At 29.7% G+C, this 72,089-nt stretch overlaps 6 protein-coding genes across 8 annotated transcripts in view; 2 read left to right on the top strand and 4 right to left on the bottom strand.

Annotated features, from left to right (window-relative positions):
• Window positions 1–2,057: 2,057 nt before the first annotated feature.
• On the bottom strand, window positions 2,058–3,820 carry LOC114164791. The gene is made up of 2 exons (XM_028049554.1): window positions 3,668–3,820; window positions 2,058–2,912 (listed from the first exon to the last, which is right to left on the bottom strand). Exon 2 carries the CDS (start codon window positions 2,903–2,905, stop codon window positions 2,396–2,398), a length of 510 nt encoding a protein of 169 aa, XP_027905355.1. The 5' UTR covers window positions 2,906–2,912; window positions 3,668–3,820; the 3' UTR covers window positions 2,058–2,395.
• Window positions 3,821–13,088: 9,268 nt separating this feature from the next.
• LOC114162234 (respiratory burst oxidase homolog protein E) lies at window positions 13,089–19,906 on the top strand. Of its 3 annotated transcripts, none has more exons than XM_028046058.1 (14): window positions 13,089–13,924; window positions 14,038–14,197; window positions 14,864–14,912; window positions 16,035–16,148; window positions 16,393–16,815; window positions 16,926–17,309; window positions 17,390–17,485; window positions 17,619–17,734; window positions 17,829–18,002; window positions 18,178–18,337; window positions 18,423–18,629; window positions 18,735–18,863; window positions 18,992–19,066; window positions 19,383–19,906. In XM_028046058.1, the coding sequence occupies exons 1-14, from the start codon at window positions 13,339–13,341 to the stop codon at window positions 19,422–19,424; spliced, it is 2,715 nt and encodes a 904-aa protein (XP_027901859.1). In that variant the 5' UTR covers window positions 13,089–13,338; the 3' UTR covers window positions 19,425–19,906. The 3 variants fall into 3 exon arrangements, with proteins under 3 accessions (XP_027901859.1, XP_027901857.1, XP_027901858.1); XM_028046056.1 differs by having other exon boundaries at window positions 13,090–13,924; window positions 18,992–19,070; XM_028046057.1 differs by having other exon boundaries at window positions 13,091–13,924; window positions 18,429–18,629; window positions 18,992–19,070.
• A 2,834-nt stretch (window positions 19,907–22,740) lies between these two features.
• LOC114162728 (probable flavin-containing monooxygenase 1) lies at window positions 22,741–27,008 on the bottom strand. Its single transcript, XM_028046691.1, has 5 exons — window positions 26,541–27,008; window positions 25,842–26,082; window positions 23,763–23,941; window positions 23,319–23,668; window positions 22,741–23,083 (listed from the first exon to the last, which is right to left on the bottom strand). The coding sequence occupies exons 1-5, from the start codon at window positions 27,006–27,008 to the stop codon at window positions 22,741–22,743; spliced, it is 1,581 nt and encodes a 526-aa protein (XP_027902492.1).
• Window positions 27,009–35,750: 8,742 nt separating this feature from the next.
• Window positions 35,751–36,759, bottom strand: LOC114162711 (pectinesterase inhibitor 3-like). The gene has a single exon (XM_028046671.1). It carries the CDS (start codon window positions 36,580–36,582, stop codon window positions 35,950–35,952), a length of 633 nt encoding a protein of 210 aa, XP_027902472.1. The 5' UTR covers window positions 36,583–36,759; the 3' UTR covers window positions 35,751–35,949.
• Window positions 36,760–58,356: 21,597 nt separating this feature from the next.
• LOC114164158 lies at window positions 58,357–59,288 on the bottom strand. The gene has a single exon (XM_028048707.1). The coding sequence runs from the start codon at window positions 59,118–59,120 to the stop codon at window positions 58,542–58,544; it is 579 nt and encodes a 192-aa protein (XP_027904508.1). The 5' UTR covers window positions 59,121–59,288; the 3' UTR covers window positions 58,357–58,541.
• An 11,747-nt stretch (window positions 59,289–71,035) lies between these two features.
• LOC114164073 (C-type lectin receptor-like tyrosine-protein kinase At1g52310) overlaps window positions 71,036–72,089 on the top strand; it is a 5,004-nt gene continuing 3,950 nt past the window's right edge. The window contains exons 1-2 of the mRNA XM_028048559.1: window positions 71,036–71,339; window positions 71,467–71,521. Coding sequence (XP_027904360.1) covers window positions 71,253–71,339; window positions 71,467–71,521 — 142 coding nt within the window. The 5' untranslated portion in view covers window positions 71,036–71,252. The remainder of the gene's footprint in view (window positions 71,340–71,466; window positions 71,522–72,089) is intronic.

The raw sequence follows: 72,089 nt of genomic DNA, 5'->3' as shown, positions 1-72,089 counted from the left end.
CAAAACTAAAATCCGAACCAGGGTTATTGGACAAGAAAAATAATTTTAAAGAAAAACAAAATAATTATTAGAAATTTTAATTTAATGAACAGTGAATCCTGAAATAATAGTTGGGCTTTATTAGTATTTCTAAAACTAGACTAATACGTTGTTCAAGAGCATGATCGAGTCATTTACATATAATAATGGTATTATTGATTATAATAAATTAATGTAAAAGAATAGCGTTTCATGTTCTATAAAATGAAAATAATATATTTTTCCAAATAAATAGATAAATAAATTAAGTAAATTTAAAGAAAATCAAATGTATTTTAATTTAAATTCGTTAAGAATATAATATAAAAATACAACACTGTATATTTACGTTAGACGATGAGAAACAATAATGCTAAAATAGGGGAAAAAAATAAATTTAACTCTTCCAACATATATACTCAATCCAAATTTATTCTTGATTAATTCACAAAGAAATTGTACGATACTAAGTAACATCATATATATCTATATATATAATAAAATTATAATCAGATAGTTTTCGAAAAAAGTTGTGTCCACCTTTTTTAAAGGTAAAACAATTTGAAATAAAAACATAGTTCTCGCACTAAACTTAGGGTAGTTTTGCAACCTTATTTGAAAACATGGTTTAAGAAGCTAAATGGTAGTTTTGTAAACACTTCTTTTTAATTAAAATAATTTAGAAAGCACTTTTCACGTACTATCATATTTTTTTTAAGTATAGTTTCTTTGACTTTCAAATTTAATTTACATTACTATCTTCTTCGTTAGATGACTTCAGTTTCCCTTTTTGTTCTAACTTTATTAGCATATAAAAGTTGAAACAGAGTGATCGTAAGCTCATTTTTTAAGCCCAAATCTAAAGAGTAAACATACACATTGGGCAGAATTGAAAGCCTTTTTTAGTATTTCTTTTTGCACCCCATAACTTCTATCTGCACTTTCATAAAATTCAAAATACCCTTATTATCCTTCTTCTATTATATGGTAATAGAGTAGACAATCCATTGTAGGTTATTTTTGAAGAATATATGCAATTACAAGACACGCTTGTAATAGTCCACAACCAAGAGGATCGGTCTTAATCAATTGATTATATCTTAAAACAAAATTAATTATGTTTTACAATAGTTAATTAAGTATGTAGTTATGTAAATGATAACGTCAACAAAAAATTCTAACTTAACTATAACTGATTATGATCATAATTTACATCCTAATTTATGACATTCTTTTTTGATTGTAGATTAACTCAATACTTAGTAATCAATTATAGGTTTGCATAATTGGCTGCACCAATAGCAAATTTTAATTTATTATACATAATAAATTAAAGAGTACTTTGGTAATTTTATCTCAATTTTTTTTTTCATTTTCTTAAACCAAATAATCTCCCAAAAAAAATCATTATATTTCTTACTATTTTCCCTCTCATCATGCAACATATGTTACTGAGCCCCGAGAATCTGATTGGAAGCAACAATGAATCTGATTGGCATGCCTTTCATAAATTTTCTATTCCAAATACTTTCATTATTTATAATTTGGTTTCTTTACCTCTTATTTTTTCTTTCAACTACATAATTTTCGTTTCTATTTTATTTCTTACATTGTTACTGTGCCAATGAATCTAATGAAAAATTCTCCTTTGTTTCTAACAAAATAATATAAAATATAATAAATTCTGTTATCCTATTTTAATTATAAAAAAAATTATCCGTACAACTTTTTGTGAAATGAGAAGCCGATAAGTCATTGAAAATGTAGTAAAGTTGGAAGCATATTTTGCTTTGCTATGATCTCAATAAAATAACTGTAGAAGGAATAATATTCGTACTGGTGTATCACTTTATCCATCATATGCTCAGATCGATGCATAAATCTAAAAGACATAAAGAAATACACTAAGTCACATCTTTAAACATGATTTGAAGAGAATAGACATTATAATTGAAGTGTAAATCTTATTTTATAAACTAATTTTTGTGATATTGAGATATGTATAAACGTTTTACTTAAAATAAATAAATGCACATGACAGCTAGATTTAATTTAACTTTTGCGTATGATATAGGCCATAAAATGCTGCTTTTGACATTCCTAAATGGTTTAGTGAAAAAAAAAAAAAAATTGGAGTGGTTCCATATATATCCACATGAATAAACAAAACGAGTTGAGTTAGAAAAGTGTGTTTACCAAAACATAGAATAAATGGAGTTTTAATAACAACTGCGTGCAAGGTGTTTGAAAATATTCCTAACTAGAATGATATGCACAAGAAATGAGAAAAAAAAAATGGTATAGGAAGGAGATCCAGGTTTGCACCTTGAGGCAGGCTATGATTTTGGACGTAGGTGCAGAAATATTGGAAAACTACTTACTCTTCCACAGTTCCCGAGCTTTCAGGTTGTGAAGTTTTATCATTGAGTTGGTCTTTCTGCTGATTCTCGATGCACTTGAGTAGGTACTTGAAGGTCTCAGTTTCACAAGGGATGGTGAGGGCTCCACTGTGATCAAAGCCAAATTCGTCTGCAGCTTTTTCGAGCAAAACTTTGAAGAGAGAGTGGCTGAGATAAGTGGTGGGAATGATGAACCTTCGAAGCTCAGGTCCAACATACACTGCCAAGTATCCCTTTGGAACGTCGGGTGGTGGAAGCGGTTCAGGACTTTGGCAGCTATCTTCTGTGTCAGATTCGGTGTTCATAATATTCACTACCCTTTTGTTTATCAGTGGCAATCCACTTCCATCGTTATTAGGCACTTGATCAGAAATGGTGGGGATCGAAGCTTTTTGCCCTAAAGTCACGTTCTGCCATTTCTGCAGCATTTCCTTTAACCTCACTATCTGCCTAATCCCTGTTAATTTGTACCCTACACCGCTATCCATTCTTCAACTTTAATCACAACAACAATGAAGCTATCAATATATATTCCAACGTTTCAACACTCACTTTCTCACTCACTACACAAATCAAGACCAATCGAATTCTCTTATTTATAGATAGTTTATGTGATTTCATTTCCTCATGATATGCATAACACAAGCATCCAATTTTATCCATTAGTATGACTTCTTAGATTATTTTTTTCTTATTTGATGCAATCAAGATAAAAAAATGAGAGAGAAAATGTAATTAGGGCACTTAGAATCTTAATGGTTATTACAAATAAAGTATTTGTAAAAAAGAAAGAAGTGAAAATAAGATAAATTTAAACGATTGTAAAATCATTAGCATAATAAAAACATTTTTAAAATGTAGTAAAACGAAAATATATATGGCTTCTTTTCGCCATGCCATGCACCTCATGTTCATCACCTTGCATCTCTGGTTCTAAATGAAAGAAAATCAGTACTTTTTATTTAGTTTATCAGCAGAAAATATGGAATCTCTTCAAAGCTCAAATTATAAGAAATGTGAATATACTCCTTTTATATATATGAAACTTCTCACAGGTATCAAAGAAACTAATTCCAAGCCAAGATCAAAGAAAAAGAAAAATGTAAAGCGCATTCAACAGATGAATGATGACAGCGTTGATTATAAGAAACATAAAGTTGAGCATTGAATTCACAGTGATAACGAAATTAAGAAAAAGAAAAAAAAATGGAAGATGAAGGATATGCATGGATGCATGAAGAGATTGGCACCTGAAAAGAAGAGGGCATTAGCTATGAGCAAGATGAAAAAAAGCCATGCAGCTTGGGAAAGTGGAAGCGAAAGTAGCGAGCTCTCCAAAGAGAGAAGGAACGAAATAAATTAGATGAGTTACGATAATGTTTTTTGTTTCTGCCTCTGTCTGAATCAAGTATTAATTGTTCCGAGAAATAACATTGGAATGAGAAGGTTGATGTTCCAACTTTATACGCTGAATTATCGGCATAAAATGAAGTTGTCGTTGTTGTTTTGTTTTAGTTGGTTTGCATCACTGCTGAAGCGTCGCCCTCGGAGACTACTTTTCTGTTTCCACACATCAATGAAGCCAATGGTTTTTGTATACCACTTCCCTCCTTCCACATTTTCATTTTCACTCTCATCAAATTTTACTATCCAACTTTTCTCTTTCTTCTTTTTCGCAAACCTTATCCTACATTCTGTGTCAAAATAATCGAAAATGTGTAATTCAATGTGTAACTCTCTTTTCTAACAATTTCTATTAAATATTTTTAATTAGTGAATAAAGAAAGGGAATAGAGAAAAAACAATCTGGGAAAGATGAAAAAACAAAGATAAAAATAATATTATAAAGTTATGTAAGTAATATAATTCACGAAGCATATTAGAAAAAAATATCACTACTCTAATATACTTTTTATATCGATCATCACATTGATACATTAGTAAAAATTCTCGTATTACATGAAATTTGTTACAAAATTGTTAAAATTTGAAAGAAAAAACTTTTTCTGTTATTTTTCCTAAGAATTTTAATTGGGATTATTCTTTCGTGAATAATTATTTCCTACAAAATTATAAAATTTGTAAGTATTTCCTGTAAAATTTGTTGTGAAAAGTGTTTTATATAAAATATTTTGCAAAAAAAAAATGGCAGCAATTTCTTGCAATTTTTTTTCATAACAAATTTATAAGTATTTCCTAAAAAAATTTTCAAAATAAAATTCACAGAAAATATGAGTATTTTTAGTAGTGATACTGGAAGTGAGATTTGGTTAAAAGTAAATATATAATGTGTGATTTTACATTAATTGATATGAAGTCACATGGATGTGTCACATTTTATGGGACAAAGACTAAAATAGATGATACATAACACATTTTATATTAGCTATGATATATATATATATATATATATATATATATATATAGATATATATATATATATATATATATATATTAATATTATGAGATCGAGCATAACAGTTAATTTAAAATTCATGATTAGGTCGAGATGAGACCAGGATGAGGCTGAGATTAGGTTGAGATTCTCTCCAAAGTGTTAGTTAGTTCAAATTGTTTGCCCCTTTAACAAGGTGATACTCTCCTCTTTGTACCTGACATTCGTCCGACTTGACATCAACCTCCTCTAAATTCGTGGAAGTAAGTGAGTCTTCATGGGCTGACGTGACCTCGATCTCTGTGCGAGGATGTGTCGTTTCTCGTAGTCGTTGCCTAGGAAAGGTGGCGTGGGCTTTCGAGATGTGTCGTTGTCTAGTGTTATGTTTTAGGTGTTTCTTTTTTCTAAATAACGGATTATATGAAATAATATAACCAATATTTCTTCATTTCATATTTTGGTGAGAAAAAAAATTCCTTGGTAACAAAATTCATAAAAGGAAAGGAGAAGTAATTCGAGAATGGAAGAAATTAAACACTATGAATATTATATCATAACTTTCTTAACTAAACAGCAAACTAAAGATATTAATATGAAAAGAAAAAAAATAAGAAAAGAAGATACATCAACGGTCATATACTTTAACATGTTTATAAATACAAAGAGTAAGGTGAATAAGAAAAGAGATAGAGAATGATTACGAGCACAAAGTGAAATACACAAAACAAAAAACATGAAAGAGAAAAATAAATAGATGAGTAAAATTTCAATAATAGTAAAATATAGTATGTGCGTACTTAGTTATTGTAAAATCTTTCACATCGTGAAGTTTACATGAAGTATACACGATTGAGCTTTATTTGTACTCTCTTACTTTGAGAGTGTTTCTCATTGTTTTATTTTAGAGTTCTTGATTTTGAGGGAGATTATAAAAACTATTTATATTTAATTTTATATAATAATAACAATAATTATAATTTTATTAGTTTTTGTTATCATAAAAAAATTAAATACAATATTTTTATTAACTTATATAAAAATGTTGGGATTACCTTTACATATTTATTTTTTTCAAAAAATACTAAGTTGGTCCTCAAATATTTTTTTAGTATCATTGTGGTTCCGATTTTTGAAATAAATTAAGCAATTTGGTAGTATTTTTAAAATATTTTTGAACGGAATCAAGGTTTTGTTCATCAATATTGAAATTGTGAATAAATATGATTTTCTTTGTTGGTGTAATTGATATAATCCTAGTGTTAATTTTGATAAAAATCATTGCACCGCTTCAAAAAATTTAACGAAATAATCAAATTGTATCAATTTAAAAAAAAAATCAGAATCAAATTGAGAAAAAAAAAACTAAAGGATTAACTTGATAATTTTAAACAAAAAAAAACTAAAATAGTAATTCAACCAAAATTTTAACATTCTAAAATATTAGCCAAAAATCCGTAAAAAAGTGTTCTGTATTACTGCTGCTGAATCAAGAGAGGTAGACGTTGCTGAACGAAACATGTCTATTTTTAAAAAATGCAATGTAAAAATTGTAGCAGTTTAAATAATTGACACAATTTTTTTTTCATAGTTTAGTATAACAGCTGAAAATGCGCTGCCAATAAAAATTATATTTCTCGTAGTGGTCAAATGCGTTTGCATTCAATTAGACTGAAACTTTACGACATTATATATGAATTTAATTTGAAAAAGTTTTGAGCTAATCGGGTTACCGTAAAATGAGTCTAATTACTAGCATAGCATGTTTAAGTCCCAAAAGCTTGGAAAATTGATGCATTTAAAAACAATAATTTATCCTTAAAATGTTTTTGGTGTTCCATACATTTCTTACAATTTCAATAAATTATCTTACAATCAACAGTTCTCATGCATGCTTGTTAAGTTGCAACTGCATTTAAAGTCAAGATTCAACTATCAATTAAATTCAAGCAAGCAAGCCGTGATACATTGTGTTACGTTTTTGAAGTTTGGTGTTCACCCTATCCTACTACAAATCTAGAATGGGGTTGGTGTTTAACAACTTCCATCATTTTATTTCTCAGAACACTTCATTAATTTTGACAACATTCCTAACATGTAAAACCACCCACGAAACAAGAACATCCTCCATGGAAACAAAAGTGTTTCAAAAAAAAATTGCTTCTTCGTAATTTCTTTTCTCAATATCGTACAAGAACTAGATCCTATTCAAATCATTGATTGTGCATGCAATCTTTGACAACGATGTTTCTCTAGAACAGTCAATTATTATGGCCAATACAACAACAATCATATACACCCTAGAAAATGGCTTTGGGTGCACATGGTGACGTATAAGAAAAAACAAAATATTAAGAATATTAATATATATACTTTTTCGTAATTTTTTTACTTACTGATTTCTCATCCCTAACCGCAACTTTTTGTTTATTGATTGAATTCTCAATCAAAAGTGTTGAATAAAGGGATGAAACACAGCATTTATTCATGTCAAAGCAACAAAAGAGAACCAATTATTTTCTATGAGATGACAGAAATAACCAAAATTTTCCACGAATTTCAAGTGGCTTAGATTTCAGGCTTTTCTGTTAATCCACCTGGTTTGGTTCGTAGAGAGTGTGAAGGAGTAAAGATAAGCAGTTTGCATGGGGTTGTAATTAATTTGCTTGATTATGAAGTTTTATTATTAGGTTAAAAATAAATTGATTTGATGGGTTCATAGACTTACGAGAGTGGATTGTGTAACTTGTTAGATTTTGTGTAGTTATCACACATAGCATTATGTTTGCCACGACCATTCTAACCCAATGAGTGAGCATAAATATATATATATAAAAGTTGTCCACTTCAACAAACAATTTGGCATTTACCCACTGATTCGTAGGTTTCACCTAAATGTCGAAGTGAACCTCAAGAAACAACCATCCTTAATTTTTATGTTTCAGTACAATTTTAGTACCATGTCAAAGTACATGTATGCCTATTTTGTAAAGTTCGGCCTCTTCCCTGATTAACATCTTTCATATGTCCTAATTAAAAATCAAGCATAAGAATGAAATTATTGGTCAAAATTCATCATATGTGTACAATATAGAGAGAGATAGAGAAATAAATTCTTTATATGTGATGAGTAATTTTTTTTTTAATTATAAGACTAATATAATAATTTTGAAGTGATAATAATGATGATGACTGTGATAAAGGTTGATCGAAAAGAGTAAATAGATGCAACAACAATCCGAACATGAATACATTTTTAAATAATATTTATGTGTTTTTTTTATTAAAATAATTTATTAATGTCGGTTTAGTTTTGACCTATGATATACAAATAAAATACGTGTATTCGATATAATACATATTTGAAATGTGAATACATTTATTTTGAAAATAATAAGATACGATATGTGATATAAAAAATATATAATAAATTCTTAAAAACATAAATATATGATTGATATTTTGTGAATCCAAACTAAATCATATATGTTAAATGTTGTTAATATAAAAGTTATAAATTATTATCATTATAAAAGTATTACTATTTATATATTGGATACTTCATTGATAAGTATTATAAAGTATCAAACACATATACGTATTGAATTGAATATAAGTACGTAGTCTAAAATAAAGTGTTGGTATGTGGTAAATTTTGATTAATTATGATATCTTCACCAAACCAATGAAATTTTCAAAAGATAACTTTAAATTGTCATCATGTGTAAACATTATTTAAAAAGTATTAATGTAGTTAATCTCATTTTCTAATCATTTCACAATTGATTTTAATATTTCTACAAAATTAGCCTTCGAAACTCATCAAATCTTGTCCAAAATGTCGGCTAAATGGTTTGCATCCAATAAATAAAAGTTTGAGAAATGACTCTTCTCGCATTCCGGCTCATTCTTTTTAACATCTTTTTTAACTATATCTATATAGTTATATGTGATGAAACGTTCTAAGTAATTATTGAAATAATAGAATTTAATGGGTTTATGCAGCAATTGGATATAGTTTTATTCATAACATTCTAACATTGAAATAATTGCTAAGATCAATTATTAGGTATTGTTTATATTAGAGTATAGAATTTCTGTCAAGATTTTGTTTGTAAGTATGTTAAAAGGAAAATATTTATTTAAATTGTATTTGAATTTAACTCTTAAAGTGATAAAAGAGTTTTCATATATATTTGAAAATATTTCATTGTATTAATTGTTAAAAGGAAAATATTTATTTAAATTGTATTTGAATTTAACTCTTAAAGTGATAAAAGAGTTTTCATATATATTTGAAAATATTTCATTGTATTAATTGTATTTAAATTGTATTTGAAATATTTCATTTTTACATGGATCAACATATAAATATAAAAACATCTGATAAAGTTTTTCAATTAAAACAAGAAAAAAAAAATTTCAATATAGGTTATACAATAAAATTGTTAAGTTTACGAACCATATCCCAAAGATGAAATATCATATATGGTGTAAGTGAGAATGTAAATGATTTTGAAAATAAAATATATAGTTGGTTTTATTATTATTTATTTCTGTATCAAACTCAAACAATTAAAAAACAGAAAGAAATTATATTTGTGGAACACTCATTTATTTCATCCATTATATATTTTTTCTATAATTTTCGTTTATATTTGTTGAACATAAAGGCATTGTAGAATAACTTTTATTTTTGAAATTTGTATCATTAACATCCGTCAAATTTACACAAAATATATTAAAAATATTTTATTTAGTTTCGGTTTAATTGATACTAAATTAAATAGTTTATAAAATAAAAATATGTCAAAATTATACTTCTTCAATTAGAAAAACAGTGATGAATTAACATAGTTAAACCGATGTTACTTAAAGTTGATTTTCAAAAGCTAACACAAGTGTTCATGAATTTAGAGTCGCATGCACATACCATACAAATCTGACCGTAATAATCATTTAAAGTCGGTTAAATCGATATTAATAACTATTTAATATCAACTAAGTTGACATTGAACATCTATTTTCTTGTAATATAAAAACAATAAAAGAATTATATTTTCTTTTTTCTTGAGGATAAAATTAATAAGGAACAATGTAAACTTGTCATATTGGTCTATAAAAAATTCTAACAAAACTCTTGAGTAGATAGATGTGTGTTTCTTGTGAGCCAACCTTGTATGAGGTTTTAAGTCCATGTTTCTGTGTCCACATTATAAACAAAAAATAAAATGGTCTTCACACAGGAAAATTGAAGTTGTCACGTTAGAGGATGACTTCACTTTTCACATAACGGAAACCGTCTTCACATAGGACGACGACGTTGTTTATTTAAAAAAAAAAAAAGAAATCAGTTGAGTGGAGGACAATTTCACTTATAATGTCGTCTTTCACCCTAACGACTTGATCATGTTTGTCAAAAAAAAATTCAACGGATCCTAATTTACAAATTTAACCTCAAATGGACCATGAAATGCAAAAAAGCCAATTATCTTATCATTCTTTTTATTTGTTCCTCTTATTTACTCATGTTGTTTTCATTTAAAATTATTTAGGTTAATGTTTTCTTTAAAAAATTGTCCCTGTACGTAGCTATCCTTTTGCTAGATCTAAGAAAATTTATGCATTTTGATCTTCAAGAGAAAAAATAACTATGAAATGTTTGTTCATTGGTTAATAATATTTCAATAATATGAAATTTATGGTGTATTTTTAGATGATTTGAGATAGAAAACACTATGTTATATAAACTTGTTTTTGTCATGGTAGGCATAATAGCATTTTATTAAAATTGAAACAAAATATTATTATACATATTTGATTTAGACTTCTATATTTATTTTAATTATTAAATTTAATGATAATAGTATTTTATTTATAAATTTATGATATATTTATTTAATAATCTTGATCTAATTTTTATTATGTTATTAAAACAGTTTTAACTATGTTATTATTATTGAACTATTAAATTTTGAATAATAAATGTTGATTGCTTCAACCACAAACATGATTTTTTAACATCCACTAGTTTTATTTCTAGACTGTTCTAGAATTCACTGCATGCAGTTGTTGTATTGTAGTACCCTCCCTTTTCGTACTATGTTTATTTCTTCTTGTTCTTTTTTTTTTTTTTTTTCTTTTGCTGTAGTACTACTGACTGCAATGAACCCATTCCCATCAATTTTTGGTGTGTTACAATCTCGCAATTAACTAAAGCTAACAAAAGTATATAAGATTTTGTCAGTTTCACAAGCAACAATAATCATAATTGAATAATCGAAGAAAATAAAAATAAAAGGAAGCTTCTATGCGCAAGAATTTTTAAGGTCTGAAGATTCAGTTTGTATAATTTAATCAATAAAAAATGATTTGGGACGTGGGAGACACTAACAACACAACGAGATTGGAATTGTTTTATTTAACAAATTAATTAAAAACCAACTATGATAACCTACTCTAGCTATTACTTGTTTCTTTTCAAAAAGATAATGTTTGATTTATTTTAATTTTATAAAAAAAAATTGGCAAGGTATGTAATATAAAACTTTTAGATAATAACCAATTTTAATGATGAATAATTATTAATAACTATAGTGACTAATTTAGATACCAATTTAAAAAATTAAAAATGATTGGTTACTAAAATAGACACTATTATATGAATAAAATATCATAATTAGTCACTAAATTGGTTTTTAAAATTAGTCTACTCTAGTTTTGGGTATCAAATGAAATTGGTAACTAAAAATTAGCTACCTAGCTTTGGCTACCAAAATGAGTTAGTTTCAAAATTAGTCTCTAATTATTTAGTGACCAATTATAGTTTTTTATTTATAATAGTGATTATTTTAGTAACCAATAATTTTTAATTTTATAAATTAGTATATAAATTTCTAATTCATTTTTCAATGATTTGAACTAACATATAGCATGATATTCTATCACATACGTACATTAATAATCTAGATAAAACATTTGAATAACAAAAGAGATTATAATATATTGAAAAAGTTTTACAAAATATTAATTCATTACGTTCAACCCTAATGAAATGAAAGTTTAGCTATTTCAAATGTTCATTTTTCTACACAAAAGTCTCAAGAATACCAAATTAAATATAATTTGAACGAAAACATAAAAGTCTTACATTTTTTAATAAGAAAAACACATAAGACATGAATAATAAGTATTTATCACACTTATCAATTATACTAACTATTAATGGAGGAAACCGGAAGTTAAAATGATATAAAATATTGTTTTTTTTTCATAAAAGAATAAAATAAGAAATTAGAAATATTCTAATTTAATGTATTGTAACAATCATTCTAATGAACATCTAATTGCAAAGTAAATGTACGGTTAATTTGACAATTATATATGTTTGCAACTTGTACTAATGTTCGATTTAAGAGAATAATTCACAAAGTTTCTTACATTGACCACAATATTATATATTCTACATGACATGTTTACCCTAATTTAAAAATTGATCTAATAGTTATTTTAAGGGAAAAAAAGTCTACTGAAGCATCATGAAATCATAGACATCCAAACATTTACAACTGAAGAATTTGTATGTTACAACTACAACTTATAATCTAAACAAGTGATAATAATAGAGACATATATATGTAAATTATTTTAAACTTAATAGCATCCAACAACTTGAAAGAATGTAGTTCAACCCCTACCACTGGACAGTGTCAATAGTGTTTGCAAAAGGACAATATTTTAATTCATATGACACAATCATGTTCTTTCTTAATGACCATTGCTTACGTTAATTTCACTTTGGTTATTCCAATTTTAGGTCGCCTTAAATTACCTTACACCTTGACCTAGCTCCATCATAGCAACCAAAATTTAACTACTCCATTTTTTTTCTGTATTTTTTAATTAACTATTAATACAAAATCATAAAATTTAGTCTTTTATCACGGTGTAGTGTGACTGCTATTTCCAACATGTTCTTTAAGAATTGGACATGGATGAAACAATATAGTTCTGAGTAACATGTGATAACAAGAACCTAATAAATGCATATTGCTGCTATCGTGTTATTACTTACGGCTTTAAATAAAGTATTGACGAAAACATATACATACATTCTGCATTATTCTATATTTGTGATTAAAATTATGAGTATGCATAAATGGCAGAGAGATACGGTTCTTGTTATCGTTGGAAGTTTGAGTAATATATATATAAAGAATGTGGGAGTGGTTTTTTTGAGTAAAAAAGAATACAGAAATTGAAGATCCCATTTCTCAACTACTCTCTTAGGTGCGGGGAAGACCAGATTAGCGTTGAAATCGTGTGCGCAAATTCGTTGAGAGGTGTTTGTCTTGTTTTCCAACCATTGCGTTTCTTTTGTTTTAATACAAACTTCCACGACCAAACGTGTGAACCAAAAACCCTCTCTACTCAAACCTTTTGCTTCTCTCTCCGTTGAGGGAGAGAAAGAACTCGCTTCAAGAATTAAACCAACAAAACAACGCATTGCAAGCGAGTTTACATTTGTTGATGAGGACGTCGTCGTTCGGGAGATGCAGCAGCGCCGAGTTCGAACTGCCGGAGAGCTTCGGCACCTCGTCTCCGACGGTCGGGGGACGCGCCTACGGCGCAATGATGCCGGTGTTCCTCAACGACCTCCGGAGCAACCACCACAAGGAGCTCGTGGAGATCACGCTGGAGCTCGAAAACGACGCGGTCCTTCTCTGCAACGTGACGCCGGCGGCCGCGTATTCCGCTCCCAATGCTTCTCCATCGTCGAGCAGGGGAGGGGGTGACGACGGCGCCGGCGTGGCTCGGAGCCTCTCTATTACGTCGAGGATTCGGAGGAAGTTCCCGTGGCTGCGGTCGTTGTCGTCGGCGTCGGTGGAGAGTGTCGCCGCCGCCGAGGATCCGGTGACGACGGCGCGAAACGCGCGGAAAATGAGAGCGAAGCTTGAACGGACGAGGTCGAGTGCGCAGAGAGCTCTGAAAGGTCTGAGATTCATCAGCAAGTCCGGTGAAGCCAGCGAGGAGTTGTGGGGAAAGGTGCAAGAACGTTTCAGCTTGCTGGCCAAAGATGGCATGCTCGCTCGTGAAGACTTTGGTGAATGCATAGGTAATTAAGGTTACAATTTAAGTTAAATTACATTTTTAGTTTAGATTTTGAAGGAGATGCAATGCAGTTTTAGTATAATAATTATAAATTTTTGGCAAACTGAATGATGAAAGGGATGGAAGATTCGAAGGAATTTGCAGTGTGTATATTCGACGCATTGACTCGGAGGAAGGAAAGGAGAGTTAGTAGCATAAACAGAGAAGAGTTGCACGAGTTCTGGTTGCAAATTTCAGACCAGAGTTTTGATGCTCGCCTGCAGATTTTCTTTGACATGTCAGTTTTTCATCATCTTTTCTCTCCTTTTCATGGTTCTCATTAACAAAACAAGTTCATCAGATAATCTCATTTCTATAATTTGATAACTGTTAACTAGTATGTTTTGTGTGTAGTATATATAAATAGTTAGAGTTATTTAATTTGGTACGATGGAGCTTTTAGAGTTACAGAATTTGATAGCTAGAATAGTAGAGTAAAGGGACACATGTTGAAAAAAGACCAACCCTGGTCTAAACGTCTCTCTTAAGCTTCTCTGGTTTAAACTGTAGAGCCCGTAGTCTATGCTTCTGTAGAAGACACAAACAAAAATAATGATATCTTATCTATATGTACTATTATTTTACACCAACCCAGTATCTTTCATTTCACTCAATCTTCAAAATAGAATTTTTATATGTTGTTTGTTGAATTTTGTGTAATGTGATTCTAATGACATTTTTACTTTTGAATTTATTGGAAAAAAGTAAACTATTATTGTTAGTGAATGATATTGACTTGAAATTAATTTGTGACATATTAATCTTCATATAAAATGTCTATAGATAATTTCATTTAATTGAGAGTGAGAATAAATAATAATGTATTTAAATATGGCAACTTCAATGTAATTGTTTTTAAATCACCAGGTTTGACATTGGTCTTCGTTAAATTAATTTATTTCAGGGCAGACAGTAACGAGGACGGAAGAATTACTAGAGAGGAAGTACAAGAGGTAAGATTTAAGATGTTTAAGAAGTACGTGTATATCCAATAAACTCTTACTATTTCGTAAAGTTAATCTTTAATCAAGACTAATCTCTTCTCATAATCGTGTCTAACCTATGACACGTAATGTTAAGTTTAGCAACAACTTCTTAGTAAAATCGTTTCTCTTATAGAGAATTTATTATTTTATAAAAAAAAAATGCTTATACGGGATATTGAAAATTGAATGGGAGATAAAATAAAATAGTATTAGAATTAGAAAATAAGAATTTTCCAAAATTTGCTTCAATTGATTAATTAGGTATGAATTACTTACTATTATTATTTTATTCCTCGTTGAAAATAGAAACTGTCCTATCTATATATATTGTGACCATAGGTTGGCTATCTTTAAGCAATAGTTTAAAAGATAAACGGTACGAAAAATGTTAATGACGATAAGGAACCATAGGTTAAACTTTAAGCTTTTAAATACAGAGTTTGATATGACGTTTGTATAGCTAAATTTTACCCATATAGAATTTTTATGCCATATGTAGCTTGAAAATTATATCTAGTCATCAGTATATGTTGACTAATTCTTTAATGAAAACTCTTAAAAATAAATATGGACAAAATAAAATGGATCTTCTAAAATTTTATTCCGTATGTAATTTGAAAATTACTTTAAGTCTTCTTTTATGTTTGGATAGAAAAAATAAAATTGATCTTTTTTATAAATTAAAATCAATTTATGCATAAGTTAAAACTAAATTTTTTAAAAATTGTATAATAGAGTTTTTACAAATTAATTTATATATAAAACAATTTCATTTTATGTATAAATGAAGTGAAAAAGTTAATTTTATCTTTTATAAGCTCTTTTAGAAAAAAAAAATGGTAAAAGGAAATTTGTATACTATTAAAGTAACTTCACGAATTACTTGGAAAACGAAAGTAGAAAGAGTAAACAGAAAAAAAAATATTAATTTAATGCGGAGAAGACTGTATTGCTCCTCACATTCATCCCGCAAATAGAATCAAATTTTAAAATACATTACGATGTATTCATGAATCATGAAAAAGAGAAAAAAATAATTAGAGAATATTATGTCTGTTCATACGCTCTGTTTTTAATCTTATTCAACAGCTCATAATGCTCAGTGCTTCCGCAAACAAGTTATCGAAGCTAAAGGAACAAGCTGAAGGATATGCTTCCTTAATAATGGAAGAATTAGATCCAGAAAACCTGGGTTATATCGAGGTAAGAGTGAGAGGAAAAAGTCAAAACTATAATATAAATATTCTCTCTCTTAAATCTAATTAACTTATTATTGAAATTTTAAAAGAAATTATTTATAAATTATTAATATTAAATTTGTATATTTTTAAAAATTTATTTTAACATTCATAATAAATAATTTTATGAATTTTAGTTACCCTTTTTTCATCTCTTTTATTATTAATATTTAATGAATGAATAGACTAAAATGATTGCCCTTATTCAGCTGTGGCAGCTAGAAATGTTATTACTAGAAAAAGATAGATACATGAATTACAGCAGACAACTGAGCAGTGCAAGCGTAAATTGGAGTCAAAATATGACTGATACAAGGTCTGGAAATGATATACAAAGATTGCGCAGGACCCTCCAATGTATTGCATTAGAGTATTGGAGAAGGGGTTGGATTTTGTTATTGTGGTGGGTTACCATTGCTACCCTCTTTGGCTGGAAATTTTTCCAGTATAGAAACAGATCAACTTTTCAAGTCATGAGCTACTGCATACCCATAGCCAAGGGTGCTGCAGAGACACTCAAGTTCAACATGGCTCTCATCCTCTTACCAGTCTGTCGAAACACTCTTACATGGCTTCGTTCCACCGGAGCCAGGAAGTTTGTGCCCTTCGATGACAACATTAATTTCCACAAGGTAAGACCAACTTCGGATATTTCTAAATGTTGAAGGTTCTCTTACAGGTTGCCACATAGTTAAATCCATTAACTCCTGGCTTTGACTTTTGTCCCTGTCGTTTTCTACAGATGATTGCATTCGCCATAGCTGTTGCAGTCGCCGTTCATGCGGGCAGTCATCTGGCGTGTGATTTCCCCCTTCTCGTGAACTCATCTCCGGAAAAATTTTCACTTATATCTTCAGATTTCAATAACAAAAGACCCACGTACAAATCACTTCTGACCGGAGTAGAAGGCGTAACCGGTATCTCCATGGTTATTCTCATGGCCATCTCTTTCACTCTAGCAACTCACCACTTCCGGAGAAACGCTGTGAGGCTTCCTTCACCCTTTAACAGATTGACAGGCTTCAACGCATTTTGGTACTCACACCACCTTTTTGCTCTCGTCTACGTTCTGCTACTCGTCCATGGAACATTCTTGTATTTGACCCATCGGTGGTACCACAAAACGGTAAGAAAATTTCAACTGCTATGAACAAACAATAAGCATGCGGATAAGTTGAAAGTAATTTTATTTCCTTTTTGATTCAGACATGGATGTATATCTCTGTTCCTCTGCTGCTGTACATAGCAGAGCGTACTCTACGCACTCGAAGATCAGCACATTATACGGTGAAAATTCTGAAGGTAATCATCCAAATAATTACTCTATCTCCTTTTCCATCTTCCATTTAGCTTAGGATAAGGATCTATAAAGATATTTATAACATAAGAAAAACTTGTTTGTTTCGGTACAAATTTCCTATCACTGATCTAGCAGGTATCGGGGCTACCAGGAAATGTCTTCAGCTTAATCATGTCTAAGCCTAATGGATTCAAGTACAAAAGCGGACAGTACATATTTTTACAATGTCCAAAAATCTCTCCCTTTGAGTGGTATTGTTCTAGTTCTTGGATCTATTGTAAAAGCTATAGACATGACTACAAAAGAGCAAATTCAACTTAAATATCGTCTTGAAATACATTTTAGGCACCCATTTTCCATCACCTCAGCTCCAGGAGATGAGTACCTAAGTGTTCACATCCGAACAGTGGGAGACTGGACACAAGAACTTAAGCTTCTGCTGACAAAAGATGATGACAAATTGCCTTCGGTTAAACGTGGTGCGACGTTTGGTGAACTAATGCAACTGGATCAAAGAGGGTAAGTAAAGGCCAGATTTTTATTTTTATTTTTTCATAAATAGAAGGACAAAATGTTGTTAAAGTTTTGATCAAAAGGAGTTCTAGTAACTAACTATATTCTGAAAACAGTCATTTTGTTCTTCCTATGTTTCAATATCATAAATTGTTATAAAAAGTAGAGATTTGTTTGACAGACAACCGAGGCTGCTTGTCGATGGCCCTTATGGAGCTCCAGCACAGGACTACCAGAGCTTTGATGTACTACTCCTCATAGGATTAGGAATTGGAGCAACTCCTTTCATTAGCATTCTCAGAGATCTTCTCAGTAACACCAAAACACTGGATGAACTCGGGGTAAAGTGCATACTCTGGCTCCCTTTTCAGAAAATAGAATTATTCCACTTCCATCTTCAGTTATCAATTTTTATAATAAGGTCAGATGCAGGAACCATCAAACACAGAAACAAGTCAAGCAACCAGATCAGACGAGAGCTCCAATAGTTTTACATCGTCAAACTTAACGCCCGGAGGAAATAAGAGATCACGAAGGACTACAAATGCTTATTTCTACTGGGTTACTAGGGAGCCTGGATCTTTCGAATGGTTTAAAGGAGTAATGGACGAAGTTGCAGAAATGGACCACAAAGTAAAAATAATAATATGGTGTTCATAAATAACTCTTGACCCTACTTATAAATAGTTTACCAACATACTAACTCTCCTCGTTCTTTTGTTTTTTAATCTGATTCAGGGGCAAATTGAGCTCCACAATTATCTTACAAGTGTCTATGAAGAGGGGGATGCGAGATCAACCTTAATCACCATGATCCAAGCACTGAACCATGCCAAACATGGTGTTGACATCCTATCAGGCACTCGAGTAAGATCTTCAATACCTGGAGTTTTCTGAACACAAAAAGAACAAGGTTTATTGTCTATGCTTATTGTGATTGCACACCTAAACATTAAAACGTGACCATTTTTCCTTTTGTTGTTTTCCAACTGTAGGTAAGAACACACTTTGCTAGGCCTAATTGGAAAGAGGTTTTCAACAAGATTGCCTCCAAACATCCGTTTTCTACAGTAGGTAAATTGCTAGCTACAAAGTGCAGAACCGTTTTTAAGTCAATTAATAATATATATTAATTAACCACTGTTCAATATGTGTTGGAAGTCATGCATACGTCGACGAGAGATAAGTAGATTCACGGTATATAACTAAACGCGATCCCCACCTTATAAGTCGATTTTGTGAGATTGAATTAGATTTAAAATCTACTTTTAACGTGGTAATGAGAATCAGACTTTCTTGGAGATATATTTACTTATAAAGCTTGATCCATATTTTTGACATGCCAATAATAGTAAATTTGAACAAGAAAATGTATCAAACTTGCAGGGGTGTTCTATTGCGGGATGCCAGTATTGGCAAAGGAGCTAAAGAAGCTATCAGTTGAACTCAGCCACAAGACAACTACACGCTTCGAGTTTCACAAGGAGTACTTCTGATATAGGAAATCAAATCTAAAAAACTTTTGCATATTCTTTTGTATTTACAAATTAGATTATTCAAAAGGGAAATTAAGAAATGTTTAGGCCCTACTAAGAAGGAAGCAACTTGTAATTATAGTATATTTGATACGCAAATACAGTACAGTAAACAATCCAATAACAGAGGAACACCATGATCTGAAAACTGCCAACAGTGGAACTGTGAAATCCTCCGGTAAACTCTACCAGCAACCTATACAAAAAAAGTGCGTACGCCACACAAATCTTGCACATTTCCCGTGCGCGACCTTAATCCTATCACTAATTGCTTCTTCTTTTTCTCTGTAAATTCTAAAGATTAGTTCATCTGTAAAGACTTTAAGATTTACATTATGTTCTAATCCTATAAGATTGTTGATTTAATTTTGAAAATTATTAGAATATCTCTTGTACGATCGGTAGAATACTCACATTGGTACTGTTTTTGGTGAAATTTTTTATAATGGAAAATACATTATTTCAACTAAAAGTAAATAACATTTTTATACACCTTTAATTTCATCAGACTAATAATTTAAACGAATTTATTATTTTAAATGCATTAAAGTAATTCAAAAACTGAAGAAAATCAAATAACTAGATTTTTTAAAAATATAATTTATTCAAAAAAGTTATATAAATGCTATTTAAATGTAAAACTATAATGCACAAATATATAATATATGTATTGAATATGAGATGTATATAATATATGGATATATTTATTCTAGAAATAATAAGATATCATACATATGATATAGCATGTTGAAAAATATATACAAATTATTAAAAACATGATATATAATTACTACTCTGAGATTTCACAATAAAATTAAATATATTAAATATTTTTATTATAAAAATTTATAAATTATTATCATTATATATAAATATTATTATTTATATATTAGATATTTAATTCAGTACCATTAAAATATTTTAAAATATTAAATATAGAAACACGTAACACGAATTAAAATATCATAGTATAATATAATAACAAATAAGAAGTAAAAGACAACATGAAAGTAAAGTAAAAAGTAATGAAAGAAAAAATATTGGATAACTAAATTAAACACAACCTATAAAGAACTCCATTACCAAAGGATAGAACAAAAATTTTGATGAGCATGGACACAAATACCACTTCTTTTGTATTCTGTTTGTCCACATTTACATATATCTGTTTCAGAATATATTAGTCATCTCTTTAAATCACAAATAAAATCGTATATATAGATTATATTAAAGTAATTATTCAGCTATTTTTAATAACTACACTATGCTTCTTTCATAATTGGAGAAGACCATTAAGGCAAAAAGAGAAGAAAGAGCGAGGAAAGTTTATAATAAATTTGTTTGATTTTAAAAAATAATTTAAAAAAAAAATTAATGTAAAAAATAAAATTTCAAAAATGTAAATTAAAGTTAAAATCAAATTTAAATTAAAGTATAAAATTATTATAAAATTTTAATAAATAAAATTATATTTCCTAACAAAAATTTAATAAAACTGTATCGGGCACCGAGATACAGGAAGATCGGAATGGTCGGAAAGATCAGAGAAATCGGAAAGGTCGGAGAGGTCGGAACAGATTGTGATCACGGTTGAAATGAAAATATTTAGAGAGAATACGCAAATGCAGTCCATGCATGCCCAAATCAATATATGTGATTCATAGGCCCATAGAAAGAATAAAGAAAACTAACTCACGAAGAAACTGACTTTTAAATCCCTAGATTTTAGGAAGTCATAGACTGTATTTTAGGAGTAAAATAAGGAACAGTGGCATAGTGAAAGTGTTTAAAAAGCGGAGTCCAGTACAAAGTGTGTGAAGGGAAAGAGGACATAAAAGCACGATTCAATGAGGTAAGCAGGGACGGAGGGAGAGAGTAAGAGAGACAAAGTTAGAGTGAGAGAAAGAAAATAGAGAACAAGAAATTATATTGTTTTGATCTGATACATTTTCTGGGTCAGAACAAAAACACATTATCAAAATTTAAATAAATAAATTTATCTTATTAATTATTTCAATATTTTATTTAAATTATTCATTTTGTTATAATAATAAAATATATCAAAATATTTAATTATTGAATATTACATATCATTTTAATATTTATATATATATATATAATAAATTTAATTTTGATCGCTAATAGATTTTTATCTGCCACGTTGTTTTTTTTGTCGTCATTTTTGCAATGACCTTTGCTATCAGTTTTATCTTTTTAGTGATGAAAAGAGTGGTTGCTAAAATGATTTTTTTTAGTGAAAAGACAAGTGATTAAGAACTCAGTTTTTAATTTTTTTCCATTTTTTATTTTCAATGTCACGTTTTAATATTAATACAAATAATTTTTATTAGCTCTTATAATAAGTAAAACGTAATATGCATGTTTGAGTACTCACTCAATTGTTCCGTTTTAAATTATTTTTTTAGCACGAAATTTAGCATCTAATATGAGATATACTAATATCTTAAAAATCTTCTATCTTTACAAGTGGATACTCATCAAGTCCACGTTATTAAGTCGTATGAAGAAGGAGATAAGAAAATACTACTATAAAAATAAGAATTGATTTTAAAATATCACTGCAAACCAAATAGTTTCTTGTGTTTACGAGAGAGATCGGGATAATTGTGTGTTAATGGAGAATTTGCAAATTTTTATATTTCACGAGAAGAATTTGCGATTTTATTCACAACAAATTGTACGATATTTACCGTTTTCGTCACAAAATTACATAAAAGTTTTCTGTTATTGCCAGAAAAATTACGTATAAAATAATAATACGTTTATTGAATATTATAGTTGATGCCCCACGAAGATTATTTTCGTATTTAGAATTTGGATAATGATATTTTAATTATTAAATTTTGATAATATCTAATAATATGATGTGTCATCTTTTAAGTAATTATTTAATATTGAGAATGAGAAAAAGAAAAAATGAAAAATATAACACCTAAAATTATAAGAGAAAATTATCAAAATTTAATAGTCAAAAAATTATTTTTCTTAGTATTTTCCAACGCAATAAGCAACATATAAGTTAGCATCCATTTGGGTAGCATTTGTCTTGACATTAACACATGTTCAAATCTAAATTAACATTGAGTAGATGCTTTATAACACAACATTAAACATTTCTTAACGTATGCATGCTTTTGTTTTCTTATATATTGGATCGTATTATTAATGCAATCACAACTATTATACTCTTAGTTTTGTTTTCTATAGTCCTGACTGGTATAAGGACTGAAAGCCTCTCTGATCCAACTCTTCTTCCTCCAGGAACTCCACCCAATATCTTTACACATTTCATCACAATGGTTGATGCTATATGTTGAAATGCAATGCCTTTTATAAAACCTGCTTGACCTTTTCATCACATTCATCTCCTCAACTGTGTCTGAAAGCATCTTCTCAACACCAGGGACCTCAAATTTCTTATCCACTAATGCAGACAACCACATCGAACGTATCTCAGAACTCGCAAGATTTGAAACACTCTCAATATAACCCACAAAGGCCATGTTTGGAATTAATGGATGAATGGTTCCCCTGTAATACAATAAATTACTATTCAATTACTGAAAAACTCTCACTATCGAGTTAAATCTTTCGTTAATGTCCTCCGCTAAACACTAAAAATACACTGTTTTATTATCAGTGTATCTTAAAAAGACAGCAGAGAAATAACACTACAAAATTTAATAGAGAATCTAAATGTTTATAAAAAATAAAAGGTTTAAAGACAAAACCTTAAATTATTCAAAATTAAGATAGTCCTAATTACCTATATAAGGGAATAACCCCAAATGGGTGATCTAAGAAGTTACGAAAAGGATGTGGTAAGATTCTCTTGAGCTTTTTCTTTCCATCAAAACCTGTAGCAAGAAGAACAACATCGGCCTCAAGTTTAGAGTTGTCTTCAGTTTGAATTCCACCACTCCAGAAGGACCAATTTGATGCTCTTTTGAAGATAATTTTTCCCTTATCAGCTTCAGAGAAGAAATTTTCTGGCACAATGGCCATTTGACAAGAGGCATAGTCCTCCTCAAAGGGGTGCTCTGGTCTTAGTCCATACTTCTGCAATGGAAGTTTCCACAGCAGGTACGACTCAATAAACTTGGAAACTCCTCTTCTCTGTTCAACAAAATAATAATAATAATTTCAGCAAAATTGTCTACACTGTTTACAAGAAAAAAAACCCTAAATAAGTTAAAGAATGGTAATTTACCAAGGGAGATAGAAGGAGGCACAGAAGGGCTTTTAGTAAACCTTGATTAGGTCTTTGGTGAAGGAACTGAGAAAATCTTGTTGAGTAGAATATTGAAAATGGCAATCCCCAAATCCAATAATGGGGAACTATCCAATGTGGAGTCCTCACTATCATGGTGCATGCTTCTCCCTCACCTCCTTCAACCACCAACTTCTTTCGTGTTAAAATTTAATTCACCAATAATACAAGTAGGAGTCACGAAAATGTATACTATTTTTTATCACGAAAAACTAGAAAGGACAATGCTTTTGCAACATAGAACAAGAGAAAATTCAGAGGTTCTAGATTTATAATTTTGTAGTTTGTATCCCACATGGGCGCAGTAATGGGAGAACACAGTTTATTTCATTTCTTTTCCAACATTCATTTGTGGAATGGAAAAAATGAGTATTTGAGTCAAAAAGGTCATCTTTGACAAAGTGGATTTCATGAAACAAAGTCAAATTCAATTTCTTGATTGATCAATAAATAGGATGGAGGGTTTCTTGACCATGAAAATATTATAACAAACATTAAGGAAAGTTTGGTAGACACAAAATTTTCAAGTTCCAACAAATTGATAACCTAACTTTTCTGAGTTTCTCTTGGAAATAACCTTTTTGGTTATTTGTTTAGTTCAGGGGAAATATAATTTTTTTCCAATAAAAAATTTAATATGAATAATACATTAATACTTGCTTAGAAATTTATATAAATATTATTTTTAATGTTTTTATTAAATCAAATAAAATTTTAGTCATTCATAGAAATTATAATTCTCAGAATTCATAAATTTTATCCCCCAAAAATCATTTTCTACCAAGCCTCCCTTGATTTATTTTATTTTTTTTATCACGGCCTAATATTCCCTAAAAAAAATATACCACTTCTTGCATTTTTCATAATCCATTTACTTTCGCATAAGTAATTTTAATTTGATCGTGCTTTATTTATATATTGTAAAATGAAATTCATTACGAGAGTAGTTTCTTGATGTAGTTAACAAAGAAAAAAATGTTATAGAAATATTGAAACAAAAAGAATCTTGGTCACGAATAAGTATACCATTAATGTAGTTAATATCTGAATGTTTTCCTACTATAAAAAGTTTGTTTCCATTATGGGAACATTTCAAAGAGTTAATATGTTCCCTTCTAATCCTATGGAATGGAACCCTCCACCCTTTAATTATATATTTAATTTTCTCTTCCTTCTGCATCACATTTGCAAAAGAATCGTGTAGTTCTCTTAAATCGTGTCCACGATCCATGGAATTGATTTTAGTGGTCAATATTTTATGGATTAATACGATTTTATCAGATTTGTTTTAAGAAATATAGATGAACATGATCAAGTTTTTTTTTTTCAAACAAGTCAATTCAATAAATGAACTGTTCTTTACATATATAGGCTAATACGTGATTCTTCATAAAATTGAATAAGAATATATTAATACCGTAAATATTTTTACATCCTATTCAATCACTAATCTGCATATAATTCAATTCTAATTTTGTATAACCATGTCTTTAACATTTGAATGTCTTAAATGATATAATTTAAAATTATTTAACTATATATATAATTTGTTAAACTAATATGAAAATAAATCCTTCATGTAGACAAATGAATTTGAATTTTTAAATATTTTAACAAATATATAGTTTTTAAACCACTACAATAATAATAATAACAGTTTTTTTTTATATGTAAATTTAAACAAGTCTGTTAGGTATAAGTAATGTTTTTAGCAGCTTAACTAAATTAAATATTTCTATTTATTTAACCTTTTAAAACATGCCGACTTAACTTATTTAATAAATAGGTTAGGCCTAATAAATTTATATATGGTCCGTGAACATAAACTCTGAACAAAGAGTAATGACTAGTTTCTAATCTTAGGAATGATAATAATTATATATTAGGCAAAAAGAAGAGCAACCAAATGATTATAAATTTCTGAGTTCATTACTTCTCTTGAGAACTTGTCTTTATAAATTTTTGAATCTTAATATATTTATTAGAAAATAAAATGAGTGTGGAGAGTCAATTAAGTACCTTGGTTTGCCTTTGCACACTCCATGGCCAAATCAATAGCAGATTTTTTGAAGCCAACGACCACAACCTTCTTTCCTTTGAGAAGCTTAGTAGCACCATCTTCGTCAAGTTTACAGTAATCAAGAGTGTGCATGATCCTACCCTTGAACACTTCGGGACCTTTATTGCATGCAAATTCTGGAATCTTTGCTATGTCACCATATTTTCCAGTGCAAACTACTACAAACTCAAACGCATACCACTGAAATGTAGTTCACAAATTCTTATTATTTCTCATAAAAATGCATATATTATGCTTACAATTCACAGATAAAAGATCCACCTTTTTCTTTCAAAACCTAACCCCACTTCTTAAAACTTGCTTTGGTGATCATAAATTTAAGAAAGTGTATTAATCAGGTTCTTTTCAGACCAAATTTATTAAAGTCGTTTACTTAATTCATGATTTTTATCACTAAATTTTAATATAAATATAAATATTTAATTTTGTAAGTCATTTTAAATATTAATATCGTTAACGGTGTTAATGTTTTTTTGCTAAAAATGACATAATTAAGACATCTTTTCAAAAGTTGAGACTCAATTGACATTTTTTTAAAAGCGGGTACTAAACTGACACGTCTAAATGAAAGTGGGTACCACCCGACTAATTAAACCTATTCTTAAAAGATTGTGATGAAGAAGAAGGTGAAGAAAGACCTGAATGGTGTGTGAATGATTGGTTTTGACAGCAAGTTGCCAAAGAGGGTAACCAGGGAGAGGGGTTCCATGATGAGTAGTAGGTAGGTCTCCAAAACTGGAAGAAACATCATGGTCCCCCCCAACATACAGAATTTCGACCACCTCGGAGTTGAACCTGATGTTCTTAACCAGGTCAAAGTGGTGAGCATAGGACTGCAAATACTCCAAAATCTCCACATGGGTAGGGAAATCTGAATTGTCTCTTTGGGGCCAAGGGAAATCACTGAACTCATAGTCTCGTCTGTGTGACTGAAGCTTGGTGGAGTTGTAGGAGCAATGGCTCCACACCCCACCGATGGAATCAGAGGCCTCAAAAACAATAGGGTTGTGATGAGATAGCTGTTTGGTCGCGGCTATGCCGCTCACACCAGCTCCTATTATGGCTATTTTAGAAACTGAGATTGAAGGGTTATCAAGTGTGGCCATGGTGGTAATCAAAAATTAGGGTAATGACAATGGTGTTTGTGTTATTGTTGTGTATTGTCTGTGTAGCATCAAAAGGTGTGGTTGTCTCAATATATAGAACCCTAGAATGGATGAAGCTGCATGCAGACGTCATGAGTGAAAGCACGTGATTTGGACTACTATGTGATGCGTAATTAATGAACAAATAAACTATTATTTATTCACAAACGTTGCCTATTCGACAAGTCCACACACACTACATAGAGAAAACGAAAACACGAGTTTGAAATCTATATTTTTCATTTGTTCAACATTTTCATCAATTATTACTTTTCTATCAGCAACATAATTAGCATGACCTAACCAGTGCAAGCTCAAATTTTTTTTTTATCAGCAAAGAATATATATATATATATATATATATATATATATATATATATATATATATATATATATATATATATATATATATATATATATATATTTTAGGATTGTCTTAATCTTTATACAAATCCTAATTTTACATTGAGATTCTTAGATAAATTAAAACAACTTAATATATGTGTATAGCAAAAAATTAAAGACAAATAAAGGACCTTACATATTCAAAGTGCAACTAAAAAATACCACCTTAAGAATATTCACTCATCGATACTTGTTCAAATTGGTAATTATTCTCGTATCGGGTCGAAGGGACACTAAGCGGAACTGTTAATTTAAGATTTGAGATGAGGTTGAGATGAAATTGAGATTAGGTCGAGATGAGACTAGAATGAGACCGAGATGAGGTCAGGATAAGGCCAAGATGAGACCGAGATGAGGCCAGGATGGGTCGATATTCTCTCCCCCGTGTTAGCCAGTCTAAACCCCCTCCTTTTAATAAGATGATGCTCCTCTCTTTATACCTGACCTCCGTCCGACTTGATCTCAACCTCCCTTAAATTCGTGAAAGTAAGTGAGTCTTCATGGGATGACGTGGCCACGATCTCCGCATGAGGATGAGTCATTTCTCATAATCGTTGCCTAGGAAAGTTGACGTGGGTTTTCAGGATGTAGTGGATAGTTGAGCCTAGGTCGGATACGTAGGTCGTCCAAACGCCGGGTACGCTAGGGAGGTACACTAACCATTGGCACTTATTGGATTCATTCCCTTTAGTCTAGTGCTAGATTTAAATTTGTTCATAATCTATTTGAGAGCTTCCTGATCAATAAATAGATATGTATGTAACATTTTGTTCCCTGACCTATTACTCAAAATTAAATAGAAGTGTTGGTGTTGTGCGTACAATAAATCACTGCACCTTTGAAGACTTCCCCTATGAAATATTCAGCATAAAACAAAAGAGACCTCTAGACTAAATAGTTTGAGTAGGTTATAACACATGTTTCCTCTACATCATATTTTGGTGTTTTATACTTGCTTTATTTTAATAAATAATTTTATTATGTAACATGATATTAGATATTTAAAATATATTAAAAATTAGTTTTTTATCTATATGATTTAACTTATAAACTATTTGTTAATAATAGTCCTAAAAAATTTAGAGTCTACGTATTACGTTAAACAAATTGAGTTGACATGATCTTGTTTGTTTCTAAATTTCGAGCTTTCTCACCTTAAAACAAATGTGCGTGCCCTATTTGAATTGCCGTGCACGATTTTTGTTGTTGTTATTATCATTAAATTTCTTTTTTTATTTGAATTTGCAGTCACTTATTATTGATCTTATGAATTTGCAGTCACCAAAAAAAAATTATGGATCTATTCACATATTTGTTTCTTCTTTTGGTGTTTGGTGCTTGCTGGAGGGATGTATAGTTTCTGTGGTTTATGTCACTTTTGTTGATTGGTGTTTTTCTTATAATTTGGTTTGTGTCTCTTAACAAAGGCATTTACCTAGCTCTTTAAATATTTATTGGTGTCTATCAATTTATTGCGTCTTGATTTGTTGGGTACAAGTTATGCTGTGCTTTTGTCACTACTGAAACCTTTTGTTTACTAAAAAAAATCTAAAGATTGAAAACTTGATTTTTTTTTTCTACAATAAACCCATTTCAAAAGAAATTTCCACATATAATTTGTGCCAATAGTATGTATTAGAATAGAATGCTCGTGCCCAAAATGTTGTAGTTTACGAAGAGTCAAATTTGCAATGTAAAATTATTATCGGTGTTAGAATATTAGTTGAAATTTAGTTTTTGAAGATCCTAAATCTAATTGATTCTTTTACACACTAAAAAAAATGAAATTATCGTCGAACAAAATTCATTGAACAGTCAAAGGTACCGATGATTTATCAACAATAAAAATTATTAGTTTATAAAACATATATCGATATATTTTGCTCATGGATAAAAAAAATTCGTCCATAATTATTCATCGATAATTTAGTGATTATTTAAATTTATCAATAGTTATTTATGAATAAATAATAAATTTGCATCACAAATATCACAATTCTTTTTTTTTCTCTTCTTTTCTTTTTTCCTTTTTTATCTTTTTCTTCTTCTCTTCCTTTTTTTTCTTCTTCCTTCTTCTCTTCCACCGTCATCATTTTCGTGGACTCTTCCTCGATCACTTTCTTTGCAGAAACCATTTTGGAAACGGATTTATTGTGGAGAAGAAGCTAGAGTTTGATAATTCAAGGGAAAAAACAGTTTTCGAAATGTAGTGAATTAATATTTGAATTCTACTTGTGGTATATATCTGTACTGAAATTTTGATAGTATTTGTTAACATGATTGCATCCAAAGGGGAAAATTGAGAGAGAGAAAAAAAATTGAGAGATCTGATGAAAGAGAGTTCATTAAAATATTTGCATCCAAAAGGGTGCGAACCTTGCACGAGTGATGAAGGAAGTCGTGGAACACTTGAAATTGTTAGAGGGAGAAAGAATAGATGGGGAAATTAATCAAACACTTGGAAGACATTGCATTCTAGTAATTAAGCGTGTGCTTAATTCTGCGTCAAATTGGTATAAAATTGATTAAAAATAATTTTTTAACACAGAATGAAAAAAATAACTAATTCTTGAAGAATTGATTAGGCTAGAATCAATTATCCAAGAACCAAACACACCCTAAATTAATGACCAAAAACCAAGATATTTTGGAGCTAGTTTAGGATATGTGATTGAGGCACAATGTTTCCATAAATAAGCGATTTGTTTTGGTCTTGGATAGCATTCTTTGGCATTTATATAATTGTATTCAGTAACGTAACTTATTAATATGATCTTTTATAATACTCTTTAATATTTTTAAAGGTTGTTAAGAGAACATTACTATATAAATCTTTATTTGTTTTCATTCCATATTGTTATACCAGCAATAATAAAACAATAGTAATAGTAAACAATCTTATGAAACTATTACACTTTTAAAGGAAAATGAAATAAATAATGATATATAAAAATAAATTATTATTTGTAAAATATTAATTAATAAAAGTCCTAATTTAAAATTAAAATTATTATCAAGTGTATTATATCCTATCCAATAATATCAGTTTAACTTTAAGTCAAGTTGTCAAATAAATAAACTCCATCATTAAAATTACTAACGAAAATGAATGGTGATATTAAAACATAAATATTATATTAAAAATTTATATTAATGAAATAGAATGCTTATATCATATTTAATCAAAACAAACCTATAATTTATATTGAAACTTTGATATTTTTCATTGTTGATAGGTAAGTATATTCCATTGGGTGCTTCACTTTTTTTGGGAATAGTAGTGAAAATGCCCTTGAGTGAGGTTTATGGAGGAGCATTTTGGGAAACATGGTGATTGGTAGCTATACCTACAAATGGATAGGATAGGTCGATTGGCCTAACACATTACTTCAAAAATATGGACTATGAGCTCATAGATATTTTGGTCCCTTTTTAAAAAGTTAAAAAATAACATTTAAACCAAATTATTGGATTTAAATTTAAATTTTAAATCTAATGATTTAATACACCAATAAATATAAATCATAGTACATGGGTTTTTTTAAAATATTATTTTATCTTTTAAATTATAATTTATCAAACGTATTGACTCAATAGGCTATGAGTTGATTTGGTCTACCGACTAAATAAACATAATTCAAAATAATTTGATTTAATTTAATTTATAACTTTTTTGTATAACTTCACCTATTTTGTGAGTTTTTCAACTATCAGAGATGAAAATTTTGATTGATGAAACACTTATAAACTTATTGTTTTTAAGGGTTTAGATTATAATTTGTGTCAATTTTTTTTGTATAAGTTAGATTCATTAATATTTTATTTTATTTTTTGAATGATTCTTCCGTTAAAAGACCAATAAGTAGTATAAAAAAATTATTTTCTATACATGATCAAATAATTTTTCCAACAAAAATTACAAGTCTTTTTATATAATTTTTTAACAAAAATTACAAATCTTCTTATACTATAGGAAAAATCATAAGTCTTTCGATAACGTACGACTATTCTCCAAGTCTATTATACATCAAAGAGACTTATTAAATTTTAATGACAGCTTGAATAAAATTTTATAATATTTTTCTATCGTTAAAAAAATTATAAATATATTATTTTTGAAATTATATGTGAGAAGTGATATTTTGACATTCTATATAAATTTAGTTGAGTTGTTTAATGTGGTATCACCCTTTTTTTCCAATTTCATATCGGAAGTTGATCAACTTTGTCTTCTGTTTGTTTGACATACTCTTCTTTTCTCATTTTCAATCGTTTTCTTTGAGTAAATATTAGTTTCCTTTCTCTTCTTAACATTTTCTCTCTATATGATTTTGCCTTCTAATTGCTGGAATATCTCAATAGGTTACGAACTATTTCTGTGTTTTGTTGATTTATCTTAAGGCGTTTGTTTTATTAATTTAGTTTTATGAATTGTGAAAATTGAAACAACAATTGGTCGCAGATTATTTAAGAAAGGAAAAGTTAAATTTATTTTTAGTTCATAAATTTTGATATATAACCAAAATTCGTATTTTTTCTAAATTTTAATACACTTTGGTTCGAACTTTAAAAATAAATATATATAGTTTTCTTAATTCAATTGCGTTAAATTTTTTTAACATATTATAATTAGATTTAAAAAATTAACATAATTGAATTAAAAGAATTATACACATTTAATTTTAAAGTTTTAAAATTAAATTATATCAAAATTTTTACACAAGCCAATTCTAATTTTGTATGAAAATTCAAAAACTAAAAATATATTTGAACTCATAATTTGGATGACAAAGTGAGCGACATATATTGGACCTTCTTGGCTATCATTTATTGGGCATTTTTATCATAAGTGGAACTTGTAATCTAATTATTTTGCTTCAATAAAAAACAATGTCATGGTATTCATTGGCATTTTTACTATATAGAATAATCATCTTCAAGGCCCAACATCGTTTTGAGTCCATAGTTCAAGGTGAAAAAGTGAGGGAGCAATTCTTTCCGGACCTCCAAAAATTTTTAAAATTTAAAAAATATCCTTTGACCATATTAGCGAAGCCATGTAGATCACACTTCCAAAATTGTTTTTGGATGTCGACTTTTGAAAGTCAAAATATATTATTGGAAGTCAACTTTCGGAAGTCAAAATATATTACCGGAAGTCGACTTCCGGTTATATATTTTGACTTTCGAAAGTCGACATCCGAAAATAATTTTGGAAGTGTGATATTTGTGGCTTTACTTAAATGGTCAAATGGTATTTTTGGAATTAATTTTTTTTAGGTGTAGAAGAAACTTTGGAGGTGCAAGAAGAAAGACCCCAAAGTGAGTGACATGACAAAGATTACCATTATTTAGGGAGCTTCTCCATGCACCTCCAAATATTTTTCCTGTACCAAAAAATAATTTAAATTTCAACTTTGCCCATCAGTTAAAAGTATCAATATTTTTACCCTTAGTACCAAAAAATAACATATATCGACATCCGATACCAATTTTTTGTTTTACGGATGTCGATATCCGGTACTTTATTTTTTCTTTTTAGTTTTTTCCCGTCACAGATGTCAACATTCGGTATTATGTCTTTTTTTTTTCATTTACGGATGTCAACATTCGGTGTTTGATTTTGTTATACGGATGTCGACATCTGATATTTGATTTTAGATTTTCAAATGTCATATATATATATATATATATATATATATATATTTGAAAGTCTAAAATTTGAATCGGATATCGACTTTTGAAAGTATCTTTTATCGAAAGTCAAAATTCGAAAACAATTTTGGAAGTGTTATCTATGTGATTTCGTTCAAATAATCAAAGGATATTTTTGAAATTATAAAAAATTTTGGAGGTTATATTGACATCTAAAAGTTTAAAATTTTAATTGAGTGTTGATTTTCGAAAGTATCTTTTATCAGAAATCAAAATTCGGAAACAATTTTAGAAGTGTAATTTATGTAATTTCACTCAAATAATATTTTTGAAATTATAAAAGTTTTTGGAAGTATAGAAAAAATCCTTGGAAGTGCAGGAAGAAAGTCCTACTCATATGTGATAAAGTGATAACTTAGCCAAAATGGATTCGAATAATCCGATTCGTCATCCCTATTTCTTATACTAATTGTCTCATCCTCTTGAATTTCTCTCAATTTTCATTGTCCATAAAACTCTTTATTAACTTCAATGTTCTGTCCTAAATGTCTTTTTCTTTTCTTTTCTTCCTTAAGGGCATGTTCTCTTGGGTGGAATTTACTGTTGAAGAGAATAAGGGAGCGCGGATTTAATTTAACATTGTGTTCCATTGCAGTGATATGAGCCGATATGGGACGACTGATTTGAGGGATACACTGATTTTTTCATCCACGGTATACGCAGAAGATTAGCGAGTATCAATGGACATTTTACTAAAAAGCCCTCGTTTTTACTTTCCGACGCAGTACTTGGACCGGCAACATTCGTCCTTTGCCATTCGTGTCTCTGAAAAGATTTGTGAAAGATTCCTCTGACCAGATTCTTCTCCACCACAACTCTCACTCATTTTAAAATGGTGCAACACCGGTGTTTGGTTGTTTGGTGTTGTGAAGCAGAAGCTCATTGAAAGGTGAGTTACGGTGTGTCATTTGGGGAAGATGAGGTTCTTTGGGGGTGTGGTGGTGGTCGTGAGGTGTTGTGGTGGTGGCATGTAGGAGGTGTTGCAGGACTGGGATGGTGGTGCCGTGTAAGAGGTGTTGCAGGCTGTGATGGGAGTGGGACGGCACCGGTTACGTAACCGGTGCCATGTTTTGAAATAACGACACCGGTTATGACACCGGTGTCATGCTTATATTTTTTTTTTCACGCATTTGTTTGTTTTGTGCAGGTGGACCTGGACGTGGAGGAATTGGTTGGAGCTGCCGGCTGCCGGAGGAGCTGAGGTTATGCACCCTTGTTGAAAAATTCATTTTATTAACTTAATGAATTTGAGCAAAAGGGTAGCTGCACATGGGAAGGTGATCAATGAGAAACACTAGCAAAAAGTAATGATATGTAACCAAGAAATACCTTAACTGGATTAAATCCAAGGTTTATGCCAGCATTAATTGAATTCATAACTTTTTCATGCCCTCTGCGTCTGGTCATAAACTCAAACTTTGCAGGTATAGATGCATAATATCGGTGAAGAAAAAGAGAGTGGTAATTTCTCATTAATTCATGATTATGATGATCGCAATTTAATTTAAAAAATTGATATGAATGGAGAAGTATCAGTATTTGACATGGGAACAAACACCTTTATGTTTCCATTTTGAGTATCAGGGCATGGCATCGTAGATCATATTAATTGCAGGCCTTCTAAATGTACAGATAAATGAATTGGATAGTTTAGTGATGAGGGTGAAGGACTCGGGATTAAGAAATTGGTATTTCAGGCCTATAACTTTTTTGGCAAGTAAAATCAAGACTTTCTATGCAAACTTTTAATATTTAATATTTTATACATTTTCTTGTACTATTTTTTTACATTAATCAAAATTCATTTTTTTTTTAAGTTTTAAAAAAATTTAATTCAATTTTTATGACTAAAAATAACTAATTTACAAATTATTTCAATAACATCAATTCAAAAATTCATCTTTTTTTATACAAGGGTATTATAGTAACTTAATAAATATATTTATTTTAACATATAATTTTATCTATCACATCAATCAAATCTTTCACTAACTTTCACAAAAATTATCTCCAAATCCACTCACTTTATCCTCTAAATCTACTCAAAAAAACACAAATATCCATCCACCTAAATCTACACAAATCCATCTTCACACTCTCCCCCATATCTATCTACACAAAGGAACACACCTTAAGATACCCTTCTTACTTATTAGGTCAATATTTCAACTAATGATCTAACTTAACACCACATTACCCACTTAGTCTTATCCTCATAAAATGTAAGGCTAAGCATTCTTTTCTTTTAACACTAACCCTGGACATTTGGATTTACCACCACGATTTAAAAAATATTTTTTATATCGAAAACATTAATCTTAACTAAATAAAAAAATAATATACTTTTAATCTCTATATTTTAATTTCTAAATCCTACGATATTCTTGACGACACTAAAGTTCCATGTCACTTTAAATAAATGCCGAAGAAAAAAAAAAGAGAAACCTATTAAACTTTTATAAAGAGATACACGTCATAATTAACTAATAAGACATCACACCAAGTAAAGTAGCTCCACTTCCCACTCTCTTTTTCCAAATTATTAATCGGTTTTCTCTGAAAGATGCTAGTATTACATGTGAATTCAGCATATAAAGATATATCATTATTATTTATTATTATATAATATAGTAATATACATACTTTTTAATTATAGTAAGAAACGCAAAAAAGCAAAAAGGAGTCACTCGGTGCTTTACCTAATAAATAAACTAGACATTACAGTTTCACGTAGTCTGCTTCACCTGCTACCTGCATTTGTCATACCACTTTCTAACATATTTCAATTCTTTGAGACGATCAGGCCTGGGCTTGGTCTGGGTCTGGGCTTGGACTTGGGCTTTCCGGTCCTACTTTGACCGAGTCGATTAATCATATACAGAGCATTGCTGGTGACCCTGGCAACGTCGTTCACCCTGCGTTTGACGTCGGGCCTGGCATTGCCGGCGAAGCCGTCGAGGCAAGTGTCGCCGTCGGTGAGGGCAGCGCTCACCCACGTCTGTGCGTTGCTCATTTGCCAGCGGAAGGTCTCGGCGCGTAGGTGTTGTAACTCGTCGAGGCTCCGCCGGAGCTGGTCCACGGAGTCCGAGATCTGCTCAGTGCAGTCTCGCAGCGCGGAGCGCTGCCGCTTGCTCATGGCGGCGGCGCCGCCTTTGGACAGCGTGTGCAGGAACTTGGAGGTCCGGCGGGTGTGGGCCAGGCTGACCCTGAGCGCGGCTCGGGCCATGTCGAGGGGCGTGTTGGCGGGCCCCGGGTAGTGCGAGAGGGTGCGCAGGCACAGACGCGGGTAGCGTGCGTGGACGCAGGAGGATCGGAGTAGATCCTGCGGCTTGCTCTGTGCTGCGGTGGTGAAAAGCGTTGGAGATGTTAAGAAAACAGAGAGTAGAAGCATTGAGAGTGAGATTTGGAGGTGCATTGTTGTGTAGATCTGGAAGAAGAAGAAGAGAGTGAGTGATGAAGAGTGTGGCAGTGTTTGGTGGTGGTTGGGAATTGGGAGAATGATTTTGATTTTGGAGAATTAATAAAGGGATTTTTGCGTTATGCTGATGAAGCTGTATGGGCGGTGGAATTTGTGCGTATTTATAACTGTGTTTGGGTGACGAGACTACCATATGTATTTAAATTTTATTCCATTTTTATTTTAATATAAAATTTAAAGTAACTTTTAATACTTTGGTTTTTGTTATACAAGCTGTTAAATAGTCTTTTATATAGAAAAAAAAAGACTAAATGTATTACAATTGAAAAATCATTAAATATAAGGATCTGTTTGTAACTTTTGATAACTTTTTCATTCTTAATTTTAGCTATTTTTATATTTATAATTATATTATATTATTATATTTACTGTAAATACAATGTTATTAAATTTTAAAATGGTTTTAAGAAACATGTTTATATATGTTTTATTTCGTAATTAATTTTAAAATTTTCATATTATATTCAAATAATAAGCGTTTTTTCTTGTTTTAATTCGATTCTTGAACGACTTATTATGTTGATGAAGAAAATAGGGTTAAAAAAAATCTAAAAATAATTAATTTTAACCCCTTTTAGATCGGTTTTTTGTTTGTTTTTTTTTTAAATGTAATCAGTTTTAAGCCTTTTTATACGACTGATTAGGTATCTTGGCAATGCAAAAGTACCTTTTCAACCATTTGCCTTTCCTTGGATACTTTTGTTGTATAGATGGGCACACACATGTTTAGTCTAACTAAAGCGGTAAAGTTTCTGCTGATAGGAATCTTGATACGTAAATTCCACCTCCTTATATCATATTTTAAAGGATGATGATATTTTAAAATGGGGTTAAATATTTTTTAATTATGTAAAATTATAATTTATTTCCATTCCGTTGTTATATTTTAATCGCTAAAAGATATAGTTTTTTTTCACACAAAGATACTAAGTTGTGTGTTAAATAAAATTGAAGTTTAAGTTGAAACGTATCAAAATGTAAATAATTTAAATATTAGTTTGAAACTTAGTCATGTCAATCAAATTTAACATAATTATATGTATTTATTTATAAAATTTGAGAACTAATATATATGGAAGTTTGAAACAATGATAAATTTTAATTTTTTATTAGTTTATAAACTAAAACCATTTTAACTTTTTTAAATGCTTAAGTAAGATATGCTTTAAGGGTTATAAAAGTATGTTGTGAATTTTAATATAATTTCCACGTTCAAGTATATATGCATAGAGAAATGACATTAAATTTTGCTATACTGAAACCACTTTTGAAGTTTTTTTGGTACGGCTAATAGAAACTAGAATCTGGTAAGCTAGAAAAAATAATAAAACTCAAAGGTGTTGGTATATAAGAGATATCCAAGTAACAAAATATTCGTGTGTCCAAAATATGAAACATTTTTTAACATATCTAAAAGTCATAAATTTAAGTTCTAACAAAGATAGACAAATATATTTATGATAGCAATGTTGGGTCTTTGGAGAGGTTCAATAGGATCTTATAAACATTTGGCTCTAACTCAATTCACACATGAGGAGTTGACATCATTCTCAACTCAAGATCTTAATGCGTTAAATTTATAGGTTTTCATCATTATATGGTTCTCAACTTTCTCACATTTACTCAATGTGGGACTTAGACTTACACTTGAATTTCCAACAATCTCTTCTTTAAGTGTGAGTCCTTTCATATTAGTACTTCCTCTTAGAGTGGAAACATTTCATGTCACGAGTAACCCATACTTATATTGTCGTTCACATCACAGGACACACCTACCCAATCCTATATTAAAAAGACTTTCGATATAAAGATTTATCTAAGTCGTCACTACACAAATCAGGCTTTGATACCACTGTTGAGTCTTTGAGAGAGAATTACCAGAGGAATACAACATCAATCAAGCACTATGTCATGTTTGGTTTGACAAGATTGATCCTATTAAATTGGATCCAATTGAATCAAATTTAAAGTAAATAAATCTAAATATAAATTTAAATAATATAAAAAATTATGTACAGTGTATTTAATCTAATTTAAATTGAACTGAAAAATTATTTCAATTTAATTTATAAGGACTGCATTGAATTTATATAGAATTTAACCAGCCCTAATTGTTAGCTCTATGGCAGCTATAAGGAATCCCCGCGAACTATAGTCAAAGACAAAGACTTATGTTAGTGCCGTACCCTTAAATGATACATGTTTTGATCACAACACTCACATAAAATTATTTGGGAACAGGGCATGTGCAATCTCTGCATTTATTATTCTTCGCATTTCATGTACACCAACTGCCCCATATTAGGTTTCTACATACGCACCCACTCTTTTATTAAAAAAGTTTATTTTTATCCACTTATTGCTAAGTTTCTCATCTGCCTTTTAAACATATTTTTAAACTTCAAAAATGTATATTTTTAAATACAATAATATATAAGGTAAATATATATATATATATATATATATATATATATATATATATATATATCATCTGTGAAGTTAGCATGTGTTTGCTAAGACACAAATGAAAGATAAGGAAAAAGAAAGAAAGAAGGAAATAGGAGAATGTTTCAACCATGAAGTGAGTTGAAACAAGTTCAATGTAACTATACTTTGTTAAAAATTACATAACTTTTATTCCAAAGGATCACAAATTTTTATTGTATTAAGAATTGTATGTGTTAATTGGTATTGTACTGAATTAACTATTCGACACAAAAAAAAAATATGAACAAATATATATATTTTTCTAAAATTACACAGTCTCAAAATTATTTTTTTAATTACTCTTCTTCTAGATTTTTTTTATCGAAATAATGTTTATTCCTTATTAAACAAACAATATTTTTATTTTTTAAGTAAACAAATGATTATGATCTTGTTAGAAAATCGAAATATGAATTTAAGTCTCACTTAATAATTCATAAATTTATTATTGTAAAATTTTAATTTAAGTTTCATTAATATTAAATATTTTCATAAATCATACTCAAACTTTTTTTTCTCAAAATACTATGAAGTATATATTTCTAAAATGATACAGAAAAAATTAACATAATCCTTATAGATAAAACACTTGAGTATTCTCGATACACAATCTCTAATTTAATTAAGAAAAATTGAACGCAAATATATTTTTAAATAATTTAAAGAATGCAGTTCTTCAAAATATTTTGTAACTTTAAAACATATGCTTCTAAAGATGTTAATGGGTTTAAGCTAACATGATATCATTAAAAAGAGAAAAATAAAATGAGTTAGATTAATTAGAAAAGAACTTTGATCTAAGTTAAATCAATATTACTTTTAACCTGATATATTAGCTAAAACTAACCCGACTCAGAAATTTATTTACTGAGCTATCTTATAAAATAATTATTAATTTCAAAAGTAAATATCTTCTAGTATATATTATTATTATTATTATTATTATTATTATTATTATTATTGTTAACGTTTTTTTTAAATAGATAAAAAAAACGGTTCGTTGACTTGAAATATGGCTATTAAACTGGGCTTAAAAATTGTAATATTTTTTTAATAATAAAGTTGACATAATTATATCAGGTAGTTTTGTGTCATTTGTTTTGTCACCTGAATATGATTATTTAGTCAAATATATGCACATTTTTTGTTTCACAAATAGGAGTATGATAAATACATAATAAATTAATTATGAAATTGTTGATTTTTTTGAAATGGAAAGTTCCCTTTTTAATATAGGTCATCATAACTATATATACTTACAATGGGTATCATTAAAAGTGATTCAGATATATTCAAATGATGTACAAATTGAATAAAAATTGAAGATAGAATAAAGTATATTCGAATATGATCGAATATTAATCATTAAGATAATTTAAAAGATGCATTTGAGAAATTATGTTCAAGTGGTATAATTCAAATTAACATTCAAAGTGTTTGGCCTGGGGTGGCAATTCGAAAGGAATCACGTGGAGGTAGTTCATGACAAAATAATTACAAAAGTGCAAAAAATAGAAAGGGTAATGAGCAAGTGTCAATTGTTATGGTTGTACACTTTTATAAAAGTTGCATGTTCTTACTCATTCCTAATTCTTATCTATATATTTCTTTATCTTCATAACTTCTTTATATATTATTAACGATCTTTGTTTTTTTCTATACGTTTTTTTATTATTTTAATGTAATTTTATTATGATGACTTCAACGTCAATTTATTAATGATAAAATTATTTTAGTATGGCTTGACTTCGTCATTTTGAAGTCGTAATAAATTAACACAACTTACTTAAACATTTAAAAAAAAAAAAATCATTCTTTTAATTTTATAATAAAATTTCACTAAAAAAAACTTTCATGGGATTTTATCTTCTTCCTAAAACATTTTTTTATATATGACTCTACAAGTCATAGTGTTATTTACAAGTCATACGTGTCATTGCAAGCTTTACGCTATAATATTGAGAAATTCGTGAAAGTGGCATATTTGAGTAGGTGGTCTATCTTGAATATAGAAATTTGTGTTGTATTTTATGGACTACATTAAAATATTTTAATACTTTCATCCAATTGAAATTTGTACTATTGTTAACTAAATAAAAAGAAAAGCCTTTCAAATATATTGACTTATAATAGTTTCACTTATAAAAATATCATTTAATTGTTTATAAAGTTTCTTTGAGCTTTAGTGTTTTTTAAAGTCAAATGCACTGTATATTTCCAAACTATTTCATAAATCTTCAATCAGTAAATTATAATGGTTGATGAACTTTACTTTTAAATAACATAAAGTTAACTTATTTCAACGAAATCTTATTATACTATTATGAAGTAGTTGTATAATGTGCATATCAAAGAGTTCATATAAAAATTAATATCAATTAGTGAAAAAATTAAATCGGTCATAATACGTTCTATTATTTCATTAATGAAATATCTATTCAACAACTTTCAAAGACAATAATATCTTTAGAAACAATGATTCAATATAATATATATTAACATTTTGGATAGATTTATTTAAACTTCATTAATTATTCAAATAATTGAACCATCTAATTGATTTTGGTGTTTATTTACAAAGTGGTGAATAAACGGAGATTAGATATATTTTTAGCCTCTAAATTTGAATACGAAATTAAAATACATTTTTATTTTAAAGGTATAATTACTTATTTAGTTTCCTAATTTTTTTTTGGTTCAATTTTATTCCTTATTATTGGTTGGTTCAATTTAGGTTAAATTTGGTTATCTCAATTAGGTTGGAGTTAACACTGTGTCCATACAGGACACATGTCAAGCCGTAAAATTTTTTAATTTTTTTTTAAATTTTTAATTTTTTTTTAAATTTATAAATTGCTACGTGTCAAGTTACTGTCGTGTCACGTGGTAGTTTACCGTTGTGACATGTGGCAGTGATAATAGTTGTTTTTAATTTAATCATCTATTTAAATTTGTGGTTCAATTTAATACCATACTGTTTAAAACGACCCAATTTTGTGTTCGTCAAGTTGAGACCAAATTAATAAATAAACTTAATTACAACTTATATATACATGTTACAATAATTTTGTTAGGTGAACTGGTTTGATCTATAAATTCAAAAAAAAAAATATTTTAACACTTATATATAAGTTGTAATTAAGTTTATTTACTATTTTGGTCTCAAATTTGAAAAGATAAAATTGGATTGTTTTAAAAAATATAGGTACTAAATTGAACAAAAAATTTAAATAGAGAACTAAATTGAAAACAACTATTATTACTGTCGCGTGACACAACAATAATGTGACACGTGTCCGTTAAATTCTTTCAATCTTATTAAGCATCACTCTAAGCTAACATTTAAGCTGAAAAGTATTAACTCATGTAATAGACTCAAATGTAAACTTAAATAAACGTAAAAAATTGACACAATAAAACTAAAAAATACTCTATCTATTATTTTTTAAATATAAAACTGTACTAAAATCTAATATAAAAACAAATGTCAATTTCAATTTTATTAGTATAAAAATAGAAAGACTAAAGTTATATTTAATGTAATAAATAATAATTATCCTCCGAGTAAAAGAAGAAATTGAGTCTATCCTCATTCTGACTTCATACTTTGACGTTTCCGGACAACTTTGTCTCACATGGTGTATTTGGGAAAATAATGGTTTTGATAATGTATGAGCAGTGTATAGAAAATGGGGTCCAATGTCCACGTGAAACTGTGTGATTCAATGAAAGGCTCATATTGAAAACCATAGTACAACTCAGTGCTGCCACTAATAATTCACCTTCAATAATTCACAACCTATCTTAGTGCTTCCTTTCTTTTCACAACATGCATCCTCTTCATTATTTTTTGGAATCACTTTACTGCTCATAAACATTGCATTAAAATCAGTTTATTTTCAACATAATTTTTAGTCTCTTAATTTAATATTTAGGAACTACAAACATGTTTTACTATATTTAAATGATTTGTTTTACCATTTGAAGGATTAAAAAAGGATTTACCTCAAATTTAAAATTCTTAAAAAATAGTTATTCATTTTCTCTTAAAAAAACAACATATTAGACTACACCCACACACACGTAAGTGACGTAACAGTACGAAACAGATATTAAAGTCACGTATACCGATTCTTTTCTGGTGTCATAATTAACAAGAAAATATTGTAAATTTTAATGCGATACCGCTTTATAGATTTAATTAGTCAGATGGTACCAATTTTTATTCGGATGTATTAGTTTAGTACTCTCTTTTAAAAATGTGTTAATCTAGTCCAAACTTTTAAAAAAATGTCTTAATCAAGTCTCTTTTAGATAAAAATTACTAAAATTTTTTACCACTAAATTTTAATATAAATATCAATACTTAATTTTATAAGTCATTTTAAATATCAAAACCGTTAACGGTGTTAATAATTTTTTGCTGAAAATAACCTAATTGAGACATATTTTTAAAAGTTGAGACTCAATTGATACCTTTTTAAAAATGAGTACCAAACTGACACATCTAACTGAAAGTGAGTACCATTCAACTAATTAAACCCCACTTATTAATAGTAACTTTTTAATAAATGTCATATTAAATAACATATTATAAATAATCATATATTACCTTTTATCCTATGTACTTTTAAATCTCTATTAGTCACAATGCACTTGAACGATAGAAATAAAATAAAAACTTGAAATTTAATGTTTTATACTCATAATATTTTCTTCATACTGGATTTTAAGTGCATGTTGAATTCAATTCCTTTACAAAATCATTTTTTTTAAATTTTTATTGAAAACTAGATAATGGTAAATTTTAACAAATCTTTATGGATATTACACTTGAGTTATAATTCAACACACACAAATACACTTGCTGGAATTGATTATTAAGAAATAGTCATGATCACTAAAATTAATTATTGCTTAAAGATTTTATTGTAGTGTGTGGAACATGGTTTTATTTATCCGACTACCGTATGGGTAATTTAAAATATCTGGCCCGATATATCAAAGACATGTAATTTACGTACGTGCTCCATTCAATGCTTTTTTTACTTCAATTTGGACTATAAGATTTAATTTGTGGCAGTTGATATTGGTCACATCTTTAATATTATTTTGATTCATCAATTTTTACATTATATCATGAGTTTTCTCACATCTTTTCAGTGAAGATGAAATGGTTACTAGGTTATTTTAAATAAATAATAAATTTAATATGAATTTATGTGTGTATGAATATTTAAAAAAAATAAATTGTAAATGATGTAGTTAACAAAATATGGTATGATTATCCCATATGAATATTGAGTGTCTAATTGAGATAACTTCAACTTCTTTTATTCCATTAATTTTTAGTCACGTTCCCATCGTTTGAGAAACACAATGAAATTAAATAGAAACAAAATGAAATTTAATTTGTACATTTTAATAAATTTATTGAATAAGATGTGACACAGAAATACAGAAAGAAACATCCGTATGAAATAATAAAAGGGACAATTACCGAACATTCATCACGTTGTTTGGCCCAAACGACAATGTATCTACGTCGTTCAGCTGAAACAAGATACCCAAATAATTGCACTTCCCATGGCCCAACTAACTATACTTTCCATTCATTACTGCCCTGGATCATACAAGTTCTGTGTATAAATTTTCTCCTATACATATTTTTAGGCATAAAATAAAACAAGGTATTCATTAAAATTTAAATTTAGTTTTTATTCGTTATTTTTTTAATTTTTAATTTTCAGATTTTAAAATATTAACGGTTTTATTATTAGACAAGCCAATGATCCATCCAGTTGTGAAATTTTGACTGTGACTCTTTCCATCATCATCAACAATGTTGGATTATAAATAATGCCATATACCCAAGTGTAGCTATTTGAGTTGCTTTATTGATGAAAGGTAGGTTAAGGTCACACTCCTTTTGTGACTGACTATTTGGAGTTACAATTAATATATATATATATATATATATGTTTGACTCGCAAACAATTTTCTTTCTTCTTATAGGGTTTGAAAGTTGTTCTTCTTTCCTTCTCCAAGACATATTTTAAAGATAAAATTGTGACAAAATACACATTCCAAAACAAATAATACCTCTTATGTATAATAATTGACGACAATTTTTGTTGTAGGTGACATCAATTGTTATGTGACAGAGGCCAAGTAGGCCGGATCACAATCGAATCGTGGCGTGTCCTTGCTAATAACTATAGCTTTTGGCCTAGTGATAAGCGTTCGATCCTAACAATTGGTATCAGAGCCAAGGTTACGAGTTCAATTTCTGGTGGACAATTGTTAAGGACAGAGGCCAGGTGGGCCAAGTCACAATCCAAGTGGGATTCCTAGTAGGATAATTGCTGAGGAAATGATTGTTGCAGGTGGCATCAATTGTCATGTGACAGTGGTTAAGTGGGCCGGGTCACAATCGAATCGTGGCGCACCCTTACTAATACCTATAGTTTTTGGCCTAATAGTAAGCGCTGAATCCTAACAATTGGTATTAGAGCCAAGGTTACGATTTTGATTCTTGGCGGACAATTGTTAAGGGGGAGATTGTTACAGGTTACACAATTGTCCCGTGACGGAGGCTAGGTGAGCCAAGTCACAATCCAAGTGAGATTTATAGTAGGACAATTGCTAAGGGGGAGATTGTTGCAGGTGACATCAAGTGTCATGTGATAGAGGACAAGTGGGTCGAGTCACAATCGAATCGTGGTGTGCCCTTACTAATGGCTGTAGCTTTTGGCCTAGTAGTAAGCGCTTGATCCTAACAATTCTATCATTAGACTTGAGATCAAAACAGAAGTGAAACACTAAAATAGAAGCTCAAATTGAATCGATAATTGGCTTTTAAAATTATTAAAAGGGTTAAATATATTTTTTGTCACTTAACTTTCATTAAAAATTGAAATTAGTCAATCTTCAAAATTTTGGTCTAATTTAGTCTTTCAACTTTAGAAATGCATAAAATTAGTCATTTAGTCTTTTTAATTATGAATTTAGTTCTTTTAACTAAATTTTCTTAAATTTGTTTAATGTTTTAAACAAGTTTTTAAGCTAAGATTAAAGCGAAAATATGTAAAACGGTATAAATGCGTTTGAAACGTAAAATAAACATAACAAAATTTGGTTAAAATAACTAAATTCACACATTTGAAAACTAAATTAGACAAACTTTAAAAAAAAAAACTAATTCTAATTTTCAGAAAAAATTAAAAAACCAAAATCATACTTAGTCCTTATTAAAATAATTTTAAAAGCATACAGTATAAATTAAACGGATTCTTAAAACTCAATAGATCTTAGATTGGTTATTGAAATGCGTGAAAGGTCAAAATAATATAGATAAAATTGTATTTTAGCATTAAAAAATAATTATGGATTTATTCTTTCACTCCAAATTATTTTGCAAACCATAAACTCATTAGTATTTTTCTGCCTATTTTTTTGACTCTTTAAAATTCCATAATTTTACATTTTATCTCTAAATTAGGTGGCTAGGCCCCACTCATTAGCCCCGTTGAGCTGAGCCAATAAGGCCAATTATTCTTTTCTTAGATTATATACTTATTCTAAAAGACAAAATAAAATAAAACAATGCTGGGAAAATATTTAGGTTAGAAAATGATTGGTCCAATCCATTTATTCATAAAACAGGGTTAATTTTACGTGATTCTTTTTAGACCATGATTTTAATATTGGAGTATGTTTGAATCCACTTCTGTCTAGCTCTTTGAACTATTGACATTAGATTAATTTTGATAACCACTAAATTAAGAAATACAGTAAAGGTATTCAGAATTTTACTACAAGTATGATTATTAGTTTAGTAACTAAATTAATTAAATTTGTTGGCGCGTGGGAATAAATTAAATTGTTTGATATTTTACTCGATTACATTGCTTGACTTTGTATCTATAGTAATAATGATAATAATTGAGGTTCAGATTATGGGAATCTTTTACATGTGTGTTTCCATAGTGAATTGGAGCAGGTGTGTGTGTCTCCTCCTACAGCAGCTTCTTCAATTCCCTTCAAATTAAATTTCTACAGCCTTTGGGCCATTGGAATTCAGAAGCCCACAAATAATATTAAATGCCTTTTTTTTTTTTCATTTAGTTCGAAGAGATGCTTCATTTTCTACCATTTTAATGCTTCATTAATAGTAAAACATGCATGGGAGTAAGTTTTCCATTTATCCGACGGTTGATGATATTTATGACATTATATATAAGATTTCTTATATTTTTTGTTTATTATGAAACAAATTCTTTAGCACATTTCTACTAGAAGCAACTCATGAGTTACTTCATAGGTTTAAAAAATTTAATTTGTAGTCATATATGTAAGTATATGTGATAATATTATTATTAATCTTGTTCCCGGACGAATTAAAACAAAAGAGGACAAGGAAGAATAAAGGACGATTTAATGGTTTAGAAGACTTCAAATTTAAGAAAATGATCTTTTATTTGTTAATAAAATAATTTATGTTAAATCTATCATAATTTTATTTAATTTATTTTTGAATTTTTTGAAACATTTTTTTCTTGGAAACCTAAGCCAATTAGTACTAAAAATTTGAGATATTTTTTTTCAGAGGCCTAAAACAATTAGTACTAAAAAGTTTTTTGAGACCTTTCATTTTTTTTAGAATAAAACAAAGACTTTACCTACTTATACCTTGAGCCAATCATAAAAAAATCATACATAATTATCTCCTAATAACATGAATTGTTTGTTAGAGAAGTTCATCTTCGTGACAATTTGAATAATGTATCCTATAGGCCAACCATACACATTATGAACATTCAAAATGACTCAACAAAACAAAGTCATGGTTGGAGAACTTGTGGTGTTACTAATTACTCCAATTCTCATATGATAGAGTACTATCTTTTAAACATTAAGTGGTACAAATTTGAGAATAAATTCTCTTCAAAATAGAGGTAATGACATAGGAGTATCGCTAGCTTCTATACAATAAGAACTTGAAAATGAAATTTTACAATTCAAAGGACCTATGACAATGACAAGGAGCAAGAAATTGGAAGATCAAATCTATTCAAGGGTCATGATGCTACAAGCATTTGAAAATTCAAAGGATATAAAGATCATGGCTTGGAGCACATTTGAAGGATAATTTTTAGAAAAAAATAGTTATGTTTTTGGACTTTGAGTTTTCTTTTAGAAATTAGTTATGTTTCTATGTTTCTAGGCTTTGGGCTTTCTTCTATAAACTAGTTTATGTTTTTATGTTTTAGAGCTCGGGCCTCTAGGTTTTCTTATACTTATGTGCCTATATATAGAGGTTATGGGCATGAAACTAATCAATGTCCTATTGGGGATGCAAGTCCCATGACTAATGAAGACCTCAAGAACTACATGTTATACTTGAAAGAGGAAGAAGAAAGGACAATGCAAAATTAGATGTATTGAAAAGAAAGCAAGAGCAAGAGCTAAAAAGAACACATGAGAAGGAAACACTTATAGAAAATGAAGCGAAGACAAAGAGAAAAAAAAAAGAAAGAAAAGAGAGAAAAAGAAGAGAAAGAAAAAAGAGAGAGAAGAGAAAGAAGAGGGAGAGAGAAAAGAGAAAGAAGAGCGAGAAAAAGAAAAGAAAGAAGAGACTAGAAAAAGAAAGGAGGAAGAAAAGAGAGAAAAAGATAAAGAAAGAAGAGATCATTACGAATTGTTAATGAAAAAGGTACTAACTTTCCTCTTATTGTTTTATTACCTAGGAAAGAATTATTTATCAAAGAGCAATAACATCAACAATGGAAAGAAGAAAGGATACTTAGGGAAAACTTGTTCATCAAGCAAATTTGGGAAGAAGAAATGATGATAAAAAAGAAGGGCATAAGTTTAGAAATATATGCTCGTGAATTTGTTTATCCATTCCTAACAAACATATGGGTGATCAAAGTCATACTTATATTTTGGTTGTTTGTTTGTGCAATATTCCTTTGCTTTTCTTTGAGCATTGCATCTTTAATTTAAAATTATTTGATGTTTTGTGTAATTGGGTAGACCTCCAAAATCTTTGATATTAAGAGATTGACCTCTTCTAGGATCCAAATCTCATTTTAGTAGAATTTCTATTTCTTTTTATTATTTTAGATTTGTGTCTTTGATTTATATTTGTGTTTATATGTAGGACCTTCTAAAATTCGGGTTGAATTCTTTCCAAATAGAGGAAAATGATAAGGAATCTTCAAGTGAGAAGAATTTGAGAACATATTCTCTTTAAGAAAGAGGATACGATAACGAATTATCTCCTAAACTTCAAGGGGTACAAATTTGATGACAGATTCTCTTGAAGAAGGGGACATGATAGAGAACTATCCCTAGATTCCATATAAAAAGAACTTGAAGATGAACCTTTACAATTCCAAGGACCAATGAAAAGGGCAATGAACAAGAGATTGGAAGATCAAATCTTATCAAGGGTCCTGATGCTACAACCAACTGGGAATTCAAAGGATATCAAGATCATGGCTTGGAACACATTTGAAGGATAATTTTTAAGAAATTAGCTTATATTTTTGGACTTTGGGTTTTCTTTTAGAAATTAGTTAATTTTCTATGTTTATGGGATTTCTTTTATATATTAGTTTATGTTTTTATGTTTTTAGGCTCGAGCCTCTAGGTTTTCTTAAACTTATGTTCCTATATGTACCAAAAATTAATGTAGATACTTTTAGTCATATATTGAATTTTATTTCATTAAAGAAGGAATTTTCTTTGTTCTTGACTTAGGCCATCAGGTTCTTATCAAAGATTAACATCTTTGTGACGAATCTTCACTTAACTTATAAATCTGCTAGATTGTGGAGTCCTCCATCCTTGTCTTATTTTGTGTTCTTCTCTTATTTATTTTTGTCTTTCCGTTGGAAGATTCAAATCTATAAACTATCATAATTTTTTTTGGATAGGATTGTATCATCATTCGCATAATGACAGAGGTACTTAGAACACTCATTGTAAGATGACCTACACACCTAGTTTATTTTCTTTTTTTATTCCACTTATTAATTAATCTAACTTCTTTGTTTAGAAAATTAAGTGGATATAGAAGTAAAGTAAAAATAACTATAATTAGTATATTTTTAGTTTTTGAACAAGTGCTAAATTATCCTGATATAGTTATTACCTTATTGGCTAGTATATATATATATATATATATATATATATATATATATATATATATATATATATATATATATATATATATATTTATATATTTATTGGGATTTTTTTTTCCTATTTTTGAGTTCTGTTCATTTTTATTATATATGTATTTAGATTTATTTAATAATTAGAGTTTTATGTTTTACTAGTCGGAAGTTTTGGAACATGATATTATAGGGGCGTTGCATAGTATGATGATTCAATTTATTGAAATAGATCGTTGAATTTTCTTTATAAATGAGTCAAATTTAACTCAATTTCATCTAATTAATTATATATATATATATATATATATATATATATATATATATATATATATATCCTAACATAGCAAAGAATTTTTATGTCAGTGTCTTTTATTAATGTTAGAGATATATCGATATTATTGTTGAGGACATAAATTTACATCACATGACAAATGTACCACGTAAATTTATGTTAGACACTTCTACATGTTCAATGTAATAGAACAATATTATGTTGGATGATGATTGTTTCACAACAACCATTTCCTAGCAAGTATATTGGTATGTAGTGTTAGAAATATTTTAATATAATTTAAAAAATAAATAATTAAAATAAAAAATTTACTGTTACTCATGTGTTTATAAACCTTTAATTTATGGGTTAATGTTTTTAATGACTAACATCTATATTATTATTACTATTTACTCCTTTGTCTCCCTTTTCTACCTATAAATACCACCTAGGTGCATGAGAAAAGACAACAAGGCAACAATAGAAACAATAAACAATAGAGTTTTTTCTTAAAAGTGTTCTTCTTCTTCTCTATATTATCTTTAAGACAGTGGTGTTCATAAGGTTTGGAGATCCTTCGCTGCACTCGATCGATCTAACGGGTTGTTGTATCTTGGGAGAGAAACGCATATGATAAGAAACACATATGATTGTGTATTGGTATATTTGTTTAGCCTTGTGCAGTAGAGGCGTTTTCTCTCTAAGGATAACGCTATGCGTGTCTCAACCAAGGATATTTCTATTCCTTCCCTTGTTTATTTTTTATTTATTATTGTTATTATATTTGTTGATATCTGATTAATATTCATTGTTTTATATATATGTCTTAGTATTATTATTGATTTAATAATTATTATTATATCATTTTATATTTTTATTATTATTAGTGTTATTTGAGTAATCATTTTCTTACATTCTTAGAGAGAAAAATATTATCTTGTTATTTATATTTTTTTATTACTCATCTGTATTCATTTCTACAATTAAAAACAATATAAAGTTGAAGACTGAAAACACATTTTATGAACTAATGTGTTTCTTATGGTTATAATTTAATCAGTTTCAACAAAGCCTAAAAATTGATGTGTATAATTGTTTCTATTTCTATTGATAACAATAAATAAAATTATGGATAAATGATATTCCTGCTCATTGAATAATTTTTTGTGATGTCTATAACTAATGTTTATGTTGTTATATTAATTTATGCTTTAATATTGTCTATTCTTACCATTGATAAAGATGTTCTATATAATGTATATATTTTAAGTGTTTTGTATGAAAATAATTGTGAAATGTTTGCCATACTAAAAATATTATTGAGTTGTGAAACTTTGCATTTGCAAGGAAAAAAATTATCTTGACATTTATATGAAAAAAAATGACTGATAATAAATATAATCTTTATTAAATTTATGAATTCAAAATTATTGTTTATGACATAAAATTAAAATGAATTATTTTAATTGATATCATGTTTCAGATCATGTAAATGCTGATAAAAGAATAAATCTTCATATCAAAAATTGAAGGGATTGAAGGGATGGTCAAGTAAAAACTAAACTTGTCTTCCAACATTTATTTAAAAAAATGAGAGTTTTTCATGTTTCTGAATTTAGAACTTTCTTGTGCTCAACAAGGTTATGAAGTGGTTTCCAAGTGCAATAAGATTATTATTTCTAAACATGTATTTTGGTTGGTAAATGATATACTTGTGATGACTTGTTTGAGTTAAGTGTTTTTATCTAGTAATAAAATATTTAATAACTTTTTCTTTGATTGTTACAATTGTTGATAAGTTGAGAATTTTGGTTAGAGACCATTCAAATTATGAAATTTTGAGGTACAAAATTAATTAAATAGAGAAGTGATGATACATATCTTTATAAATGAGTGTTTTTATGTGAAATTCATGGTATTATTCATTAAGTAACATTTTCATATGGTGTTAATGTAATGGTGCAACGAAAGAAAAAAAAGGTTTTGTTTGATATGGTAAATGTTATGCTTCAAGTTCTAGCTTGTGTAACATTATATTAGTGAAATTTTATATCTTGCTTACCATATTCTAAACACAAAAGATTGAGATAAAACTTTTTATGAGTTATGAAAGAAAAAAGAACCACATTTAAAATATTTCAAAGTGTGGGGGTGTCTTGTAAAGGTTAATATACCTTTTAATGAGAAAAAAAAATCTTTGGTTATTTATACCGATAAATATTTAGAGATGTTTCCTTCAAATAATAAATTGACTAAATTTGTTTATGATACCTCGAGAACTATTTTGCCATCTAGTGTAATATTATTTGTCTTTCTTATATTATGGCAATATGTCCAATTTCTTGAGATTATTGAATGATATTTTTAATGGAAATTGGATATTGATTTTGGTGACGCAAAATCACCTATTGGTTATGACTATGTTTTAACCTTGGATGGAGGTGCACTATCATGGAAATATGTTAAAAAGTTGTTGTTCTAACATGATCTACTATGCAAGCATAAATTATTTCTATTTTCAATGCCTCCTGACAATCAAATTGTTATATTTAAAGTTTCTAGTAAAAATGTCAATGAAATTGACATATGAGAATGAAAGACAAATATATTAGAAACTAATTTACTCATGGTATTGTCTCTTTTGACTTTGTCAGGTTAGAAAGAAATATTGCAGATCTGCTTATCAAAGGGCTGATGCATCAACAACAAGTATTTGAGTCGTCGAGGGAAATGAGACTATAGCCCATAAATTAGTTGCAACAATGGACACCCATCTCCACATGAATGGCGATCCCATGGAATGAAGTTCAATGGGTAACAACGAAGTTGTTGTTGACTAAAGTACACCAAATAATTTGATTAAATTTTATACCTCATTCCTATGGTGAGGTGTACTATAAATTGTGGCAATAATAAGGTTGAGGTATGTGCATTATTATGCTTATTTTATAAAATACCTCTTAATAAACCTAATGGTTGAGGTATGTGCATTATTTTATAAAATAACTCTTAATAAACCCAATGACAATTATTGTAGGGGTGTGAGTCACAAACCACCCTTTGAGGGTTTACCTAGTGAGTGTGATGGTGGGGTCGCCATTGTGAGACATGGGCAAGTCTCTAAGTGACACTCATGAAACAAGATACATGCGCAAGGCCGTATCGTGCACCCACTGATTAGAACCTATAATGAACATCGATATTGTATGTGTTATTTACTAAAACCTGGTCACAGAGGATGTAGTTCAAGACAATCAAGTCTCTGTATTTTCTCGGGTGAAAGTTTATAAGCACTAGGTGTAAGGGTCAGACCCGGAAGGTTCCTTACACTGAACTACAATATTTTTTTTAAAAGATAATATATTTTTGTTTTTTCTTTTAAATTATGTGGGGGATTGTTAGAAATATTTTAATATAATTTAAAAAAAAAAATTTACTGTTACTCATGTGTTTATAAACCTTTAATTTATGGGTTAATGTTTTTAATGGCTAACGTCTATATTCTTATTACTATTTACTCCTTTGTCTCCCTTTTCTACCTATAAATACCACCTAGGTGCATGGGGAAAGACAACAACAACAAGACAACAACAGAATAGAGTTCTTTCTTAAAAGTGTTCTTCTTTTTCTCTATATTATCTTTAAGACAGTGGTGTTCATAAGGTTTGGAGATCCTTTGTTGCACTCGATCGATCTGACGGGTTGTTGTATCTTGGGAGAGAAACGCATATGATAAGAAACACATATGATTGTGTATTGGTATATTTGTTTAGCCTTGTGCAGTAGGGGTGTTTTCTCTCTAAGGATAGCGCTATGTGTGTCTCAACCCAGGATATTTCTATCCTTCCCTTGTTTATTTTTTATTTATTATTGTTATTATATTTGTTGATATCTGATTAATATTCATTGTTTTATATATATGTCTTAGTATTATTATTGATTTAATAATTATTATTATATCATTTTATATTTTTATTATTATTAGTGTTATTTGAGTAATCATTTTCTAACATAGTAGTATCAGCAAGTGTCTTATCCACAATGATTTAGCTAGTATATTGGTGGTTTGATTTTTGGGTTTTATGATTGATAGAGAGTGCAAGTAAATAAAAATAGTCGTTATTAGATAGATTGAGTGGAGTAAGGGCTATGAATTGATTTCATCTCATCTTCTTCTACTACACCACTATCATCTTGTTTACTTAATTTGCAAATCATTCAATGTCCTAGGAGTACTCTTTTTATATAGATATAGTTTCACCTCTGATACACTAGAACCTAAGGACTCCAAACCCTAGTGTGATCTCACAACTCCTGGTAGAATGAGTCATTGCTTTAATGTGCAAGACTCTCTCCTCCAGCATCCACTCTTGTATGCCATAAAGCATCCAATACATGTATGATGATTTGATTGGACCACAATTTGAGAGCAATTTCTCAACTCAAAATTCAAACTAGTTAATAGATGAGTGATCAAGTCATCATTAAGCATAAATTGAGTGAAAGCAAAGATAAATACCTAAGAAGTAGAAGTGAATAGAATCAGAATTGATTACATTAAACCTAGACATGATGGAGTTCAGCTACTCATAGAATATTACAATGCAATTTCAACAACATTTACACATAAGATCTACACTAAGAGCACATCCCCCGTGCCTTATTGACCCTATTCTACCCTACTACTACATTGTGGAACCTCTACCCAATGCCTGAAATGAGGACCCAAACTCTTTATTTATAGGGATTTTTTGGCAGTACTCAGCCCAACTTTTGGTGCTCAGCCATAGAGGTTACTTCACAAGTGAGTTTACTTCTCAGCTCAGCCACTTGTCCTGGTGCTTAGCACTTGAACTTTTCTTCTTGGAAGAGTTTTCTTGGCCGCTCAGCATCATGGATTTGGGCTCCAAGTTTCCTTGCAAAGAGAGTTTTCTCACGAGGCTCAGCTGCATTTCTTGTGCTCAGCTAGAAAGTCCAAATATGTTGTCCTGTCTTTTCTATTTCATGGCTCAGCTGCATACTTGATATTTTCTTTTATTTTTACTGCAAAACGACAAAATATCATTATAATTCATAAAACTCTATTTCTCAATATCTCATTTTTTATCTTATGTTAAGGAGGTTTGTTTTGTACACAAATAACACCATTTGATAGATGATAAATATCAATTTCAAATGGAAAATGTACTTATTCTTGACACTTATCATCGGATTATACCAGGTAAATGTAAAAAGGTCCACGACTAATAAAGAAAAAAGCTATATTGAAATGAACATTTATGAATTTGTTTTAGTTTAGCATGTTGCATATCCATGAAAGGTTTTTGTAAAGTTGAAGAAAAATTTGTGAACAGTGAAGCCAAACTCGGAAAAAGATGTTGGGTCACACTGAAAGAATATTGAGTTGTATAGGTTCAAGGTACCCTTTAGAACTGGATACACTTGAATCTGTTCAAGTCAATCTTGTTTTGGAGTGGCCAACATCTCTTAAGTCTGACTTCTTTAATTCATAATACCTCAAACAGAAACAATTTTAGGAATACTCATTTCAATGTAGTTTTTTTATTTGGTGGTAAAAGTAAACTAATGTGAGAATCAATGTTCGATTTCAGTTTTTAATGTCATGAAAGTAAAAAAACAAAATATTTTTTCCCAATGTATTTTTATAAACTAAATCGCAAACAAATTCAACGTATTTTTACAATAAACACCGCAAACAAAACAAAGGGGACACCGATATAAATCCATGACAAAGCTCCACGATAAATAGTCATGGTCACAAACAAAAAAAGGAAAGATTAGCAAACAAACTCAATGGCGAAGCAAAGCGGCGAAGACACAAAAATGTATCCCAAACCACCACCATTTTGTCGTTAGAGATCAAACCCTTTTTGTCCAACATCTTTTTGTTTGAAGTAAAGCAAATTCTTTATGTTGAACTCTGTTTTGTTTGACAAAAACGATATGTTTTACATCGGACAAAAATATGTCTGACGTAAATCATTTTCACTTATTTAAAAAATATTATCGTGCTTTTTTCTTTTTGCATGGGTTTCCTTATTGTCAAACATAAATTAGGTGACATAATGCCTATTTTTGTGTTAGTGATCATTTACATCTTCAACTCAATTTAGTGTCTAGACTACTCAATCTAATCTCATGCATATGAGCTTGTGGGTTCATTTAGGCTTTGAATTAATATGTTTCACCCAAGAGTAAGAAATGTAATTATTTGTCTATTTAAATATGTTTTTAGTTCGTACACTTTGATCAAAATTGAAATTCGTCCATGTTACAAACTTTCATACAATTTGGTCCTTAAACTATAAAAACAATAGATATAATTGTTCTAAGTTAATTTTTTTGAACGTGTCAAATGATGTTTCAGATAGCATTTGAATTGTTTATAACATTTGACATGTTCCAGCTTAAATGTTAGCCTAGAACATCGCTTAACACATAAATTGAATTTAACACTGTTGGATTAAAAAAATTATATCAATTAATTTTTAAAATTTAAAGATCAAAATATATCAAAGTTATGAAAAAACAAATTCCAATTTTACTTCGAACTTTAGTTACTATAAACATCTAAGACTTTTTTCATTCTTGACCTTAGCTTTGAAATATGAATGTTGACTCTGATAATACACATCCCCAAACCTTGGTTGGAAAGATTCGAATTTCACATTTATTTTCTAATTGACATATTATAAGATGAATACTTAGGCATAGAAACATGTATGTCATCAACCACCATGACAACATTCTGACATCTTCGAATTACTTAGTAACAAGTTGATGCCTCGAAATGTCTTTAGGATAAACAAATTCTTACTTTTAATAATAGACATTCTTACTTTTAAATAAATTTAAATATCCAAAATAAGACAAGTAAACATCATACGAGAGCTAACGTGAGTAGGGAGGGACCAAGGTAGGGGCAAGCAAATGTCAAAGAGAGATTACGTCCCCCCAATTATTTCTTCTCATCTGCTTTCATTCTGAAGAGGAAAAATATAAAATACATTATTCATTTGATTAAACTAAATCATATGCAATTTTCAGCATATAAAATACGATCACCAAATCCATGATGGCAATACGTCAATATCACGTGTTGCCTATACCACTCGTTTACGGCTTGTAATTTTTCTTTTCTATTCCCTAAATTCAAACTATAAAGTAAAAACGATCAAACTAATATTATTGCACTTCGCATATTCGCATATCATTAAGAATAATAATAAATACGCACATAATTCCGTTCCCTTTTCACCACAAACATAACACTTGGCCTTGGGTTTTATTGAACCACAAAAAACATTTCAAGAGAAAAATGTGCTTTTATGCTCTTTCAAATTTTGAATATACGTCAATTTAATTATTGTACATTTAAACTTACGTTCATAACATAGATTAAGTGTTACAAAATTAAATTTAAGAATCAAACCAAGTTTAATCTATAGTTTAGAGATCAACATATTTTTTGCACCCTTTTTAAAACACATGGTCAACAACCACAATGAAAATGACTAGTAAGTATTAGAAAGAGAACTTTAAAGGCTCAGAATGTACTAGAGATTTTCTTGGCCACATTGCCTCCACCTCTTCAATTACTCATTTGCACAAAGAGCAGTAAAAATATAAATAAATAAATAAAAAATAAATCAACAATATCCATACTAGTTTCGTCACAAAGAAATAATATCCACAAAGAAATAGAGATTAAAAATGCAGGTACGGTCACAAATGTGTGTTGAACGATTTTTTTATTTTATTGCACTAATTTTATTATTTCATCAACAAAATTTTCCATACAAAATTACCATATATGTACATACATTCTCAAATTTCAGTAATATCTTCCACCTTTGAGGAAGAGGTAAATCCAACACAACAATTCATGCCATAACCTAAATCTTACAATGATTACTATTTTGTGACATCTGTTACCAGACATGGATACAGTTGGAGCTGTTGTACCACGATTCTCTGGCGAAAGAACCAGTTAATCCACCGTCCCATAATCTAACAACGTTGCCGTTAAGCTCCGTCACATCCTGCCACGTGTACCACCCGTTTTCACTCTCCCCGTTTCTCAGCCGTAACAGCCTCTCCCACCTCTCCCACCACTCCGTTCCGGAGCGCTCTCTCTCTCCACACCCCTCGTTCTCGCTCTCGCTGTCGCACGTGCATTGCACGTGCCCGTCGTAATACACTGTAAACTTCCCCTTCGTCAAGCCGTCAACGTCCTCCTCCGCGCCGCCGTTAGCATTAACCGCTTCTCGCGTTGGCTGTGTCTTCTCCTTGTTGGGAGTCTGGCGGGCGGGCTCGGCGGAGGGTCGGGTCTCGGGCATGGGCTTGGACGTGGGCCTGGGCCTGGGGTAGCCCGCGGATCGGATCTTCCAGAAGCTGAGTGCGGCGGTGAGAAGAGCGAGCCAGGTCCATAAACTGTTGAGGGCTGTGAGCAAACCGAAGCTCAAGTAGTTGAAGGCCAGAGCTTCGACGTTAGAATCCAACACGTTCATGTTGTTTTGGTGTGTGCACTATTGGATTGAAGATTTTGTGTTGTGAGAGAAGAATTGAATGAGAGAGAGGAAGATATAAGGGGCGAAGGAAGAGACAGAGGAGGGTGGGATCTCTAATAAGATGCCAGAATCGGGACCGAAGATGCTACTCACAGTGTACGCTGTAATCACAAAAAATATAATTTTCATTCTTATTATTATGACTGTGGTTGTTGCATTTTCGCCCTATTTTATTCATTTTTTTTATTCAAGAAATTGTGTTCTAATATCAGCATACATATATTTATTTGAGTGAGAAATAAATTAAGTGAAGATATTTTATTTTTTTTTAGTTCAAGGAAGAATTGTGAATTCTGCCCTCTTTAATTTTGCTTTCGAAATGATGATATCTTCAAATTTTAAGGTTGACAATATAGTCAAACTTTTATTAGTTATTGTGTATAAAGTAAAGGTGTGACATTATTCTAGGAACCAGAAAAAAAAATATAAAAATCTCATTCGCCTTACATTCAACAAATGCAAATTCTAATAGAAATTAATATTTTTGGATTCTCATCCTTTGCGATCACAACCAATAAAATAGCTTCAAATTTATCAGTCGTAGAAGTGTCATTTGCAACATCTCAATATTTGAGACTTTAAAATAAGTTTGAATTAGAAATTTTAGTAGAAGTTAAGGTTTAATTTAGGTGAATCCATTTGAAAACTCAACTAAGTACCTTTTCTCTACAAACATAATTTGAAACAGTAGAAAGAAATTAATTAAGAGATTTATATTAAAAACAAATGTATGAAGATTTCCCACTCTACTTTCTTCATCTCCCATGAAAATGAGTTTTTAATCTTCTTATTGTGTTTCATTATGATTTCGGATTTATTTATTCCACCTTGATCATGACAAATGGAAGTTTGTGTCGTTTGGGAACTTCAATTTACAAAATATAATGCTATCATTTTTTTTTTTGTTAATTTTTATACTTATATTATTTGATTTGCTTCTAAAGTATTGCGTTAAACAGAGTATTGAAAAAAACTTAGGACATTACATTGTTTGAAGATTACAAGATATTAACCAGAAATAAAGACTTAGACCAAATGAAACAGAACTTGTACAATATTAGAATGACTGTAAGAAACTTTTTAAAAACTAAACAAAATGAATATTTTAATAATTAACTGAAAATGAATTTGAGTTCACTGACTTAAGATTCAAGCAAGTATTTTTATGCTTGGAGGGTTATATGTGTTGGGCCTTAAAAGAAGCCCAAATGCAAATGCTCATTATTGGGAAAAGCTTTTTCCCTCACTCTGGACCACACACGTGCACGTCACTCCACCTAACTCACCTTTTCTTTCTTGAACCTTTCTCCGCTTCTTCTCTGTTCCACCACCGTCAAGCTAATGACTTGGCTTCTCTTTGTCTCCCTTTAACAGCCACGTTCCTTTGTTTCTCACTCACTCACTAAATCCTTTTCTTGTTTGCAGGACACGCACCAGCTTTCATGGAGGAAGAAAAAAAATAGCAAGGGAAATATATGTTTTTTGCAGAGAGAAGGTAATCTACTTTTTATTGAATATGCGTATGTATATCAAAAATACATGAAACTGAAGCATGTATTTATATGTTGTTACCTTGCTTTGTTTGTAACAAAACAAAAAAACTGAAACTGAAACTAATTTTTTATTACAACTGTCAACACCCCCCTTAATCCAAAAATTCTAGGCTTGACATTCCAATCTGTTTTCTGAGCTTGTCGAACCTAGCTTGCTTCAGCGGCTTGGTGAAGACATCAGCTGTTTGCTCTTCTGTACGACAGTAAAGTAAGGTTAGCTTTCCTCTGCTCACTTGATCACGAAGGAAATGGAACTTCGTGTCAATGTGTTTACTTCTCCCGTGTAAAGTAGGATTTCTTGACAAGTTGATTGCTGACTTGTTGATTTCTAACACAATTTCATTTTGCTCATCTGCCTTTGGGAAGAAAATTCCCCAATCTGTAGTACCTTTTAGGTACCTCAATATATGCTTAGCAGCAGCCATATGGGGTGTTCTCGGGTCATGCATGAACCTGCTTATCAGACCCACTCCAAAGCTTAGATATGGCCTACTATTACAAAGAAATCTTAGTGAGCCAACAATCTACTTGTACAAAGTCCCATCCACAACTTCAGCTTCCTTTTCTTCTGTCAGCTTTAGTCCAGGCAGCACTGGAACTGCAGCCTCATTGCATCCTTCCATCTGAAATCTTTTTAAAATCTCATGTGCATATTTCTTCTGATGTAGGAACACTCCCTTATGCGTGTGCACAAACTCTAGCCCGAGAAAGTAGCTTAGTGTTCCTAGGTCTGTCATTTCAAACTCTATCTTCATTTTCCCTTTAAACTCTTCAATTTCTTCTTCCACACTCCCTGTAATGATTAGGTCATCAACATACAAGCATACAATGAGTGTGTTTGCATGACTTGTCCTTTTCACATACACTCCAAACTCAACTGTGCATTTCACAAATCCTAACTTGGCCAACACTGCATCAATTAATTTGTTCCAAGCTCTAGGAGCTTGTTTAAGCCCATACAAAGCCTTTCTCAGTCTATATACAAGGTGTTTTCTCCCCTCTTTCTCAAATCCGGGTGGCTGTACAATGTACACTTCCTCTTTCAATGGGCCGTTGAGAAAAGCTGACTTCACATCCATTTGACTCATTTTCCAGCCTTTTGAACTAGCAACTGCTGTGACCAGCCTCACAGTTTCCATCCTTGCTACAGGGGCAAACACCTATGTATAGTCAATTCCTTGTTGTTGCAAAAAACCTTTTGCAACCAGCCTGGCCTTGTGTTTAGCCACAGATCCATCTGGCTTCAACTTCAGCTTGAAAACCCACTTCACATCAATGGACATTTTATCATGTGGCAGATCAACCAACTCCCATGTCTTGCTCTTCTCAATTGCTTCCAGCTCTTCTTTCATAGCATCCTTCCATTCCCTTATTTTCAAAGCTTCTCTCCATGTTATAGGTTCTGTATCAGCCATTAATGCTTGATGAACCAAATCACCACCACCTGTACTTACACCATCACCATAAACTTCATGGCCAGCAAGTCTAGTAGAGGGGAACCTTGTTCTCTGGGTTCTTCTATTGTTTGGAACAACAGCAGTACTTTCAGTTTTATCTTCCAAGACACATGGAACATGTGTCACCACATCATCCTTATTCTTCCAATCCCAACTAGCTGCTTCATATACCACCACATCTCTACTAATCACCACCAAATTCTTTTCTGGATCATACAGCTTGTATGCACCTGTTGGATGGTATCCAATCAAAATTAAAGGCTCACTTTTATCATCTAGCTTCTTCCTCCTTTCATTTGGAATATGTCTATGACATATTGAGCCAAAAATCTTCAAGTGCTGCACATGTGGTTTGGCACCAGACCAAGCTTCCTCTGGTGTCACTATTTTCAACCTTTTTGTAGGGCACCTATTGAGGATATAGGCAGCAGTGGTTACTGCCTCTCCCCAATAGCTATGTGTCAAATTTTTCCCTTTCAGCATGCATCTTGCCATGTCCACCAACATCCTATTTCTCCTTTCGGCCAGCCCATTGTGTTGTGGTGTGTAAGGTGCAGTCACCTCATGCACTATCCCTTTTCCTTCACAGAACTTGCTAAAATCCTTGGACTTGTATTCTCCTCCACCATCTGTCCTAAGGATTTTTAAACTCTTCTCAGCCCGTCTCTCCACTCGTGCACAAAATTTTTCAAACACAGAAAATACATCTCCTTTCTCTTTTAGCAAATACACCCATATCTTCCTTGAGAACTCATCTACAAAGGTGAGGAAATATCTATTTCCTCCAAGTGATGGTGTGTCCAGGGGACCACACACATCTGAGTGCACAACCTCTAATACCTTCTTAGCTCGTTTTGGTGCAGAGGTTTTAAAAACCTTTCTAGGTTGTTTCCCAATCACACAACCTTCACAGATTTTGGCTGGTTGCTGAATTTGTGGCAATCCACTCACCATCTGCTTACTGTTGAGTTGATTCAAGCTCTTGAAATTTAAGTGGCCATATCTATAGTGCCATAGCCAACTCTCTTCCTCCACACTAGTAGCTGATAGGCACTGAATTTCAATGGTGTCCAGGTTCACTTTAAAGGTCCTATTTTTAGACAAAGGTGCCTTGATCACAAGTCTATGTTGAGAGTCAAATATCTCAATGACTTTCTGCTGCATATTCATAGTAAATCCTTTCTCCAGTAGTTGTCCCAGGCTGAGTAAATTATTTTTCATGCTTGGAACGTACAAAACATCACTCATATAGGCCACCTTGCCATCCTTTCGTGTAATCATCACCTTCCCAATTCCTTCTGCCACATTAGAGCTGTTATCTGCAAACTTCACATTATTTTTCACACACGGGTTAAGATCAATCAACCAATCTCTGTTCCCAATCATGTGATTAGAGCACCCTGTATCCAAGTACCAAGTCATGCTTTCCTCCTCTTCACTGGTTGTTGTTGCCATCAGCAAGACTTGGTCTGAATCAGACCCATTTTCTTCCTTTTGTACTAAATTTGCTTCCTCTCCTTTCTGCCCATTCTTTGATGTATCCTCATGCCAACACTCATAAGAATAGTGCCCATATTTTTCACAATTATAGCACTGAACTCTTCTTTTATCATATGATCTCCTGCCACCTTTTCCTCTTCCTCTGTTTTGATATCCACCTCTACCTTCAGACCCATTGTTCTCAGATTTTTCCTGGGCCTCTATTTCACTGTTTCTGCCACCACTTCTGCCTCTAGATCTGCCTCTAGACCTTCCTCTACCTCTGCCTCTCTAGCCACTTCTGCCTCTGCCTCTAACTCCATAACTCACCTTGGCTTGTAGAGCCTGTTCAATCACCTTCTCACCATTCTTCCTTTCATTCACTCTTTGTTCATGTGCTTCAAGAGAGTTCTGCAGTTCTTCTATTGTCATAACATCAAGATCCTTTGATTCCTCTATGGCAACCACAATGTGGTCGAACCGTGGGGTTAGGGTCCTCAAAACCTTCTCTACAATTCTGTTGTCTTCTATGTTCTCATCACACGCTCTCATGGCATTGGTGATCACCTGCAATCTGCAAAACTATTCTGCCACTGTCTCCTTTTCTGTCATAGAGAGGAGTTCATACTGCCTCCTTAAAGATTGCAGTTTCACCTTCTTGAGTTTTCCAGAATTTCCATACCCATTTTGAAGGATCTCCCAAACCTCTTTTGCTGTAACAGCTTTTGAGATTTTCTGAAAGATAGGGGCAGCAACACATTGATGCAGCAATACACGAGCCTTGCAGTCCAACTTCTTCATCTCCTTGTATGTTTTCTTGGCCGCTTCATCAGCATTCTTGGGCAGTTCTTTGAAACCCACCTTCACGATCTCATCTATTTCTTGAAAGCCAAGAATCGCCTCTATCTTCACGCACCAATCATCATAACCCTTTCCATCAAATATGGGTAAGCTTCCCGGTATCAATCCTCCACTAGCCATGAGTAGAACACACAGCAATACTCCCAAGATTCTTCTTCTTGAACCTTGCTCTTGATACCAGTCTGTTGGGCCTTAAAAGAAGCCCAAATGCAAATGCTCACTATTGGGAAAAGCTTTTTCCCTCACTCTGGACCACACACGTGCACGTCACTCCACCTAACTCACCTTTTCCTTCTTGAACCTTTCTCCACTTCTTCTCTGCTCCACCACCGTCAAGCTAATGACTTGACTTCTCTTTGTCTCCCTTTAACAGCCACGTTCCTTTGTTTCTCACTCACTCACTAAATCCTTTTCTTGTTTGCAGGACACGCACCAGCTTTCATAGAGGAAGAAAAAAAATAGCAAGGGAAATATATGTTTTTTTTAGAGAGAAGGTAATCTACTTTTTATTGAATATGCTTATATATATCAAAAATACATGAAACTGAAGCATGTATTTATATGTTGTTACCTTGCTTTGTTTATAACAAAACAAAAAAACTGAAACTGAAACTAATTTTTGATTACAACTGTCAACAATATGTTCTCTTAAAATTTGTTATGATATGAAAAATGACAACTTCAATAACTTAAAAGATTTTTCTTAAGTAAGTTATGTATTTTTAAATTTTGGCGGTGGTTGTTTCCAATTTAAGTTTTGTATTTTAATTAGTTTGGATTTTTCTGATGTTAAACCAAATTAAACATTTTTCATAAAAATATATTATTCAATGAATAAATTAAAAGTTGAATCATCAATTTATTTTTACTTCTTCGATGAATTTTGTTTTATTGTTATTGGCCATATTTTTCTACTAAGTTGTCTTAAAATATTAAACTTATCACGAGGGTGTTATCCAAAGGATGATTGTCTTTCCTTAAATATATATTATGTATTGAGAACATGATGACGGGTGATATCATTAAAAATTAATTTTTCTAGAATTTGCTTTGTACGTTTTAAGTTAGGTGGCTTTTGTCCATTTTTTTTTCCTTCTTTTAAAGCATTTGTTAACATACTTTTGTTGGAAAGGTTTGAATGATTATTTTTAATTTAAAATATAGAACCATAAGTAAATGATAAGTGCAATTATTGAAAAGTAACTACTCTAAATTTAATTATTAATTTTTATTTTACGAATACTATAGATTATTAAAACCCTTTTTCCTATTTAAGGAGTTTACATCAATTGTTAGAACTTTTATTTAAATATATGACATCAGCGAAAACAGGTGGAGTAAGAGGGAAATACAAATACTTATTTTTTTCATAGAATTAATTATGAGTATTTACATTTTGTGAAGATCTTCTAGCGACTTCGAATGAAGAAAGTTTTGACTGTTCGGAAATTTCAGGAAGGCTTATGACTAAAATAACATTTTTCTATTAAAATAAAATTAATTAAGAGTAAAAAAATAGAATAATGTGAAAATCAATTTTATAGAATTAATAATGATTTTTTTTATTTTAAAAGAATTTTTTGTTGTGAGGATTTAGAATTATAATTAAGATGAAGAGTTTTAACTGAATTATAATTACTGTGATTATTTTTCTACCAAAATTTCAAACTCTTAAGGCTGATTAGTAAATGGAGTCACTTTAAAAAGGAATTAGAAGAAATAATTTTAAATTTAAATTAAATGCAGTTAGAGAATGAACTATAATAATCATTTTTCAATTAAATTAAGACGAATTATCAATATTCAGAATTTGAAACAGAAGGTTTCGATGCAAGCATTAGATTCCAAGCAAAATATTTTAATTTTCGTTTTTTTAATTCCTTGTTGGTTTCAAGGATTAAAATCATAAAATAGCATAATTTATATATGTTTTCTGGGATTTCTTATTTTTTATATTAAATAAATTTGCACAAACTAAAACAACGTCATAAAAGTAGTAAATGATACACAAGTAATCTAAAATAAATTTAAAATACTGGATATTATGCTTAAAATTGAAGTTCAATTCAAATTAAATTAGACTTTATTACGAAATATCAAATTAAAGTATAGAGAAGGAAGTTTGAAATTTAAAATGTATAACAGTATAAATTATAAATAATAAATAATAAATTAACATTTGACAAATTAAAGATGGACGTAAATATAAATTGCAATGAAAGGTTATATTAAGAAAATATAAATGCATTGAATAATGTTACTTCAGGAAATCAATGTGTAATTTTTATTGTCTCTATTCACAAATCACAAGAAGAATATATATATATATATATATATATATATATATATTTAGAACATTTTATTGCATATACGTAATTATATAATGTTATATTTACTCAAGTGATGTATTCTTTCACATAATTTAAAGATTGTAAAGTCTCATTGATAATTTTTTTTCAACTACAGCAACATAATGATTCTATCTTTGTGTGAAGAATAAGATAAGGAGGAAATTTGAGTAGGAGAGAGTGTGGGGTGAGTATATTACACGTGGCAGCATGTATGGTTGTGTGAATCTTCTGACATTCTTAAGGCTAAACTCTCGTAATATATCATAAGAGATAAAAGAATAACCATTGATAAATAAAGAAGAAGAGAAAAAATAGAAACATCTGATTTTATAAAAAATTGTAAAAGTAATGGTTAATTTTTAAAAATTTAATAAATTATTATATTTAAAAGAGTAAAATCGAAATTTTAAAAAATGAACACAAAAAGAAGAATCCCCTTTATATATTATTAAAGATAGTTACACATATTGTGAAACCCACCTCAACCAATTCGTTCCATATTTACCTTGGGTTAAAAATTAAAATTCGATTAATTTAATTTTGTTTATTATTTTTCAATTTAATTTTCGTGTATATAATTGTGAATTGATTCGATTAATTAATATACCTATGGTTAATTCACGTATTTGAATTTATTTTGCCATATGTGAATAATTTTGATGTCTCTAAATAAAAAGACGTTAAAAGCATATGCTCGGGACCGGTTTGACCCGGTCGATCCATAGGTGGTAGGTGGGTTCAATTCGTATCTTAACGATCGCTGTTACTTCAATTCGTACATTTTGTGTCTACTATCACTGTATGTAGAAGAAACTAGGAATGAGACTATTTCTTGGTGTGCTAGCATGGAACTCTGGCATTCTCTTTTGACTCATCTTATTTCATCCCTTTCTGAACCTTTTTTTTTTATAAAAAATTTAAAGTAAAATTAATTTGTTTATATTATTTTATTTAAAAGATAGTAATATATAATAACACTCTAACTTATATTATCAACATTAGTTTTTATAAATTAAGTTTTGATATATAAAGATCATGCTAACCATTTTAATTTATTCTATTGATTAAATTACAAATTTATAAAATATTTACAAGAAGAATATATCACAAAACAAAATTTAAAAAAAATTGTCTGGTTGGTCCACTTGTTAGTGAAAAAATAAGTTTATCCAGACGACTTTTCTCGAAACAAATGATGGCATAAATAAAAACAAGTTAAGGTAATCCATTCTGCCAATATATACGTTATTTTGGTTAGTAAGAAATAAAAAAAAAATCTTAAATTAATAAATTGTATGTGTATTTTGAAATTTAAAATTACATTAGTTTGTGTTTAAATATCATAATTTACATAAAATTTATATTTCAATAAAATAATATTATTTTTAAATGTAATTTTTAAACATAATTATTGTCTTCAAAAATTAACTGTTTAATAAATCTATAGATCACAGTACCAATGCACTTAGCTAAAGAAACAAAAGCAAACAAGAATCCGCTTAAATTTAAATCATAATAATTTTCTCACTTGACCTAATAATTTTATAGATATATGTCTATCATTTGGATTTGGATTGGAGAGCACTAGATAACTACGTGATTTTCGGTTGAAGGTATCATATTTATAAACTTCGCGACCAAATTGATTATTGCAATATATATAAAAATTTTAATAAAAATTTATAGTAGATTTACTTAGTAATTTTGTAACAAATTTAGATTTTTATTTATTTTAGTTTTTATATTTATTTTTAACTCAATTAAATTTCAATATGATTAAATTGACTGATTGTGATTAAATAGAGTCGATGTAATTATATTAATTTGACTTTAACTTAAATAAACACATGTCAATTTAATAAAAAGCTTAATTAAAAATTTGATTTCTATATTGATATGATTTTTTTTAATATTGATTTTTCACTCGATAAGTCATCATATATTTAAACAAAGATAATGTGACATCTTTTGTGAAATGAATATTATCCTTAATATTTTATTATGCGATGATACAATTCCACCAATTTCTTTTTCTTCAGATCTAAAATGACCTGCTTTATTTTCAAGATCACCAAAATATTTGTTTTTTTTACTGTATCATTGGAATGAACACATGAACTCAACTATCACTTTTTAGTTCATTTTTATAATTAATGAAGGTCAAAATTGTGAAAAGAAAATATTGACTTAACAAATATTAAAACTCAAATAAATAAAAAAATAAATATAAAAATGAAAACTAATTAAAAACTTATACATAGAACTAGATTTCTATTTAAATATTTTATTATAGAAATTATTAATTAGTTGAATTAAAATGTATGGTAGAGTTATAAGCGCGGGTTACGGGGAACGTGATTCCTTAGGTTGGGGTTTGGTAGGGCAATTGGTTGGTGTCCCTATGAGATGTGAACTTATTGGTATGAATGATGACAAGTCCTGTTGGATTAAACTACATGTTTATACCCACTGAACTTTATTATATTGTAAAAGTAATTATACTTACTTAAAGTAAAATATAAAATGCTATAACTAGTTAATCACACAGGATGTTTTAATTTTTAAAATAAAATAAAGGTTAAAATACTGCGTTGGTCATCGTTTTTGTCACATAAGGTCCTCGTATTTTTATTAGTCTCAATTAGGTCCTCATTTTTTAAAATTAGTATCAATTAGGTCCTTTCCGTTAATAGAGAACTAACACCGTTAAGTAGGTGCCACGTGTCAGCTCTTTGTTTTTTTTTTGTTTTTTTTAATTTTTTTTTTAAATTTTTAAATTTTCTTTTTAAATTTTTATTTTTTTAAAAAAATATTTATGCCACGTATCATGTCTGTAGTGTGCTACGTGTCAATCTAATATGATGACCCATGTCAAATTAATGTATGAATCTCAATTTGATCCTCATATTTGTTAAAATGATTTTATTTGAGTCCCAATTTTTTTTAAAAATTTTCAATTTCAGGCACTCCAAATTTAGACCAAATTTTACTTTTATGTAATGTTATGATTATTTTTATTAAAATTGATATTTTTATTAAATATTTTAATAATATTAATTATATTTAATATTAAAATTTTAAATATATTTATTTTAATTTGTTATAAAATTATTTTAAAATTTTACATTTGAATTTATAAAATTATTATTTTTAAGCCAACTCTAAAATATTGTTGATATTGAATATTATACAAATATTTTGAATATAAATTTATTAATCTATATATTTATAATTTTAAAATAAAATTTAAATAAAGTTTAATGTAAAATATAAATTTAAATAAATTAAATGTTGTTAAAAATATATAATAGAAATATCACTTGTAATAAAAGTATCATCATTACATTTATAACAAAAGTTAAATTTGTTCTAAATTTGGAACACATTTAATTTCATGTGTTCCAAATTTAGAACAAATTTAACTTTTTTTATAAATGTAATGATGATACTTTTATTACAAGTGATATTTCTATTATATATTTTTAACAACATTTAATTTATTTAAATTTATATTTTACATTAAACTTTATTTAAATTTTATTTTAAAATTATAAATATATAGATTAATAAATTTATATTCAAAATATTTGTATAATATTCAATATCAACAATATTCAAAATTTGGGACTGAAATCAAATCAAATTAACAAATATGAGGACCAAATTGAGATTCATACGTTAATTTGACAGATGTTATCATATTAGATTGACACGTGACACACTACAGACATGACACGTGACATAAATATTTTTTTAAAAAAAATTAAAAAATTCAAAAAAAAATTCAAAAAATTCAAAAAAACAAGAGTTAACACGCACCTACTTAACGGTGTTAGTTCTCTACTAACGAAAAACACCTAATTGATACTAATTTACAAAAATAAGGACCTAATTGAGACTAATAAAAATACGAGGACCAAATTGAGATTCTGCGATGAAAACGAGGATCAACGAAATATTTTAACCTAAAATAAATTATACTAAAAAAGTGGCATGTTACATTGGAAATATGGGTCGAGAATGGGTTTGGACTTGCTGAAAATTTACTACACCAAAATGGGCCTAGCACACTGGGCTTTTGCGACGTGAAAAAGACTGACCTGTGCTGTTTGAACAGATCTGACACCTCTTCATTCAGAGTGGTGACTGTCTTTATTGCATTTACACCTACCCACCAAAACACTGAAATGAACAAACAAGGATTGGAACTCCTTCCCCTCTTTCCTTTACTTCTCACACGTCAAGGGCAAAGAAATGAACAGCTCTTGTTCTTCTTCTTGTTCTTCCTCTGCTGCTGTTTTTCTCGCACGCTCCAGGCATGCGATGTTTCCGTCTCTTCATTAGTGGAATCCAGGTTTTTAGGTTACTGTGATGGAAGCCAAGTCCATGGAGCTGCAATTTCTTCTCCTTCTGCTATTTCTACTCGCTGTTGCTGCTCATGGACTCGCTTCTAATGCGGTGAGTGTGTTACTTCATGTTTGGTCAATTTCAACAAATAATAGTAATAGTAACAGTAACTGAAAATTTTCTTGTATAGTTCTTTCTTGATAAATGTTTTATGTTGTGAGCTTTGTCTTGCTTGCAGACACTGAACGAGACTTGTGGATACTTCGATGGTTCTCTCAGTAGAGATGCAAAAGGTTCGAGTTCTTCTATTGCTCACATAAGGATGATAATTGCTATTTTAGAAATTATTATTATTATTATTATTGCTGCTATAATTATTGTTATTATTATTGTACTCTTTCTGATTCAAAATCATTGATGCTTGAGGTTTTGCTCAAGGATTATGAGGAGTTATTGAATACCTCCGATTGTGGAGGAACATCACTAAATTATCTCAGTTTCACTAGTAATATTTTCTGTTCTATTTAGTGGATATGCTAAGAGACAAGGTCAGCATTGAAAATAAATTATGCTTTATTGACTTTGTAAAGTCTTAGGTGTTAAATATACATACTTTTGGTTGCAATTTTGTTCACTCAGTTACTAGCTGAATAGCAGTTTACATGAATAATTTGCTGTTAACAACCAAGTAAAACTAACAAACTAACAAACTAACAAATACACAGGATAACTACAACTAATTATAACTAATTGGCAGGTTTTCTCTCATCAGTGGGTTTGCATCTAGATGCATTTCATAATGCTCATCAATGTTATAAAACTCGTGGATCATTGGTAGGAAGGGGGTAGAATGATCATAAC

The sequence above is a fragment of the Vigna unguiculata genome, chromosome 9 (assembly GCF_004118075.2).
Source record: "Vigna unguiculata cultivar IT97K-499-35 chromosome 9, ASM411807v1, whole genome shotgun sequence".
Classification (NCBI taxonomy): domain Eukaryota; kingdom Viridiplantae; phylum Streptophyta; class Magnoliopsida; order Fabales; family Fabaceae; genus Vigna; species Vigna unguiculata.
The sequence above is the reverse complement of the archived record's forward strand: the minus strand, read 5'-3'. Positions and strand labels throughout refer to the sequence as shown.

Bases quoted from the DNA above. Each gene is read 5' to 3' on its own strand.
- LOC114162234 (XM_028046056.1), top strand. From the start codon at position 13,339: ATGAGGACGTCGTCGTTCGGGAGATGCAGCAGCGCCGAGTTCGAACTG. The intron at 17,310-17,389 runs GTAAGAAAATTT...TTTTTGATTCAG, and splicing joins ATCGGTGGTACCACAAAACG to ACATGGATGTATATCTCTGT. The intron at 18,003-18,177 runs GTAAGTAAAGGC...TTTGTTTGACAG, and splicing joins ATGCAACTGGATCAAAGAGG to ACAACCGAGGCTGCTTGTCG.
- LOC114164791 (XM_028049554.1), bottom strand. From the start codon at position 2,905: ATGGATAGCGGTGTAGGGTACAAATTAACAGGGATTAGGCAGATAGTG.
- LOC114162711 (XM_028046671.1), bottom strand. From the start codon at position 36,582: ATGCACCTCCAAATCTCACTCTCAATGCTTCTACTCTCTGTTTTCTTA.
- LOC114164158 (XM_028048707.1), bottom strand. From the start codon at position 59,120: ATGAACGTGTTGGATTCTAACGTCGAAGCTCTGGCCTTCAACTACTTG.
- LOC114162728 (XM_028046691.1), bottom strand. From the start codon at position 27,008: ATGGCCACACTTGATAACCCTTCAATCTCAGTTTCTAAAATAGCCATA. The intron at 23,942-25,841 runs GTACTTAATTGA...TGGTGGTTGAAG, and splicing joins GTGTGCAAAGGCAAACCAAG to GAGGTGAGGGAGAAGCATGC. The intron at 23,084-23,318 runs GTAATTAGGACT...ATTGTATTACAG, and splicing joins GGGGTTATTCCCTTATATAG to GGGAACCATTCATCCATTAA.